This window comes from Rhinatrema bivittatum, chromosome 6 (genome assembly GCF_901001135.1).
Source record: "Rhinatrema bivittatum chromosome 6, aRhiBiv1.1, whole genome shotgun sequence".
Taxonomy (NCBI): domain Eukaryota; kingdom Metazoa; phylum Chordata; class Amphibia; order Gymnophiona; family Rhinatrematidae; genus Rhinatrema; species Rhinatrema bivittatum.
Genome location: NC_042620.1, coordinates 126,523,635 through 126,595,723, shown reverse-complemented (window position 1 = coordinate 126,595,723; position 72,089 = coordinate 126,523,635).

The window sequence follows — 72,089 nt, the reverse complement described above, 5'->3', positions numbered from 1 at the left end:
CTACTCCCGGACAGAGTGGGAGGCTGCCAGTGACCCACTTAATACTGCCCTTGCGAAGCCTTCGTCTTCCCGGGCCTGAACATCCAGATGGTAGAACCTGGAGAAGGTGTGTATGGAGGACCACATCGCCACCCGACAGGTCTCAGCGGGCAACAGCAGCTTGGTTTCTGCACAGGAGACTGCTTGGGCCTTTGCAAAATGAGCCTTAACCTATAGAGGTAAGGGCTTTCCTGCCTCTATGTAGGCTTCCTTGATTACTTCTTTGATCCAGCGGGCTATGGTCACCCACGAGGCCACTTCTCCTTGTTTCTACCCACTGTGAAGAACGAACAAGCGAGCCGTTTTGCGCACCGGTTCTGATATTTCCAGGTATTGCACCAGGAGTCTGCCGACATTCAGATGGCGAAGAAGGCGTGAGCCTTCCGAGTACTTATGTTCATCCGGAGCTGGTAGCGAGATGGTTTGGTTCAAGTGAAACTCAAAAACCACTTTCGGAAGGAAGGAAGGGACAGTGCACAGTTGTATGGTTCCATGAGGAATGTTCTGTGACAGAATAGAGCCTGTAGTTCGGAGATGCGATGAGCTGAACATATTGCCACCAGGAATGCAGTCTTCAATGTTAAGAGGTGTAGTGACAGACCGTGCGTTAGTCTGAAGGAAGCCCCAGCTAGGAAGTCTAATACTAGATTGAGATTCCATAGAGGCACCGGCCACTTTAGGGGTGGTCGGAGTTGTTTAACCCCTTTCAGGAAGCAGGACAAGTCCGGATGGGTTGATAGCCGGATACCGTCTACTTCTGCTCTGAAGCAGGTCAATGCGGCTAATTGGACCTTGAGGGAGTTGAGTGACAACCCCTTCTTCATACCATCCTGTAGGAACTCCAGAATCATGGGAATCTTGGCTGTCCACGAGAGAATCCTGTGGTCCTAATGCCAGGCTTCGAATACTCTCCAGATCCGTATGAATGACAGCGATGTGGAGAACTTGCGCGCTTGCAGCAGGGTGTCAATCACGGCCTTTGAGTAACTGTGCTTCTTCAGGCGAGCCCTCTCAAGGGCCAGACTGTAAGAGAGAATCGAGACGGCTCTTCGTGGAGAATCGAGCCCTGACGGAGAAGGTCCCTGTGTAGAGGTAGGCACAGAGGGTTCCCCACAAGGAGTCTTTGCATGTCTGCATACCATGGTCATCTTGGCCAATCTGGGGCCACTAGTAGAACTCATCCCCTGTGGCCAAGTCTGGACATGAGCATTGATTTCTTGGGATTGTGGCTCTTGTCTGTGGCTGAATAACCTGGGGACTTGGACACTGAGACTGGTGGCCAGTAGGTCCATGACTGGGATGCTCCAGTATTTACTATCAGTTGGAAGGCTGTGGTCGACAGTGTCCATTCCCCCAGGTCCAGGCTCTCTCTCTGCTGAGGAAGTCTGCTGAGACGTTGTCTTTTCCTGCGATGTGGGAGGCAGAGATCCCTTGTAGGTTTATCTCCACCCATGCCATGAGAGGGTCTAACTCTAGAGACATCTGCTGGCTCTTGGTTCCTCCCTGGCAGTTGATGTAAGGAACTGATGTTGCATTGTCCGACATAACTCAAATTGCTTTGCCTTGGAGTCTGTGGCTGAATTGCAGGCATGCTAGTCTGACTGCTCGAGCTTCCAAGTAGTTTATGTTCCATTCCACCTCTTCCTTGTTCCATTGTCCCTGGGCCATCAGTTCCTGACAATGGGCTCCCCACCCTCGCAGGCTCACATCCATGGTGAGCAAGATCCAGTTCTGTGGGGATAGGCTTACTCCTCTGCTTAGGTGGTCTTCCTATAGCCACCACTGGAGCTCAGAACGTACCTCTGCTGGTAGTTGGAGGCAAATTGAGTAGTCCCAGGACAGCTCCATTGTGACATTAAGGAGCACTGGAGTGGTCGCATATGGGCCCTTGCACGACTTCCAGGGATGATACATTGAGGCCGAGGACTTGAAGATAGTACCATACCTTGGGGCGTGCATTGGTCATCAGTCGTCATAATTGTTCCTTCTCCTCGGGGAGGGAGGAAGACTTTGTTCTGTTTGGTGTCAAAATGGGCTCCCAGGTACTCTAGCGATTGAGAGGGCTGCAGACTGCTCTTCCCCGTGTTCTCTCCAACCGAGTTCCTGCAGTAGGCTCTTGACTCTGCTGGTCACCTGCCGGCTCTCTTCTGAAGACTTTGCCCTGATTAGCCAATCGTCCAGGTAAAGGTGTACCAAGATCCCTTCCTTCCTCAGTGTTGCTGCCACGACCACCATGATTTTGGTGAAGGTTCTGGGGGTGGTTGCTAGGCCGAAGGGTAGCGCTCAGAACTGGTAATGGTGACCCATTATCACAAAGCGCAGGAAGCGCTGGTGAACCTGATGGACTGGGATGTAAAAGTAGGCTTCTGAAAGGTCCAAGGAGGTTAGAAACTCTTCCGGTTGTACTGCCATTATTACGGAGCAAAGAGTTTCCATGTGGAAGTGTAGAACCCGCAGATGACGATTGACATTCTTGAGGTCCAAGATGGAATGGAAAGATCCTTCCTTCTTGGGAACGATAAAATAGATGGAATAGTGCCCTGTATTTTGTTGGGGCGTGGGAACCGGAGTTATTGCCTTCAGACTGAGTAGTCTTGTTAGAGTGGTTTCTACTGCTGTTATTATTTAGGAGAGTTGTGGATGGATCCTTGGACCGGTGGCAGATGACCACACCCCCGGGGAAGATACCAAGAGGGACCACCGGTCAGGCTCAGAGTTAGGAGACAGATACACACTAGTTCTTTTATTAGACAGTATACTTAACCACCAGAGGTGGCAATAGTGAGCTGGAATGCCTGGCTGGGCTGTAGTCCCTCAGATACTAGAACAGCAATCCCTGGAGGCTGAGCTGTAGAGAAACTGAAATATAGTGAGTAGGCAGGTATGCAGAATTCATGGACAAAACCTGATGGTCACACTCACACAATGTCTCATAGAAGCCCAGGAGCTGGAATGAAGTAGGCCCTCGAGGAGCGAGTACCTGGTTCCAGGGAAATCTCTGAGAGAGCGATGGTAATTCACAGATGTAGTAGGCAGCGATGGCTTCCAGGCAGAAGTGAATTCCGAAGAAGTCCAGGAACGAGGGCCCTCGAGGAGTGAGTACCGGTTCCAGACTGCAACCTACAAAGTAAGAGAGAACGAGGCCCCCGAGGAGTGGGTACCCCTGGTAAGTCCAAGGAGGCAGAGTAGCGTAGATGGAACAAATCCTTATCCTTGCTAACTCCAGTTGTTAGCAATTCAGAGACCTTTAAATATCTGAAGCGGATAACATCATCTCAGGGGGTCCCCCCTGAGGATCGCGCCACTTCTGGTACTTGAGACGGTGCCGCGCCACGTGCGTGCCCCTAGGCCTCAGGTCAATATGGTAGATTGCATCATCGGGCCGGTCCGGGGACGCCAGACGAGGACGGCCAAAGGACGCCACGGCAACCAGCCTTCCATCAACCCCGGAAGGAGTTGCCAATGCGGTAAGGTGGGCGGAGTGGAGACGTCGGACAGTGACGGTCGCAACAGTATCCCCCTTCAAAGGGTGATCTCCTCTTCGTGTACCAGGTTTAGGTTTTGAAGGATGCGCAAGATGGAACTGATAAAGCATCATAGTGGATAATACTTTAAAATTGTCAGCTCAGTGTGCTGCAGCAGTCAAAAAAGCAAATAGAATGTTAGGAATTATTAGGAAGGGAATGGTTAATAGAACGGAAAATGTCATAATGCCTCTATATCGCTCCATGGTGAGACCACACCTTGAATACTGTGTACAATTCTGGTTGCCGCATCTCAAAACAGATATAGTTGCGATGGAGAAGGTACAGAGAAGGGCAACCAAAATGATAAAGGGGATGGAACAGCTTCCCTTTGAGGAAAGGCTGAAGAGATTAGGGCTGTTCAGCTTGGAGAAGAGATGGCTGAGGGGGGATATGATAGAGGTCTTTAAGATCATGAGAGGTCTTGAACGAGTAGATGTGACTCGGTTATTTTCACTTTCGAATAATAGAAGGACTAGGGGGCATTCCATGAAGTTAGCAAGAAGCACATTTAAGACTAATCGGAGAAAATTCTTTTTCACTCAACGCACAATAAAGCTCTGGAATTTGTTGCCAGAGGATGTGGTTAGTGCAGTTAGTGTAGCTGGGTTCAAAAAAGGTTTGGATAAGTTCTTGGAGGAGAAGTCCATTAATGGCTATTAATTAATTTTACTTAGGGAATAGACACTGCTATTAATTGCATCAGTAACATGGGATCTTCTTAGTGATTGGGTAATTGCCAGGTTCTTGTGGCCTGGTTTTGGCCTCTGTTGGAAACAGGATGCTGGGCTTGATGGACCTTTGGTCTGACCCAGCATGGCAATTTCTTATGTTCTTATGTTCTTAAGCATCTCTTTGTCCAGGATATGGGCCTGAGGCTCCCAAGAGTTTTATTCAGGGCCGAAACCTTCCCACTTTAGAAGGTATTCAAAAGTCTTGCCTCTTTTACAAACATCCAGAATCTCTTCGACTTTGTATTCTAAGTTGTCTTCTGCATTGATGACAAGTGGATCTTGAGTCTTTGAAGAACATTTGCTGAGTATGAGTGGTTTCAACAGTGAAACGTGGAATGCGTTATGAATGTGGAGACCAGGTGGTAGCTTCAGAAGATAGGTGACATTGCCAATACGTTGAAGAACTGGGAATGGTCCCACGTAGTGAGGAGCAAACCGAGAGGAGGGTAGTTTGAATCTGAGGTGCTTGGTTGTCTCCTGACTTGAAGACTGGAGATGGCGCATGGTGAGCATTAGGGATGTGCAGAGCAAAATTTTATGTTCATATTTCTTATGTCCGAAAGTGGGTCCCACTTGCGGCCAATATGGACATAAAAAAAATCTAATGAGTTGGGTATATGTACATATGTCGCCCATTAAAGTCAATGGGGGAAGGATTTCCAGCCTATTTTTGGCTGCAGAATTGTGGTTTTCTTATCAATTGGCCCAGGAGAGAGTTCCCTTTCCTTTGTGCAGGGAAGTACTCCCTGGAAAGGGTCCACCCCTAGAGTTGTGTGTACCCGGTGTTTACATTGGCATCCAGTGAATATCGTTGGCGTCTAGTGAATTCCGTTGGCGTCTAGTGAATTCAGACGGTACTTACGCACTTCAGCAGATGACAAAGGAATTGGAGGATCTCTCAGAAATAAGAATACGTGTGGGAATACAAGGTCTGGATGAACAGGCAGGCACAGCAATGGAGTTAAAACAGCAGTAGGAACACAAGGCCTGGATGAACAGGCACTTCATTCGAGGACAGAGGTCAATCCCAGCTAGGGACACAAGGCCTGCATGAACAGGCACAGGAACTAGGTTAAAACACTGGTAGCTCGCCAGCATCTTTCTGATGCATGCTAGAATATTGGCAGCGGTATGGGCATGGTCCGTCAGGTGGGTGTGCAGTAAAGCCCACCTCCACCCTCATGCTTGTTCAGGGAAGGACTCCCTGGAACGGGTCCACCCCTAGAGTTGTGTGTACCCGGTGTTTACATTGGCGTCCAGTGAATATCGTTGGCGTCTAGTGAATTCCGTTGGCGTCTAGTGAATTCAGACTGTACTTACGCACTTCAGCTGATGACAAAGGAATTGGAGCCTAGGATCTCTCACAAATAAGAATACGTGTGGGAACACAAGGCCTGGATGAACAGGTACATCATTCGAGGACAGAGGTCAATTCCAGCTAGGGACACAAGGCCTGCATGAACAGGCACAGCAACCAGGTTAAAACACTTGTGGGAACACAAGGCCTGGATGAACAGGCACAGCCACTGAGTTAAAACACCTGTGGGAACACAAGGCCCGGAAGAATGGGCACAGCAACTGAGTTAAAACACCTGTGGGAACACAAGGCCTGGATGAACACGGATACTCGGATAGTAATTATGTGTTTTTTTAATGTATTTATATTCTTATTCGAAAACGTTTCTAGCACGTCATACTTGATTACACTCAGGTACTGTAGGTATTTCCCTATCCCCAGAGGAACACAAGGCCTGGATGAACAGGCACCGCCACTGAGTTAAAACACCTGTGGGAACACAAGGCCTGGATGAACACGGATACTCGGATAGTAATTATGTGTTTTTTAATGTATTTATATTCTTATTCGAAAACGTTTCTAGCACGTCAGACTTGATTACACTCAGGTACTGTAGGTATTTCCCTATCCCCAGAGGAACACAAGGCCTGGATGAACAGGCACCGCCACTGAGTTAAAACACCTGTGGGAACACAAGGCCTGGATGAACAGGCAGGCACAGCAATGGAGTTAAAACACCAGTAGGAACATGGATGAACACTGATACTCGGATAGTACAATTTTTTTTTTATGGATTTATATTCTTTTTTTAAAAAGTTTATAGCACTTCATTTATTTTTATATTTATTTGTCATTTTTATATACTGACATTCTTGTATTCAATGCAAATCATACTTGCTTACACTCAGTTACTGTATGTATTTCCCTATCCCCAGAGGAACACAAGGCCTGCAGGAACGGGCACAGCAACGGAGTTAAAACACTTGTGGGAACACAAGGCCGGGATGAAGAGGCGCAGCAGTCGAGCACAGAGGTCGATCCCAGCTAGGGACACAAGGCCTGGATGAAGAGGCACATCATTCGAGGACAGAGTTCAATCACAGCTAGGGACACAAGCCGCGGAGGAAAAGACACTAACCAGGATCCTCCAAGCCCTCATTTTCTCCAAATTAGACTACTGCAACTCTACATTTCTTGGACTCCCTTCCTCATACACAAAACCACTCCAAATGGTTGAAAACGCAGCAGCCCGTCTACTAACAAACACTAGGAAAAGAGACCACATTTCCCCAGTCCTAAAAGACCTCCACTGGTTACCAATTCAGTTCAGAGTCATTTACAAATCCATCACCTTGATATACAAAATCTTTCACCAACACACCATAATCGACCTACAAATTCCTCTCCGTTTATACAAATGCACAAGACCGACCAGGGAAGCCTACAGAGGATGCCTCCTTGTTCCACCCTCCAAAACCACTTATCACAGCACCTTTAGAGATTGAGCCCTTTCCACAGCAGGTCCACCGTTATGGAACTCCATCCCCCCAGATCTCAGAAATGAACCTTGCCTCCTAACCTTTCGGAAAAGACTCAAGACATGGCTTTTCAGGCAAGCCTTCCCGAACTGCACCTAACACACACCATCAATAAATTCTCAGCTCAGAAGCTGTATATATTGGACGCCATATTTGTAATGTACTCTTGTATATTTTTATATTCTACACATGTATATAATTAACCTCCTCTATCCCTCTTTATTTCTTACACTCCCAGTTCATAGCCCCAGTTAATTGTAACTGCATCTCTTCACCACGTGTATTTATGTTATAGGTTGTTTTCTTTGCACCCCTGTTTTCTGTAAAGCGACATCATGTGAACGATTTCATGAATGCCGGTATAAAAAAACCTTAAATAAAATAAATAAGTAAGTACCGCAAGGGAAAGTTGAAAACAACTTTGAAGAGGGAGTTCAAGAGGGCGTGAAATTGTAAAGAGGTAAATGGGTGGGGTCCGTGCAGTCCGCCCGCAGGATTCAACCCGGCGGGTTCGGTCGGACCGGGGTTTCGGCGGATCCCCCACCCCCACCCCTTTCGCGGGGGGTGGGGGAGGGGCGGGGAACGCCTCCCGGACGGCCCCGGGCCCCGCAGGGCGCATTTCCTCCGCGGCGGTGCGCCGCGACCGGCAACGGGTCGGCTGGGAAGGCCCAGGGGGGGCAGGTGGCCCGCTGCTCTGGCGGCGCGTGTTATAGCCCCCCCTCCCGGCGTTTCCTCCTTCCCCTTTGGCAACTGTTAGCTTGTCTTAACCTCATTCACTACATCTATGCAGACGATGTTCAGATTCTTATTCCCATAACAGAATCTATTAACAAACTTGGCTATTCTTACAAGCCTTCCCTGATCCTTCAAACTTTCACTAGATAAGTACAGCTACTCAGCTTTGAATATGGAACTTCGCCCCTCCAATATTCTCCTCATTTAGCTACCCTACTTATGCACTTCAGAAAATGACAAAGGAATTGGAAGATCTCTCAGAAATAATAATACGTGTGGGAACACAAGGTCTGGATGAACAGGCAGGCACAGCAATGGACTTAAAACACCAGTAGGAACACTAGGCCTGGATGAAGAGGCACATCATTCTAGGACAGAGGTCAATCCCACCTATGGACACAAGCCGCGGAGGAAAAGAAACTAACCAGGATTCCCTCCGTAACGGCGAGTGAAGAGGGAAGAGCCCAGCGCCGAATCCCCGCTCGTCCGGCGGGCGCGGGAAATGTGGCGTACGGAAGATCGCCTCTCTGGCGCCGCTCGGGGGCCCAAGTCCTTCTCATCAAGCCTCAGCCCGCGGACGGTGTTAGGCCGGTAGCGGCCCCCGGCGCGCCGGGACCGGGTTTTCTCGTAGTCTGTTTGTTTGGGAATGCAGGCCAAAGTGGGTGGTAAACTCCATCTAAGGGTAAATACCGGCTCCGGCGCGTGTTATTGCCCCCCCCCCCCCCCGGCAGCAGCTTCGCCGTTTCCCCGGCCGTTTCCTCCTTCCCCTTTGCCAACTGTTAACTAGTCTTAACCTCATTCACTACATCTATGCTGACGATGTTCAGATTCTTATTCCCATAACAGAATCTATTAACAAAGCCATCGCACTTTGGAACAACAGCTTACAAGCCATCACTAATCTCCTCAACAGTCAAAGCATGAGATCTTATTAAGAAACTGACATTATCCTCAACAAATTCTTACTCCTAGCAAAACCTCTACCAAGTAAGTACACAGGGGTCTGTATTTTCATACCCCAGTGCTTGCTGTTTGAATACCGCTCTTGCCGTACCGACCCGCAGGGACCACCTAGGGACACAAGCTGTGGAGGAAAATAAACTAACCAGGATTCCCTCAGTAACGGTGAGTGAAGAGGGAAGAGCCCAGCGCCGAATCCCCGCCTGTCCGGCGGGCGCGGGAAATGTGGCATACAGAAGACCGGCTCCCCAGCGCCGCTCGGGGGCCCAAGTCCTTCTGATGGAGGATCAGCCGGCGGACGGTGTTAGGCCGGTAGTGGCCCCCCAATAAAACCACCAAAGACTGCTTCTATAAACTGCAAGTTTAAAAAAGGATAAGACCACTCTTCCACGCCAAACACTTCAGAACCATCCTCCAAGCCCTCATTTTCTACTACTGCAACTCTACATTACTTGGACTCCCTTCCTCATACACGAAACCACTCCAAATGGTTGAAAACGCAGCAGCCCGTCTACTAACAAACACTAGGAAAGGAGGCCACATTTCCCCAGTCCTAAAAGACCTCCACTGGTTACCAATTCAGTTCAGAGTCATTTACAAATCCATCATCTTGATATAAAAAATCATTCACCAACACACCATTATCGACCTACAAATTCCTCTCCGTTTATTCAAATGCACAAGACCGACCAGGGAAGCCTACAGCGGATGCAATGCCGGTATAAATAAATAAAATAAATAAATAAAATCAATAAGTACGTAAGGGAAAGTTGAAAACAACTTTCAAGAGCGAGTTCAAAAGGGCGGGAAACCGTTAAGAGGTAAACGGGTGGGGTGCGTGCAGTCCGCCTGGAGGATTCAACCCGGCGGGTTCGGTGGGACCGGGGGTGGTTTCGGCGCATCCCCCACCCCTTTCGCGGGGGGGGCGGGGAACGCCTCCTGGACGGCCCCGGCCCCGTCCAGGAATAAAAAAATAAAGTAAATATATAAAATCAATAAGTACGTAAAGGAAAGTTGAAAACAACTTTCAAGAGCAAGTTCAAAAGGGCGGGAAACCGTTAAGAGTTAAACGGGTGAGGTGCGTGCAGTCCGCGGCCCCGGCCCCGTCCAGGAATAAAAAAATAAAGTAAATATATAAAATCAATAAGTACGTAAAGGAAAGTTGAAAACAACTTTCAAGAGCAAGTTCAAAAGGGCGGGAAACCGTTAAGAGGTAAACGGGTGGGGTGCGTGCAGTCCGCCTGGAGGATTCAACCCGGCGGCGGGTTCGGTGGGACCGGGGGTGGTTTCGGCGCATCCCCCACCCCTTTCGCGGGGGGGGCGGGGAACGCCTCCTGGACGGCCCCGGCCCCGTCCAGGAATAAAAAAATAAAGTAAATATATAAAATCAATAAGTACGTAAAGGAAAGTTGAAAACAACTTTCAAGAGCAAGTTCAAAAGGGCGGGAAACCGTTAAGAGGTAAACGGGTGGGGTGCGTGCAGTCCGCCTGGAGGATTCAACCCGGCGGCGGGTTCGGTGGGACCGGGGGTGGTTTCGGCGCATCCCCCACCCCTTTCGCGGGGGGGCGGGGAACGCCTCCTGGACGGCCCCGGCCCCGTCCAGGAATAAAAAAATAAAGTAAATATATAAAATCAATAAGTACGTAAAGGAAAGTTGAAAACAACTTTCAAGAGCAAGTTCAAAAGGGCGGGAAACCGTTAAGAGGTAAACGGGTGGGGTGCGTGCAGTCCGCCTGGAGGATTGAACCCGGCGGGTTCGGTGGGACCGGGGGTGGTTTCGGCGCATCCCCCACCCCTTTCGCGGGGGGGCGGGGAACGCCTCCCGGACGGCCCCGGCCCCGTCCAGGAATAAAAAAAATAAAGTAAAGCAATAAAATCAATAAGTACGTAAGGGAAAGTTGAAAACAACTTTCAAGAGCGAGTTCAAAAGGGCGGGAAACCGTTAAGAGGTAAACGGGTGGGGTGCGTGCAGTCCGCCTGGAGGATTCAACCCGGCGGCGGGTTCGGTGGGACCGGGGGGGCTTTCGGCGCATCCCCCACCCCTTTCGCGGGGGGGGCGGGGAACGCCTCCCGGACGGCCGCAGGGCGCATTTCCTCCGCGGCGGAGCGCCGCAACCGGCTCCGTGTCGGCTGGGAAGGCCCAGGGGGGGCAGGTGGCCCGCCGCTCCGGCGGCGCGTGTTATAGCCCCCCCTGGCAGCAGCTTTGCCGTTACCCCCGCCGTTTCCTCCTTCCCCTTTGCCAACTGTTAAGTAGTCTTAACCTCATTCACTACATCTATGCAGACGATGTTCAGATTCTTATTCCCATAACAGAATCTATTAAGAAAGCCATCGCACTTTGGAACAACAGCTTACAAGCCGAAGCCACCACTAATCTCCTCAACAGTCTAAACCTGGTCCTCAATGCCTCTAAAACTAAACTCCTCTTCATTTCCTACAAGCAAGAAAACCTCCCATCTCAGATCCATCACAAACACCTTCTCACCCACAACCATGTGAGAGACCTGGGAGTAATTATAGACAACCGTCTTGACCTAAAGAATATGATCCAAACCACAACTGTAAGATATAATATTATATCTTAATGGGCCTCGACAAAGGAAACTCTTTCCTATTGATCTTGTTAGACCTTTCCGCAGCGTTCGACACGGTCAACCACGCCATCCTCCTAAACCAGCTTTCGTCCATAGGAATCAGCGGCACCGTCCGATCCTGGTTCAAAACGTTTCTCGATAACAGAGGTTACAAAGTTAAACTCCAAAACAAGGAATCCTCAAGATTTGACTCTGTCATAGGAGTCCCTCAAGGTTCTTGATTATCTCCGACCCTATTTAATATCTATCTTCTTCCTCTCTGCCAACTTCTTACCGACCTCAATCTAAAGTACTTCCTTTACGCAGATGATATTGAAATCATCATCCATATCAAAGACACATACTCTAAAACTCTTGACTACTGGGAAACATGCCACCAGAAAATCAAACAAGTAGTAAACAACCTACACCTCATCTTAAACTCATCCAAGACAGAAATCCTACTCATCTCTCCTGAAAACAATATCTCCAACACTACTCTTCCCACCAACCTACCTACCACACAAGTTACAGACTTAGGAGTGATAATAGACAACCGGCTAAACTTCAAGGCACATATCAACAAAACAACCAAAGACTGCTTCTATAAACTCCAGGTTCGGAAGAGGATAAGACCTCTTTTCCATGCTCAAGACTTCAGAACGATCATCCAAGCAGTCATTTTTGCGAAATTAGACTACTGCAGTTCCCTATTGCTAGGTCTGCCCTCATCCTATTCCAAACCACTACAGATGGTTCAAAATTCAGCAGCCCGATTACTAACAGGCGCAAGAAAGAGAGACCACATATCTCCCATTCTGAAAGAGTTACATTGGCTACCCGTCCACTTCCGTATCATCTATAAAGCCATATGTGTCATCTTCAAAACTATTCATCAACGCATCTTATGCACTTTAGCTGATGACAAAGGAATCGGAAAATCTCTCAGAAATAAGAATACGCGTGGGAACACAAGGTCTGGATGAACAGGCACATCATTTGAGGACAGATGTCAATCCCAGCTAGGGACACAAGCAGCGTAGGAAAAGAAACTAACCAGGATTCCCTCAGTAACGGCGAGTGAAGAGGGAAGAGCCCAGCGCCGAATCTCCGCCACTCCGGGTTCGGGGATCTGAACCCGACTCCCTTTCGATCGGCCGAGGACGACGGAGGCCATCGCCCGTCCCTTCCGAACGGCGCTCGCCTATCTGTTAGGACCGGCTGACCCATGTTGAACTGCTGTTCACATGGAACCCTTCTCCACTTCGGCCTTGAAGAAGAATGCTCAGTCTGTTTAAAAGAACAAAATTAACGGACCCACTCAAGGAATATGCTCAGTCTGTTTAAAATAAGAAAATTAACGGACCCACTCTGAAGGTCAATGCTCAGTCTGTTTAAAAGAACAAAATTAACGGACCCACTCAAGGACTATGCTCAGTCTGTTTAAAAGAACACAATTAACGGACCCACTCTGAAGGTCAATGCTCAGTCTGTTTAAAATAGCAATATCAACAGACCCACTCTGAAGGACAATGCTCAGTCTGTTTAAAATAACAAAATGGAACTGCCCAGCTAGGGACACAAGGCCTGGAGGAACAGGCACATCATTGGTGGACAGAGGTCAATCCCGGCTAGGGACACAAGGCCTGGAGGGACAGGCAGGCACAGCAATGGAGTTAAAACACCAGTAGAAACACAATGGCTGGAGGTACAGGCAGGAACAGCAACGGAGTTAAAACACTTGTGGGAACACAAGGCCTGGAGGAACAGGCACATCATTGGAGGACAGAGGTCAATCCCAGCTAGGGACACAAGTCGCATAGGAAAAGAAACTGACCAGGATTCCCTCAGTAACGGCGAGTGAAGAGGGAAGAGCCCAGCGCCGATTCTCCACCACTCCGGGTTCGTGGATCTGAACCCGACTCCCTTTCGATCGGCCGAGGACGACGGAGGCCATCGCCCGTCCCTTCCGAACGGCGCTCGCCTATCTGTTAGGACCGGCTGACCCATGTTGAACTGCTGTTCACATGGAACCCTTCTCCACTTCGGCCTTGAAGAAGAAAGCTCAGTCTGTTTAAAATAAGAAAATTAACGGACCCACTCTGAAGGTCAATGCTCAGTCTGTTTAAAATAGCAATATCAACAGACCCACTCTGAAGGACAATGCTCAGTCTGTTTAAAATAACAAAATGGAACTGCCCAGCTAGGGACACAAGGCCTGGAGGTACAGGCAGGAACAGCAACGGAGTTAAAACACTTGTGGGAACACTAGGGCTGCACAGTAGATGCCGGTCAGACACAGCGATTCATGTCAAGAACATGTGCTGCAGTGCTTACTGCTTACATTATCTTGAGCATAGGAGGCAATTGGAACTGCTGCAAGGCTCCTTTCAATAGCTTTTATTCATTTTGCCATTCACAAGGAAAATCGGGAAAGCCAAGCACTGGCAGGTTTACTTTCAAAAACACTAGCATTTCCATCAAGACCGGTGAAAGCCTTGAGCGGTGAGGGCTCATGATATCCCCTGTCATTGAAAAAACACGTTCACTGGGCACACTTGTTGGTGGACATGACAGATATCCTTCAGCCACTTTGGCTAGGTGTGGCCAGACAGTGGACTTGTGTGCCCAATATGCCAGCGGATCTGTCTGCGTATTCTCTATCGGCTCTGAGAGATACCGTTTCACTGACAGCTCTGCTGCTGTCTCCTCCTGTGCTTGGGAGGGCTGAGAGTCACTCAATCCAGTTACTTTCTCTCTCGCCTGTTGCACTACTGATGTATCTTTATGGCCAACATGCCTTGGGCGTTCTGACGTTGAGGTGGAGGCACTAGTAATAGTATCTGTCACTGACACAGTCCTTCTCCTGCCAGGGCTAGCAGCAGCACAACTCTGTGACGTGCCTGCTGTTTGCACCTGTGCTTCAAGCCTAATCTGTCTCCGCCTATGGTGCTCCTGTTCACGGACCTGTGCTAACAACAGCTCCTTCACAAATGACAGACAATTGGTCTGTAGGGCGATTTTACCTTTCACACGGGGATCACAGACAGAGGCGAGCATGTATGTGCTGTCCTCTGTTAAAGGCCTTAATCTGTCTTTCACCTGCTGCTGCAAAACGTCCACACACTGCAGCACCTCAGCAGTCATTCCCTCTTGCCGTTTAATGCCTTCCAAATGGTCATCCAGGAATTTCACTATAGGGATGATGTCAGCCAAGGTGGAACTTCTGGAACTCAGCTCCTCCGTGACGTCCTTGAAGGGCTGCAGGATTTTTACCAGCTGACTCATGACTAACCAATCGTGATGCCCTAGGGGATTCTGTACACCTATGTCTATTGTACCAGAAAGTTCATGAAGGGGTGTCTGCAGCTCCAATAACCTCTCCAGCATCATAAAGGTGGAATTCCACCGGGTGGGAACGTCTTGAATGAGACGCTTCTGGGGCATATCCAAAGCAGTCTGATTTTCTCGGAGAACCTGCCCCGCCCTGACACTTCTGTGGAAGTGTGCTGCTATGTTCCTGCACTTCTGTATTAACCTACGCAGGTATTCAGTCTCCTTGTCCTTGGACTCCAAGCCCAAACCTGACTTCACTACCAGATGCAGAGTGTGTGCAAAACATCGGATGTTCTTAAACCGCCCATCGCTTATTGCCTTAACCATGTTTGCACCGTTGTCTGTGACAAAAAAGCCTGCCCGCGTTTTACTGTCTCGCTGGTGTACTTTCCAGCTCGCCAGCATCTTTCTGATGCATGCTAGAATATTGGCAGCGGTATGGGCATGGTCCGTCAGGTGGGTGTTCAGTAAAGCCCACCTCCACCCTGATGCTTGTTCAGTAATAGAGCTGCTGGCTGCCCCTGCCTCTGCCATGTCCCACCAGTGTGCTGTCAGAGAGAGGTAAGAGTGTGCAGCATTCATGGCGGTCCAGATATCGCAGGTGAAATGCACTCTTCCGTCTGCCTTACCTAGCAGTGCTTGCACGCGACTGACACAGTGCTTGTACAGGCTGGGGATGACCTTTCTACTAAATGTGGTTCTGGAGGGGACTTTGTAATTTGGAAGTACGACCTTCAAGAAACGTTTGAAACCCACATTCTCAACTAACTGCAGGGGCTGGTCATCAAGGGCAATCATTTCCCCAATGCTCCTGGTTACTACTTTTGCGGCTGCCTGCCTCCTACCCCGGGATAGCGTTACCGCACTCCACCCCATTTCCTCCATGGTGCATTGTCGCTTCTCCCACATGTCAGTGGGTTTCTGGCCTGCCGCCTGACTGCTAGAAGGGTATGAGGGCGTGGGCTGACTCTGCTGCTTTCCTACCACTGCACCCTGGTTGGAAGGGGAAGGGGTCCCCTGACGGAAAATGCTACCATCCCCAGATGGCAGTAATCTTGTTGGGTGTTGCCTCTTAACATGATACTCCATGCCAAAATTTGACAGATGTCCCAGTTGCTTGCCTCTGCTAATATCCCTGGCACAGTAATTACACCGAGCATAACGCGGGTCTTCTGTCACTTTAAAATGTGCCCAGATCGCAGATTTCTTTTGTGATCCTCCTCTCTTTCCCGCCCTGGGGGTGGATGGTGGCACTGGAGTTGAGGTACTACTGGGTGTGGGTGGTGCACCCACTGCACCCGGCGAAGCAATGCCAGCGGGGGCAACAGTCACCCTCTGTCTCCCTTCTGACAGCTCTTCCTCCTCCTCGATATCAGTGGAATGTCTCCCCTGCCGCAGATTTCTGGAGGTGGAGGCTAAAACAGGACTAACTGACAATTCTACCGAAGATTGCTCAGGTATAACATCTTCCGTTTCTGATGAGAATCCCATCCAAGAAGATTCTTCTTCTGAATCAGAAGCTAACAGTGCCAGCGCTACCTTGTCACCGCAAAGTTTTGCAGGACACTTCTGTCCCCTGGATGCTCTTGGGTGTGTAACTTTTGTCTGGCTAGACTCTGCCTCCTCTTCACTCTCCTCCAAAACTACAGTGCCAGAAACAGGTGCTGGCGATTGCAAAGTTTCATGGTCTGATTTCTTTTTTTTTGCCATGGAACTGCCATCCCCTACAAAGACGTTTGATTGCGACAGTTGCCTTTTTACCTGTACTGGTGGTGTTGCGCTGGTGTCTTTTGCGGTGCCTCCGCTGCCATTCCCACTAAGTCGCTTGCATCTCCCTTTCCCTGACATTATGGATTTAATGTCAATGAGTACTAGTGGTAACACTGCCCACTGTCCCACAATAATAATGTTCGGTCAGTTTAAAATAACTAAATTAACAGACCCACTCAAGAAGAATGCTCAGTCTGTTTAAAATAACAAAATGAACGGACCAAGTCAAGGACAATGCGGTTAAGTCTGTTTAAAAATAGCAGATTGAACAGACTCGCTGAAGGCCAATCTTCACTCTGTTTATGCCCACTGCCTGCCTGGCAATGCACGGAATGTGTCTGTCTGTGTGTGTGCAGTGAGTGCACAGAGAACAAGCTTCCTTTTCAGTAGATATGAGGCAGGGTACTCCCAGCCCTGGAACTGCTGCCCACCCAGCACTGAACCACTCAAGGACAATGCGGTTAAGTCTGTTTAAAAATAGCAAATGTAACAGACTCGCTGAAGGGCAATGTTCACTCTGTTTACAATGCCCACTGCCTCACTGTCTGCCTGGCAATGCACGGAATGTGTCTGTCTGTGTGCACTGCAGTGCACATAGAACTAAAGTAGATATGAGGCAGGGTACTCCCAGCCCTGGAACTGCTGCCCAGTGCCCACCCAGCACTGAACCACTCAAGGAGAATGCTTTTAAGTCTGTTTAAAAATAGCAAATGTAACAGACTCGCTGAAGGGCAATGTTCACTCTGTTTACAATGCCCACTGCCTCACTGCCTGCCTGGCAATGCACGGAATGTGTCTGTCTGTGTGCACTGCAGTGCACATAGAACTAAAGTAGATATGAGGCAGGGTACTCCCAGCACTGGAACTGCTGCCCACCCAGCACTGAACCACTGAAGGAGAATGTGTTCACTCTGTTTACAATGCCCACTGCCTCACTGCCTGCCTGGCAATGCACGGAATGTGTCTGTGTGTGTGCAGTGAGTGCACAGAGAACAAGCTTCCTTTTCAGTAGATATGAGGCAGGGTACTCCCAGCCCTGGAACTGCTGCCCACCCAGCACTGAACCACTCAAGGACAATGCGGTTAAGTCTGTTTAAAAATAGCAAATGTAACAGACTCGCTGAAGGGCAATGTTCACTCTGTTTACAATGCCCACTGCCTCACTGCCTGCCTGGCAATGCACGGAATGTGTCTGTCTGTGTGCACTGCAGTGCACATAGAACTAAAGTAGATATGAGGCAGGGTACTCCCAGCACTGGAACTGCTGCCCACCCAGCACTGAACCACTGAAGGAGAATGTGTTCACTCTGTTTACAATGCCCACTGCCTCACTGCCTGCCTGGCAATGCACGGAATGTGTCTGTGTGTGTGCAGTGAGTGCACAGAGAACAAGCTTCCTTTTCAGTAGATATGAGGCAGGGTACTCCCAGCCCTGGAACTGCTGCCCACCCAGCACTGAACCACTCAAGGAGAATGCTTTTAAGTCTGTTTAAAAATAGCAAATGTAACAGACTCGCTGAAGGGCAATGTTCACTCTGTTTACAATGCCCACTGCCTCACTGTCTGCCTGGCAATGCACGGAATGTGTCTGTCTGTGTGCACTGCAGTGCACATAGAACTAAAGTAGATATGAGGCAGGGTACTCCCAGCCCTGGAACTGCTGCCCAGTGCCCACCCAGCACTGAACCACTCAAGGAGAATGCTTTTAAGTCTGTTTAAAAATAGCAAATGTAACAGACTCGCTGAAGGGCAATGTTCACTCTGTTTACAATGCCCACTGCCTCACTGTCTGCCTGGCAATGCACGGAATGTGTCTGTCTGTGTGCACTGCAGTGCACATAGAACTAAAGTAGATATGAGGCAGAGTACTCCCAGCCCTGGAAATGCTGCCCAGTGCCCACCCAGCACTGAACCACTCAAGGAGAATGCTTTTAAGTCTGTTTAAAAATAGCAAATGTAACAGACTCGCTGAAGGGCAATGTTCACTCTGTTTACAATGCCCACTGCCTCACTGTCTGCCTGGCAATGCACGGAATGTGTCTGTCTGTGTGCACTGCAGTGCACATAGAACTAAAGTAGATATGAGGCAGAGTACTCCCAGCCCTGGAACTGCTGCCCAGCCAGCACTGAACCACTCAAGGAGAATGCTTTTAAGTCTGTTTAAAAATAGCAAATATGAGGCAGAGTACTGCCAGCCCTGCCTGGCACTGCCCAGGATAAAATGTACAGACTCACTCAATAAGAATGTTCTTTTTTTTTTTTCCCTAACAAAGAATCTGTTCTGTGTTGTCTATCAAATCTGGTTCTGTTCTGTGTTGTCTATCAAATCGGGTTCTGCTATCTTCTCTGCCTCAGCCTGCCTAAGCCCACCCAGCACGATCCCAATCCCACCTCCCCACTGAATCGCTGAAAATGTCCGTCAGTCCTCGTGCTGCTGCTGCTTTTATAGTGCTGCTGGCTCGTCAGGAAATCCTCAGAGAAGCACGGAATGACAGCGCGATTCGCTGCATTCAGTGCTTCTCTGAAAAGGTGAACGCAGATTCGCTGCGTTCCGGTATCCATGCCGACCTGTCCCACCCTTTCCTGTGAGTCACTGAGACTCACAGGACAGGGTCAGACAGGTTGGCATGGTTACCGCAGGGGCGCCGCCATTTTCAGGTAATCCGGGGCTCCGAGCTCGAGTCGCAGGTAATGGCGGCGAGAAAGCGCGCGCATGGCGATTCGCCGTATCCGACATATCTATGTTCATTTATGTCGGAAATCTGCTCGTATACGCCCCATCTTTTTTTTAAGTTAAAAAAAAAATTTGAGTTGCGTTTTCCATATGCGGTCAATCCGAATGCACATCCCTAGTGAGCATCATAGTACTTCTTAGCATGGTCACTCGTTTTGATTAGCATGTCCTTTGTCTGAACCCAAAGTTTATGGATATCATCAGCAGTGGATTGAGCTGCTGGGGATGTCACTGAGAGCTTCAGTGGAAGTGGCGATGTTAGAGAACGTCCGAAGACCACTTCAAAAGGTGACAGTCCAGATAATGTTGCTGTATGAGAGTTGATGGTGAATTCAGCCCATGGAAGCAATTTGGCCCAGTTATTTTGTCAGGACGTGACATAGGCTCGTATAAAATGCTTCATTGTACAATTCATCCGTTCCGTCTGGCCATTCGACTGTGGATGGTAGGCTGAGGTGTAGTCTAGAGTAATGTCAAACAACTTGCACAAAGCCTTCCAGAATCGTGCCATGAATTGGGAGCCACGGTCAGATACGATGTGTGAAGGTAGGCCGGGGAGGAGGAATATGTGCGTTATGAAGAGCTTTGCAAGCTCCAAGGCTAAGGGTATTCCAGGGAGCGCCATGAATTGTGCCATCTTGCTAAAGCGATCCACAGTCACCCAGATGGTGTTCATTCCTCTGGATGTAGGTAAATTGACTACAAAGTCAGTAGCGATGTGCGACCAGGGTCGATCCGGAACTGGCAAAGGTTGCATTTGACCCCACGGTGGTCCAGAGGCCGGTTTGTTCTTGGCGCAGTTGGTGCAGGATGCCACGTAGGAATAGGTATCCTTTTTGATGGTAGGCCACCAATATAGCTTCTGTATCCTGAGCAGGGTTTGGCGTTGACCAGGATGGCCAGCCAGCTTGGAATCGTGCGCCCAGAAGAGCACTTTCTTCCTGAGGTTCTTTGGAAAGATAGTCTTTCCAACGGGCACAGACTGAGTGGACGTCAAGAGGATTTTCTTCGGGTAAATTATGTGCTGTGGCTCATCAGGCACATCCTCTGAATGAAATGAGCATGACGGTGCGTCTGCTCTGGTGTTTCGATCTCCAGGGCAGAACTTGAGCACAAAATCAAAATGGTTGAAGAATAAAGACCATCTGGCCTGTCTGTAATTCAGACATTGTGCGTGGCAGAGATACTGAAGGTTCTTATGATCCGTGAAGATGGTTATTTGATGTTGAGCACCTTTGAGCCAAGGCCGCCATTCCTCGAATGCAAGCTTTATTGCCAGGAGCTCCTTGTCACCGATCCCGTAGTTCTTCTCAGCTGGAGAGAATCTTCGTGAGAAGAATGAACAGGGACGTAAGGCTTTCGAGTCTCCAGCTTGGCTTAACACAGCCGCTACTCCCAAATCCGAAGCGTCAACTTCTACTATGAAGGGCTGTAAGCATGGTTCTGTGGAGAAGGCAGTCTTCAATTTCTTGAACACGGAAATGGCCTCTACTGACCATTTTGAAGCGTTGGCACCCTTGCAAGTCATTGCAGTCAAAGGTACAGTTAACAAAGAGTAGTTCTTTATGAAGCTTCGATAATAGTTGGTGAACCCCAGGAATCTTCTTAAAGCCTTCAGGCTGGTAGGTTGAGCCCAATTATTGATACTTTCAAGTTTGTGAGGGTCCATTTGGAAGCCTTCCTTAGACACAATGTAGCCTAGAAAAGGCACTGAGTCTTTGTGAAATTCACGCTTGGAGAGTTTGGTGTACAGCCGGTGTTCACGAAGACGGTGGCGTACTTGCTTGACGTCTGTAATGTGGATGTCCAAATCCTGGGAGAAGATTAGCATGTTGTCCAGGTAAACCACAAAGTTTTTGTATAGCAGATCCCGCACGATGTCATTCATCATATTTTGGAAAATGGTGGGTGCATTGCACAACCCAAACGGCATTACAAGATACTCGAAGTGGCCATCTCGCGTATTGAAGGCCGTCTTCCATTCATCACCGCTCTGAATGCGAATGAGGTTGTAGGCCCCCTTCAGGTCAAGATTTGAAAATATCTTGGCCCCTTGCAGCCTGACAAACAGCTCCGAGATTAACGGCAAGGGGTAACGGTCCTTGATCATGATTTCATTTAGACCTCGGTAATCGATACATGGACATAGGGTACCGACTTTCTTCCCCACAAAGAAAAAGCCTGCGCCGGTGACTTTCATGGTCAGATAAAGCCCTTCTGGAGATTTTCTTCAAAGTTTTCCGACACTGCTTTATTCTCTTTGGCTGAGAGGTTGTACACCCATCCTTTCAGTGGCTCAGCATTGTGCTTCAGTCTTATGGCACAGTCATAGGGCCTATGTGGAGGAAGAATATCAGCTGCTTCTTTGGAGAATACATCCCCGAAGGATGCATATTGAGGTGGAAGTCCTGGCATCGCTGGAGTTGTAGGCATGCATATCATAGGAGAGATCTCCTTAAGGCACTTCCCATGACATTCTGGGCCCCAGCGGGAGAGATCCAGGGATGCCCAGTCAAATTGGGGTTGGTGCACTTGCAGTCAGGGTAACCCCAGGACGATAGGGTGCATAGCCCTCTCCAGTACAAAGAAGGAAATTGATTCCGGTTGGAGCGCCCTGGTGCGAAGAGTAACTGGTACGGTTTCGCAAGCCACGTTGCCTGGTAAGAGCTCCCCATAAATGGAGGATAACAGTAGTGGATCTTTCAACTTGATGAGGGGAATCTTCAGGTCTTCCACTAGATGTCTGAGAATGAAGTTGCCTCCTGCCCCAGAGTCCACCAGGGCAGGAGTCTGAACCTTGATCGGTCCGTAGGTCAAAGAGACTGGGAGAGAGAGCGGAGGAGATGTTGCGGTATGGCCTAAGAACAGTCCTCCTGCAGGACTTAGGCCTGTCCATTTCCCGGACGAATGGAGCATGTAGAAACATCATGGCCGGGTTGACCACAGTACATGCAAAGTCCGCGCTTCTTCCGAAATCTTCTCTCCTTTGAAGTCAAGCATGACCAAGTTGCATAAGTTCATCTGTATCAGCAGCAGGGATTACTGGAACCATCCGAGGTGTAGAGACAGCACTGGCCTGTTTCAACCCGGGTAACACCCTAGGCCGGATTTCCTTCACCTTGTCCCGGAGTCATTGATCAATCCAAGTGGCCAAGGCTACTAATTCGTCCAGTGAGTCAGGTGTTTCATGAGCAGCCAGCTCGTCCTTTAAATGGGTATCCAGGCCTCTGCAAAAGAGAGTCTTGAGACATTTGGGGTCCCAGTGAAGTTCTGCCGCAAGAGTTTTGAACTCTATGGCGAATTCAGCCAATGCTTCAAATCTACTAAAGCAGAACCGGCTACAGAAGTTCGAGCAGGGTCATCAAAAATGGATTTAAACACGTCCATAAATCCTTCTATGTCCTGCAAAATAGAGTCCTTGCATTCCCACAAGGTGGATACCCAAGACAGGGCCCTACCATCCAGGTATGAAAGGATGTAGGCAGTCTTGGAGAGAGCTGTAGGAAATAGAGATGGCTGTAAGTCAAAGTGCATGCAGCACTAGTTCAAAAAGCCTCGGGTCTTCTGGATTTCTCCGGAAAAGTGGATTAGAGCCGCCAGTGGTACAGCAGTCTTCAAAGTTACCTCCGGAAACTGCCTTCTTGGTTGGAGGCTGTGCCTTGAACCTTCTGTGTGTGTAGCTGATGAAATGCTGCAGTAAGTTTCTCCAAGGCGTCTTGCTGCTCCACAATGCGCTGGGCCAGGCCTGGTATGGCCTGCAAGGTATTGAGTTGTGCCAGATTCATGGAGTTAGCAATCTGTTATTATTTAGGAGAGTTGTGGGTGGATCCTTGGACTGGTGGCAGATGACCACGCCCCCGGGGGAAGATCCCGAGAGGGACCACCGGTCAGGCTCAGAGTTAGGAGACAGTCATACACTAGTTCTTTTATTAGACAGTACACTGAACCACCAGAGGTGGCAGTAGTGAGCTGGAATGCCCGGCTGGGCTGTAGTCCCTCAGATACTGGAACAGCAATCCCTGGAGGCTGAGCTGTAGAGAAACTGAAATATAGTGAGTAGGCAGGGTATGCAGAGTTCATGTACCGAACCTGATGGTCACACTCACACAATGTTTCATAGAAGCCCAGGAGCTGGAATGAAGTAGGCCCTCGAGGACCGAGTACCTGGTTCCAGGAAAAGCTCTGAGAGAGCGATGGTAACTCCCAGATGTAGTAGGCAGTGATGGCTTCCATGCAGAAGTGAATTCTGAAGAAGTCCGGGAACGAGGGCCCTTGAGGAGCGAGTATCGGTTCCAGACTTCAACCTACAAAGTAAGAGAGAATGAGGCCCCTGAGGAGCGGGTACCCCTGGTAAGTCCGAGGAGGCAGAGTAGCGTAGATAGAACAAATCCTTATCCTTGCTAACTCCAGTTGTTAGCAATTCAGAGACCTTTAAATATCTGAAGCAGATGACGTCATCTCAGGGGGACGCCCCTGAGGTTCGCGCCACTTCTGGTACTTGAGGCGGGGCAATGCCCTAGGCATCAGGTCAACATTGTGGACTGCAGCGTCGGGCCAGTCCGGGGACACCGGATGAGGACGGCCGAAGGACGCCGCGGCAGCCAGCCTTCCATCAACCCCGGAGGGAGTCACCAATGTGGTAAGGTAGGCGGATTGGAGATGTCGGGCAGCGACGGTCGCAACAACTGCCAGTCTCTTGGTATGGGAATGGCAGGGTGACATCATAAATTTGTCTCGAGGGATGCTGCGGAACTCCAGAGAGTAACCTTCTCGAATGATGTTTAGAACCCATTTGTCCGACATTATCTCGACCCATCTTTGGTAGAAGAGGCAAGTCGACCCCTAAATCCTCTTCCTGTGGATGGGTCGGCCCAATCTCATTGTGGAGCACGGCTGGAACCTGCCCCAGGCCTGCTCCCCTCTTGGTCTGTCTGTTCCAAAAGGGCTGGGACCTTCTGGAGGGATAAGGTGCCTGGAACTGCGAGTTCCTGTAGGTTCTAAAGCGCTGCAATCCTCTGCCCTTGGTTCTTCTGGGGGAGGGATGCTGAGACCTTTTACTCCTATCTTCCGGTAGCCGAGACACTGGGGATTCACCCCATTTGCTGGCTAACTTCTCCAGTTCGCTTCCGAACAAGAGAGATCCTTTAAAACACATTCTTGTGAGATTCGCTGTAGATGTCGCGTCCGCAGAGCAATTCCATAGCCATAGTTGTCTTCAGGCTGCCACTACTGAGGCAACGCCCCTGGCTGAGGTGCGCACCAGGTGAGGAAGGCTGCTGCATGTTCCATCATCTCACTGGTATACATTCCGGAGTTATTTGCCTCTCTCGAGAGGAGCAAGCAGGAACGCAGCTCCTCTCGAGTGTGCAGCAGGAAGCAATCTGCAGTGTCATTGCAGTTGCGTCGAAGGCCTGCTTAAGGATGGATTCCAATCGTCTGTCCTGAGTGTCCTTCAATGCAGCCCCTCCCTCAACAGGAATCATTCGCTTTGAGACTGCACAGACCATAGCATCCACTTTCAGGAAACGCAGGCGTTCCTTGGTCGCTGGTTCTAGAGGGTATAGGGCTTCCAAGGCCTGACCCCCTTTGAAGCTGGCCTCCGTGTCATCCCATTCCAGGCCAATCAGTTCCTGGATGGCTTCCATCATTGGAAAGTAGTTTGAGGCCTTACAAAGGACACCAAGATGGGGGTTCTTTGGTTCCGCCATAGGGTCCGTGCCAGGAATACCCAGTGTCTTCAGAGCTGGGAAACAAGGGCTGGTGATTAGTCCTTGTGGAAGAAGCAAAGCATGGTTCGGTATGGTTCCATTCCTGGAGGGATTTCTCCTTCTTCCAGGGAGTCACTCTCATCATCTGAGGTGTCTGGGTCCCTGTTAGGGAAGTTCTTGGTTAGACGAGGCATGTCTCAAGGCATCCGAGCAGGGCCAGGAGGATCTTGTGCTTCCGGCAAGGGTTGAGCCTGGGGCGCAGCTGGGGCTGATTGCGCCTGAACGAAGGTTTGCAGCCCTTGGAAAAATTCCAACCAGGAGAAGGTCCCTGGGTCCATGTTAATCCCAGGGGGAGTTGGAGTAGGGGCCCCAGAGGTGCCCTCCTGTGGGGAAGCCATCTCGGAGATGCATAGGTCCGGGGAGTTATTGTTAGTAGTTCCGGAACCATCTCCCGAGAGTAAGGGACCAGGCTTTGGTTCCCCCTGGGCTTCTTTGCAATGTTGACACAGGCAGGACTCCAATTCAGGCTGAGCGGCTCTTATGTGGCAGGCTGTGTAAAGAGAGTGCCTTCTGGCCTTCTTGGGCACCGGTGCCATTGTCTCAATGTGTTTGCATGCGTGCAGTTGTAAACACAGCTGTGCGTGTAGTTATGCGCGCGGGGTGCACTCAGTTGTGTGCGTGTCTCAGTTGGGTGCACAGCTATGCACGTGTCTGTATTGGACACTCGCGTAAGTTAGGCGCATTGGCAGCCCGGCCTGCCCCGCGCGTACCGCCGGTGAGAAGGGAAGATGGCGCCAACGACCCCTGCGCATAAGATGGCACCCCTGAGGGTCTCCACGTGTGTGGACCCTTGCACCGGATCGGGGCCTAGCCTAACCAAGACTGCTCAACCCAATCGGTGCTTCCTTCTAACCTCGCTGGGATGGATTTGGTACAGCAATCCGAGCTGTGGAGCCCGGAGATCTGTATTTAAAAAAAAAAAAAAAAGATATTTCTTATCTGGTCTCAGCACTTACTGATCGTGTGCCGGATGATCTTCAGCTGTGGGGGGGAGAGGGAATTTCCTTCACCACTGCGCTCATTTCTGCACCCGCTGCCTTTTAGACATACTGTCATTCTTCCCTTTCACTATAAAATTTGAGTCCCGTTTTGTTCTGAGTTCCCTCAGTAGCATTGTTTTAATTTATATATGAATATTAAACATAATAACTATTTAATAATGATTGTTATTATCTTGCTCATCAAAGCTACAACCTGATTGATAAGTCTAATTGATATGCTATCATATGTCTGTATAAAGTAAAGATAAAATTTACTGAGATTACTTCACAGCCCATTAAAATATTAGTACCTCTTACTCATAATGAATTGAAGTGTTACACAAATAGGAAGTAGTACTGCTTTATTATGAGCAGAATGACTTTTATCATGAATGGAACAATCTGTTTGGATAATAGTAATCAGGATGGTGATCCAGTGGAAACAAATACAGCCACATCAAAGAACTTGCCACTTTTTAGTAAAGAAGACCATAAATGTGTGACTATAGTTGAGACTCCTCATCATAATCGTATATTACACTTCTAGAGGCTGATATTCAGTGCTATTTAGCTGATTAAGTATGGACTTATTCAGCTGAGTAGTGATGATTGAATATCTGGTTCCATTCAAAGGGAAAAGAACTTATGCAGCTAAGTAGTTAGCCGGATAAATTGTGGGCAGAACATGAGTGTTCTGGGAAGGAGCTACTTCTCCAGCTAACTTAGGCGATCATTTACTAAGCATTTTTCCCATAGACACAGAATGGTAAAAAGCTTTTAGTAAATAGGCCCCTTAGCTGGATAAGCATCAATATTCAAACTTGTACAGTTAAGTTAACCAGATAAGTTAGAGCTGAGCAGGTCTAAAGTTAGTTGGATAAATCGTATCCGATAAGTATCCACTGATAAGTATCCATGCCCAGTACCCCGCCTACACGGACACCCCCCACCCTCTTCTACAATATCTGCCTCTGCACAATCACCATGCATTCCTACCCCATTCCCACCCTCAAATACCACATCCTTACCCCCGCCCAAAACCTAATTCGCATCTGCAACCCTACAGATCGTTACTCCCCATCATCACCACCCCTTTCACTCAACTAATCGGCCTCACCACCTTTACCATCCTCCTCCTAAATGCACAATCCATCATAAAAAAAAATGTATTACTCAATGATATCCTCACAGACGATCGTCCGGACATTTGTGTCATTACAGAGACCTGGCTAAAAGCCTCTGATACGGTCCTGCTCAACCAACTTCCCACTGACCTATATAACATCATCTCCATCCCGCAACCTAAAAACCGTGGAAGTGGCATCCTCTTAGCCGCTAAAAAGAACCTACAGTTATCCCATCACCCTATCTCCTCCCCTCACAAATTTGAGATCGGTTTCTTTAAATCCTGTGTATCCCCCCACCTCCAAATCTGCCTAATTTACGCACCCCCGGGGACTCTTGAAAAAACCCCCTCCTCCTTAATAGAATTTGTCACCAAAAATATTAACATTAACCATCCTGCCATTATTCTAGGAGATTTCAACCTCCATATTGATGCCTCCCCCCGATCAGTCTCCTGCGACACCATTATTAGTTCAATGAAGGCCTTAGGCTTCCATCAGGCCATTACCAACCCTACACACAAGGCAGGCCATACCCTCGACCTCATTTTCACTAACACCCTCATACACTCAGATCCACCCACATGCACACCTATCCCTTGGTCTGACCACTACCGCATCAAGATTACTTGCTCTATAAAAAAACACCAACAACACTACACCTCCCCAAAAAAACATCCACTTCCGCAGACCTTGCAAAAGTGATGACCTCATCCCAGCCCTCACCAAGGAACTCCCTAAACTAGACCTCACCAATGCAGACTCGGCCTTCGCTTCTTGGTCTAAAATAACTAGCACAGTTGCCGACCACTTCTGCCCCACCCTGACCCAAGAAAGAAATCAACACAGCTAAGCACAATAAGAAACCATGGTATACATCTGAGCTAAAGAACATGAAACTCACCCTCCACAAAAGTGAAAAAAGCTGGCGCCAAGATCCTTCCTCCTCCCAACTCGCAAAATTCAGAGCTTACCTCCATTCCTACAGAGAGGCTATCAACAAAACTAAAAGAGACTTCTATGCTCAAAAAATCCACCAGTACCAATTTAATGCCCGAGCTCTCTTTGAACTTGCGTCCAGCCTAACCAAATCACCCTCCCTTACCACCCCCGACTCTGATGATCAGGCCACCTGTGAAAACCGCGCCCACTACTTACATGACAAAATCCTGAACATACTGTCACGCTTCCCTACTCCATAATCTCCTACGAATATCATCTATACACAGCTTGCTGATGACCCTCCCTCCCCCCCCCCCCGCAAATCCCCAAACACTCGATTCCCCTCCCAACCTCCCCTCCTTTATGAATACCACCGAAATGGAAGTGGAATCCATCCTTAAGAAAATCAAACCAGCAGCACACCCATCCGATAACATTCCCACAAAAACCCTCCTCACCATAACTAACACAATCGCCAAACCCATCTCCCTCATCATCAATAGATCTATAACACTAGGTTCTAGAGATGTGAATCGTGTCCTCAATTGTCTTAACGATCGATTTCGGCTGGGAGGGGGAGGGAATTGTATTGTTGCCGTTTGAGTGTGTAAACTATCGTGAAAATCGTTAAAATTGTGAGCCGACACACTAAAACCCCCTAAAACCCACCCCCGGCCCTTTAAATTAAATCCCCCACCCTCCCGAACCCCCCCCAAATGCTTTAAATAACCTGGGGATCCAGCGGTGGTCCGGAACGGCCCCCTCAATTGAATCCTGTTGTCTTCAGCCGGCGCCATTTTGCAAAATGGCCGCCGCAAAATGGCGGCGGCCATAGACAAAAACGATTCGACGCAGGAGGTCGTTCCGGACCCCCGCTGGACTTTTGGCAAGTCTTGTGGGGGTCAGGAGGCCCCCCCCAAGCTGGCCAAAAATTCCTGGGAGTCCAGCGGGGTTCAGGAAGAGATTTCTTGCCGCAAATCGTTTTCCGTACGGAAAATGGCGCCGGCAGGAGATCGACTGCAGGAGGTCGTTCAGCGGGGGTTCCGGAACGCCGCTGAATGACCTCCTGCAGTCGATCTCCTGCCGGCGCCATTTTCCGTACGGAAAACGATTCGCGGCAAGAAATCACTTCCTGAACCCCGCTGGACTCCCAGGAACTTTTGGCCAGCTTGGGGGGCCTCCTGACCCCCACAAGACTTGCCAAAAGTCCAGCGGGGGTCCGGAACGACCTCCTGCATCGAATCGTTTTTGTCTATGGCCGCCGCCATTTTGCGGCGGCCATTTTGCAAAATGGCGCCGGCTGAAGACAACAGGATTCAATTGAGGGGGCCGTTCCGGACCACCGCCGTTCTGGACCACCGCTGGATCCCCAGGTTATTTAAAGCATTTGGGGGGGTTCGGGAGGGTGGGGGATTTAATTTAAAGGGTCGGGGGTGGGTTTTAGGGGGTTTTATTGTGCCGGTTTTCCTGCCCTCCCCCTTCCCCCGATTTACGATTTTTTAACGATAAATCGGGGGAATTGGTATTGTATCGTGGCCCTAACGATTTTTGACGATTTAAAATATATCGGACGATATTTTAAATCATCAAAAAACGATTCACATCCCTACTAGGTTCTGTCCCAAACCAACTAAAACAAGCCATTATAAAACCCATTCTAAAAAAACCCTCCCTTGATCCTACTGAACCTGCCAACTTTCGCTCCATTTCCAACCTCCCATTCCTATCCAAAATCTTAGAAAAAAATCATCAATTGCCAACTTACAGACTACCTGAATGAGAACCACATTCTCTTCCCCTCACAATATGGCTTCCGTAAGCACCACAGCACAGAAACCCTCCTCATCTCGTTGGCCGACTTCATATTAAGAGCCCTTGACAATGGTCAATCCTACATCCTTGCTTTACTTGATATTTCCTCTGCCTTTGATACTGTTAATCACAATATTTTAATCAATCACCTCCATGAAATTGGCATTTCTGGCGCTGTCCTCCGCTGGTTTCAGTCCTTTCTCAGTAATCGACAATACAGAGTAAAAATTGGGAACAACAAATCTAAATCATATAATTTGGCTCAAGGTGTCCCCCAAGGCTCCTCTCTCTCTTCCAACTTATTTAATATATACATCCTCCTCCTTTGCCGCCTCCTGTCTGACCTTGGTCTTCCGCATTTTATATATGCCGATGACATTCAGATTCTCATCCCTATCATTGACACACTGCCCAATGCCATTAAGACCTGGGAATCAGCCCTACCCGCTATCAACTCGCTGCTTACCGACAATTTCCTCGCCCTTAACTCTGCGAAAACTGAGCTACTAACTAGGGATGTGAATCGTGTCCTCGATCGTCTTAACGATCGATTTCGGCTGGGAGGGGGAGGGAATCGTATTGTTGCCGTTTGGGGGGGTAAAATATCGTTGAAAAATCGTGAAAATCGTTAAAAAATCGAAAAATCGAAAAATCGAAAAACCGGCACATTAAAACCCCCTAAAACCCACCCCCGACCCTTTAAATTAAATCCCCCACCCCCAAATAACTTAAATAACCTGCGGGTCCAGCGGCGGTCCGGAATGGCAGCGGTCCGGAACGGGCTCCTGCTCCTGCATCTTGTCGTCTTCGGCCGGCGCCATTTTCCAAAATGGCGCCGAAAAATGGCGGCGGCCATAGACGAAAAAGATTGGACGGCAGGAGGTCCTTCCGGACCCCCGCTGGACTTTTGGCAAGTCTCGTGGGGGTCAGGAGGCCCCCCACAAGCTGGCCAAAAGTTCCTGGAGGTCCAGCGGGGGTCAGGGAGCGATTTCCCGCCGCGAATCGTTTTCGTACGGAAAATGGCGCCGGCAGGAGATCGACTGCAGGAGGTCGTTCAGCGAGGGTTCCGGCGCCTCGCTGAACGACCCTCCTGCAGTCGATCTCCTGCCGGCGCCATTTTCCGTACGAAAACGATTCGCGGCGGGAAATCGCTCCCTGACCCCCGCTGGACCTCCAGGAACTTTTGGCCAGCTTGTGGGGGGCCTCCTGACCCCCACGAGACTTGCCAAAAGTCCAGCGGGGGTCCGGAAGGACCTCCTGCCGTCCAATCTTTTTCGTCTATGGCCGCCGCCATTTTTCGGCGCCATTTTGGAAAATGGCGCCGGCCAAAGACGACAAGATGCAGGAGCAGGAGCCCGTTCCGGACCGCCGCTGGACCCGCAGGTTATTTAAGTTATTTGGGGGGGGTTCGGGAGGGTGGGGGATTTAATTTAAAGGGTCGGGGGTGGGTTTTAGGGGGTTTTAGTGTGCCGGCTCACGATTCTAACGATTTATAACGATAAATCGTTAGAATCTGTATTGTATTGTGTTCCATAACGGTTTAAGACGATATTAACATTATCGGACGATAATTTTAATCATCCTAAAACGATTCACATCCCTACTACTAACCATTTCTCCAAACTTTATCTCCCTCAGTACACCCTCAATCAACCCCCCTACACCTCAATACGCCTTCGCCTCTCACGTACGCAGTCTCAGCATCATCTTAGACAATCAATTTAACTTAAAAAAATTCATAAACACAACCATAAAAGATGGCTTCTTCAAGCTACATACATTAAAAAAACTCAAACCACTTCTACACCTTCATGATTTTCGCACTATACTGCAAGCCATCATCCTATCTAAAATTGATTACTGCAACTCCATTCTCCTAGGTCTCCCAAAAAGCACGACCCATCCCTTACAGATTCTCCTAAATGCCGCTGCCTGTGTCCTCACGAATGTACACAGAAATGATCACATCAGCCCCGTTCTCAAACATTTGCACTGGCTACCTGTAACGGCCCGGATACAATATAAAACCCTCACTTTAATTCATAAATCCCTTCACAACAATGATATGCAATGGTTCAAGGAACACCTCTACTTCCATGACACTGGTAGGCCCACCAGAAAACAACACGCAGCCACCTTACACATTCCCTCATACAAAGTGATGAAACTGAAGTCTATCTCTAACTGTGCTCTTTCCACTGCTGGCCCATCATTATGGAATAACATGCCCTACACTCTGCGACAGGAACCATGCTACAAGAAGTTTAAACAGAACCTCAAAACATGGCTTTGCAAGCAAGCCTTCTCCTGAGCTATTCATCCTTCTTCCCTTCCCCCCCCTTTTTTAGTCAACCTTCCCACCTCCCCTCGCCAGCCCTAGTTACTTCTTTCCCTTCAATAACATGTCACCTCTCTCAATCCGGTATGTATATATTGATATTTGATGTAAAAATAACCTACTCCGCAACTCATAGAACTACCCCTCCATTGATAAGTTATAGGATTATGAATGTATCTATGTGTAATTTTGTAGTCATAAATTGAAGAATTTTCCCTAACAAAGATGTACACAGTAATGTTTCTCATGCCAGTTACGTATACTTCCAAACTATATCTACCGCCTATTTTGAATTGCTGTTTTTGTTCGCTAAGTTGTGTTGTTATTCCCTAAGAGGTAGATCTTAAATAAGTACGCGCGCATGTACTTTTGTTCATGCAACCGGCGCGAACAAAAGTACGCCAGATTTTATAAGATACACATGTAGCCGCTCGTATCTTAAAATCCGGGGTCAGCGCGTGCAAAGCTGCGCAAAATCGGCAGCCTGCGCGCGCCAAGCCGCGCAGCCTGCCTCCGTTCCCTCTGAGGCTGCTCCGAGCAGCCTCAGAGGGAACTTTCCTTCTGCGTCCTCCCACCTTCCCCTCCCTTCCCCTATCTACCCCACCCCCCAGCCCTACCTAAATCCCCCCGCTACCTTTGTTGTACAAGTTATGCCTGCTTGAAGCAGGCGTAACTTGCGCTCGCTGCCTCGGCATCCCCCGGCATAGGCCGCAGTGCCGGGGGACTTGGGACTGCCCTCCTGGCCCACCCCCGAACCGTCGTCATGCCCCCGGACCACCCCCTGACCCCGGACACGCCCCCTCCTACCCCTTTTACGAAGCCCCGGGACTTACGCGCATCCTGGGGCTTTGTGCACGCCGGAGGCCTATGCAAAATAGGCGCGCCGGCGCAGGGCTTTTAAAATATAGCCCTAAGTTATTTGTAAAGCCAATTGCTGAATTAAAGTTCGATGTAAACCGATTAGATGTTCCAAACGATTATCGGTATATAAAAAACTCTAAATAAATAAATAAATAAATAAATAAATAAATAAATAGCTTACTTAACCATTTATATTTGAAAATGTAACCCCTAGTGGTTCCTCCAAGGTATGTAATAAATGACAAGGTGTGCTGTTGAGAGAAATTGTGTAGTCTTCCTATAATTGGATGAGTTTTAGTTACCATGCATAGTTATGCCACTAAATATATAGTATGTTATGGGTAATTATAAGATCTTTATGTTGTTTGTTAATCTTTTATAGTGTTTTATGTAATTTTTATAGTTATTGTTTGATTGTAATTCACTGTGATATTTTCTGAAAGGTAGAAAAATCAAGATTGGATAAATAAATCTACATAAATACATGATCTGAGGATAACCTGAACAGAGAGACAGTTACTACCCTAAAATATTTTGCTGGACAGACTAGATAGACCATTTTGGCCTTCATCTACTGTCATTTACTATTCTACTATGATCTCAGCTGTTGCGGTTCTGGCTGCGAGTGCCACGCCCAGACCCTTACCTCCGTGTTCCTGGACCCATTCTCGCTTTCATTGGCCTAGTTCCTGGCCTGTTTGGCGGCGTTCCTGAGAGGGCCGCGCCTCCGGGAAGCCTTCCATGGACGCCCTGTCTCTAGGCGCGCGCACCACTTGGGCGCTTTTCTAGGCTATTTCCCTCCAGTGGTGAATCCGCCCAATTCCTGACGTCAGATGCCGCGGCCTTGATAAGCCAGCCGCGGTCAACCAGTCTTTGCCTTGCAACGGGTTTACCTACCGGATCCCTGTTGCGCTGGTCCCCAGAGCAACCTGCTTTGCTATTCGCTCCGTTCCTGCTTGCCTGCTACAGTACCTGCTTGGTTCCTGCTTGCTTGCTACAGTACCTGCCTGGTTCCTGTTTACCTGCTACAGTTCTTGCCTGGTTCCAGTACCTGCGTCTAGCTACAGTTCCTGCCTGCTATAGTACCCGAGTCTTGCTACAGTTCCTGCCTGGTTCCAGTACCGGAGTCTTGCTACAGTTCCTACCTGGTTCCAGAACCCGTACCCAGTTACAGTACTGACCTACTGTCCTAGTCTGGTTCCAGTTCCCAGTCCTGATCCACTACCGCCTAAGTCCCAGCGGCCGGGCCCCTACGGGCTCCCCCCGGGGGGGGCTTTGGCTTCCAAGGGTGAAGCCACCTAAGTCCCAGCAGTTGGGCTTCTACGGGTTCCTCCCGGGGGAGTACCAGCTTCCAGGGTGAAGAGCACCTCTCGTCCAGCCTGAACATCTGCCTCCCGGTTTGCCAGTTATTAGAGACATTGACCAACTTTTCCCAGTCTCCTGCAGGTCGGCCCAAGGGTCCACTAAACTGAGACTCCCATAACACTCAGCAACACTAAAAAGTCTAATGAGGGATAGTGTATTATCTAGTATTCAGCAGATTGCAGGACCCAAGGCAACAAGGTTTTACGAGAGTAATATCACAAGCAGATTGTGATAAATTGCAGGAAGACCTTCTGAGACTGGAAAATTGGGCATCCAAATGCCAAATGAAATTTAATGTGGACAAGTGCAAGGTGATGCATATAGGGAAAAATAACCCATGCTATAGTTATACAATGTTCCATATTAGGAGCTACCACCCAAGAAAGATCTAGGCGTCATAGTGGATAACACATTGAAATCATCAGTTCAGTCTGCTGCGGCAGTCAAAAAAGCAAACAGAATGTTGGGAATTATTAGAAAGGGAATGGTGAATAAAACGGAAAATGTCATAATTCCTCTGTATCGCTCCATGGTGAGACCGCACCTTGAATATTGTGTACAATTCTGGTCGCTGCATCTCAAAAAAGATATAGTTGCGATGGAGAAGGTACAGAGAAGGGCGACCAAAATGATAAAGGGAATGGAACAGCTCCCCTATGAGGAAAGACTAAATAGGTTAGGACTTTTCAGCTTGGAGAAGAGACGGCTGAGGGGGGATATGATAGAGGTGTTTAAAATCAGGAGAGGTTTAGAATGGGTTAATGTGAATCAGTTATTTACTCTTTCGGATCATAGAAAGACTAGGGGGCACTCCATGAAATTAGCATGTGGCACATCTAAAACTAATCGGAGAAAGTTCTTTTTCACTCAACGCACAATTAAACTCTGGAATTTGTTGCCAGAGGTTTTGGTTAGTGCAGTTAGTATAGCTGTGTTTAAAAAAGGATTGGATAAGTTCTTGGAGGAGAAGTCCATTACTTGCTATTAATTAAGTTGACTTAGAAAATAGCCACTGCTATTACTAGCAACAGTAGCATGGAATAGACTTAGTTTTTGGGTACTTGCCAAGTTCCTATGGCCTGGATTGGCCACTGTTGGAAACAGGATGTTGGGCTTGATGAACCCTTGGTCTGACCCAGTATGGCATGTTCTTATGTTCTTAATATAGTTTCAAACATATCTGATCAATTTCTTTGATTGAGTAATCAGAGAATTAGATTAAATGTTTGTGCTTGGTGTGGTGTACTTGAAAATCAGCAAATATTTTGATAGTGTCACATATAAGAGGCTCATAAATAAACTGAGCAGCCTGAGGTTGGGCCCCAAAATTGTGGTCTGGATTAGAAATTTGTTGAGTGATATACATTTGGAGGAAAGAAGTGTGATTAGTAGAGAACCTCAGGTTTTGGTCCTGGTGCCAATTTATTATTACAAGGATTTGTTACTTTCTCCACTACTGGAGTACTCAGAGTAAAGTACAGAATTACTGAATAATATGCCAGTATTAAAAAAATCACACAAAAGAAAGCCTTATAAATAGCAAAACGAGGTAATCTTAATATGGTTCAAAATGCATTGCCAAACTTATAGACTTGTATATTTGGGACCATCATACCACCCCCTCTTTTTGTCTTTTAAAACATGAACTGTGTTCCATTAACATGATAAAAGTGAAAATTAAATAACTTCCCCTCTGTTTTAGAAGATCACGATCTTACAAAGGGGATGTTATTTAATTTTCACTTTTATCACATTATGGTGTAAAAATAAGGACCGATGATTAAATGATAACCCCGTTAGTCTGTTGATGGAACACAGTTCATGTTATAAAAGATAAAAAGAGGGGGCGGTATGATGGTCCCAAATATATACCGGTAAGTCTATAAGTTTTGCAAAGAGATTTAAAATAAACCATTCATCAATAGGCATAAGATTAAGTTTCAAGTATAGCGATTGTACAACATTAGTCATTTCAGAAGGATTAAATATTTGAGTCTGGGTACAAAGAACTGACATACTACAAGGCCATGTATCAATAGTAAAAAATAGAGCATCAGGGGATACAAAACAAATAAAGCAGTAGAGTCAAGGACCAGTTCTGTTTAATGTCTTTGTGTGTGATATGCACCACTCAGTTCAAAATGTTAGGAATTATTTGAAAAGGAATGTAGAATGAAACTGAGGGTAACTTTCAAATAACTCCACGCAGTTCCATATATGCACATAAATGGCTGCATGTAGATCTATGATAGTAAATTTATAACCCATGCATATCAGATACACAAATATTATAAAATATGCATTCTCTACCCCAACATACATGCATATGTACTATGCTTACACGTGAATATATGCAATGCATTAAACTTTCATTCTTTTCCTACCTATTTAAAAAATGTACATTTGTATATATTATGCTTTTAAAGTAGAACTTATTCACATAAAACCTGATTTATGCACATAAGTTGTTATATTATAAAACATGCGCATGTAATTTAAATAGTTTTGTGATTCCTCTGCCAATTTGGCTAGTCCCTTTTACAGGTCATTGAGACCCTTCTGGTTCTTTAGCATGAACTCCCCCTCCCCCAGTTCAACTAGACCTCCCACCCAGCCAATAATACACAATAAACAAGCCTGATATAAATTACACAAGATAATTAGCAGGTACAAAATTGCATAAGTTGCCAAATGTACATGCATGCCTTTTAAAATAGCAACTTATGCATGTTGGCCATGCCCCAGAACCGCCCCTTTTTTCTGTGCATATATATGTGTGTGAAAAGGAAAGTACATGGGGACGGTAACTTTTAAACAACTGCACGGGTATACATGTACATGCGTATGGTGGCTCACACGCATCGACGAGGCAATTTTCTAACATATGCGAGATATGTGTGTAGGCTCTACTGCGTAAGTGGGGGGATATTTTTAGATATGCACGCCAACACAATTACCATCTTACCCAGTACATTCCCAGTTCGCCCAGGTAAAGGCTCCTAACTTCCTAACCCCCCTAATTAACCTTCCTCCCTTTTACCCTATTAGCTCGGGCCCTTCAAACCCTGCTGAATAGCCATGGTTGGGGATGGTTGAGTTTTTGCTGGTATTGGGTTATGGGTGCCACAAGTTTTGGATCAGGAAGCATGAGGGGAGGTTTGGGGATGAGGGGACTTTATTTTGAGGGCTTCTGGCCTGTTCCAATTGTAAATAGGCCTAGGTAAAAAATAAATAAACAAATAAATTAAAAGAATCACCTGAGTCTGTTGTGGTAGGTTCCATTAATGAGCCATAGGGTTGAAGATGGACCGAGGCCAGGAGGCTGATGGAGCACTGAAGCAAGCTAGAAAGAAGGCAGTGCATAACTGCCACAGTATTTTTTTTTTTTTTAGTTTTTGGTTTGCCTGTGCCATTTTTATTCAAGGATGGCAGGCACGGTAACATGGGTTGCAGCAGTCGAGATGGCAGCTAGGCCTCAATTAGGCAAGGAAGGTCCCAATAGAGACAGAGGTAGCAGAAGGGCTGATGATAGAGGCTGCCATCGCGGTACACTTGGAAGCCACTGCCAGTGCTGAAGAATGCCATCACAGTAGAAAAAGAAAAGGGGGCTGCTTCCACAGAAAGGAGATCCACAATACAGAGAGAAGTCCTGAATATCACCATCACTGGGCCTGATCATTGCACTTGCTGTGAAGACACTGCTAAAAAAAAAAAAAAAAGTTACAATAGACGCAGGAGTTGTGGTCGGGAGAGAGAGAGAGAGAGAGAGAGGCAGTGTTGTGCAGCTTTACAGGGAACTCACTACACTGGGACAGAGAAAGAGAAAGAGAGAGAGAGAGAGAGAGAGAGAGGTGTTGGATCACAGGTCCCATTTGTTTAGACAGCTGCTACTGCCGAAGTGGATGCTGTTGTGGGTCAGCATGACTGGTGGCATAGGTGTTAGCGATGTTTTGGTGGGCATCGCGTTAGACTCTGAAGTCGGCCAGTAAAGAGGTACCCGAACGGATGACACGGCATCATTCTGAATGTCCTGGGCCTCCCGATGCAGTCGCAAAGAAAATGGCATGGAGAATCATTTAGCCAGCAGCGGTCAGCTGTGTCTCTGAGGACTGCTGTTGTCGGTGGTTTCCTCTCCCCTATCAAATAAGCCACATTTGAAGAGGAGGACATAAGAACATAAGAACATAAGAAAATGCGATACTGGGTCAGACCAAGGGTCCATCAAGCCCAGCATCCTGTTTCCAACAGTGGCCAATCCAGGCCACAAGAACCTGGCAAGTACCCAAAAACTAAGTCTATTCCATGTAACCATTGCTAATGGCAGTGGCTATTCTCTAAGTGAACTTCTCCTCCAAGAACTTATCCAATCCTTTTTTAAACACAGCTATACTAACTGCACGAACCACATTCTCTGGCAACAAATTCCAGAGTTTAATTGTCAAGCACGCACACACACATTGACTCCTTCTCTTTCAGACAGACAGCCACACACACACAAGCTGGCTCAAGCACATACACAGACTACCTCCTTCACTCTCATGCACACACACGCTGGCTCCCTCTCAGACAGACAGACAGACACACACATGCTCCATCTCCTCCAGTTGGGATGAAATCCTTGGGCCTCTTCCACTTCAGCCGCCAAGCCTGGTGCAATCCTTCGGCAACCACAGTGTGATTAGTGCTGTACTGTAATCCAGTACTATAAACTAACATTTATAAGTGATTACTAATCAACTTGCTTCTGTTAACAGCTGCTTATCATATGAAGAAATGTAAGCTAAAGTAAAACTTGTAAAAATATGAAACATTTTCATAAGCTTTGGGTTTGTTCCACTATGAGAGCATCAAAATGTAAATGTTTCTTTCTACCAGACAAAAGTTTGGTTATCACAAGGTAATCACACCCTTGAGGTTCCTTTAATGCCTCAAAGCTGCAATTATGTCATGATAGCCTCACCCACTGAGAGCTGCCTTGACATTCTCAAATATCTGAATTGTAGCAAAAAAAAAAATCATTTCTATTGATGTTGAACTTGGCAATTGATCATCATTGTCAACTCAGCTGTTGGGTTAAACAGATTAGTGTTCATTTGCCAATCTGAATACTCTCTTAGTCCAAGCAGAAGTGTAATTAGAGCTGAAGAAATATCCATTAAAATGCTTCTTTGTGCTCAAGAGTAATCAGGCTTAGTATTGTGAAAATATAAGTGCATAGTGTTTTACTTAACATTTGCATGTTATGATGCTATAATTAAATGTGTGAAAGTAAAGTATTATATAGTAGCTTTCTCTTAGCTGGGGAACATGAATGTCAGTATCCTCTGTGAGAGTTCAAGACCCTGCCTAGCTATTTCAGGGAAACACATCACAACATTGTCTCTGAGAATCTCTTTTCTTCAGACAGAAGGCTTCTCAGGTTCTATTTGACCATTTTTCTTTGTATCACAGCTTTAAGCAAAAAAAAAAAAAAGTAAACCTATTTCTAGCTGATTGCTAATACCAGGCTAGCCCTGCCGTATTGGTTTCTGAGGGTCCTGTAAATAACCAAAACTGACCGACATACAGGATTTTGAGATAGTTCATATGCACTGCAAAGTCTTACATTTCAACCCTAGCGTCTTTCTTAGTTTCCAGATGCATTTGTTTGCAGCAGAGACTCTCATTTCTGGGCTTAAAGTGTTGCCTGCTGTCAGGCTCCAGATGCTGCTAATCTTCCAGGCTTCTTTCCTTCCTGTTTGCTTTTTTTCTGTTGGAGTTTGCCTTGCAAAATCAAATGGGTGTAGTTGATGACTCAGCAAGAATGTTTGCTGTCTGGCAGTCAAGGTTGCTTGGAGGCAGTTTACCTTGTTATGTAGCCTCTAGTTGCTGGCTCCTGTTTTATCCTTGGGGATATACACTCCTTCACCTAGCCTCCTCAATGCAAAGTTCTATGATTGAATGTTTGTCTCCATAGCTATTATTTCTTTTGAAAGAATATCTGCAGTAAGGATTTCTTTCCTGGGCCTATATTCTATCATATTTATTTATTTATTTAGATTTATGTTCTGCTTTTTGCACTTTTTTCTCAGCACTTCAAAGTGGATTACATTCAGGTACTGTAGGTATTTCCCTATCCCCAGAGGGCTTACAATCTAAGGGGCGGATTTTAAGAGCCCTGCTCGCCTAAATCCGCCTAAATCCGGGCGGATTTAGGCGAGCAGGGCCCTGCGCGCCGGTGTGCCTATTTTACATAGGCCTACCGGCGCGCGCAGAGCCCCGGGACTCGCGTAAGTCCCGGGGTTTTCAGAGGGGGGCGTGTCGGTGTTGCATTATTGGGAAAATCACTGAAAATATTGAGTCCATACAATTGATAAGGTTTTCATGGAAGTTAAAGCACTGAGATAATGTGACTCCCTTGCTAGATAGTCCCTATAGAGATTTGGTTAGGGGAAAAAGTGCAATAATTGTCCTGCTAGGTTTGTCTGCCGCTTTCAATATAATCAACCACAAGAGGCTGGTTGATCATTTGAGGGAAGATGGCTGGGGCAGGGAGGGGGGTGCTTATTCCTATTTTTTGCAAAACTGAATGCAAAAGTTGTTTGTAGATAAATTTGCTTTAGTCCCATGGGCTTTATTATGTGGGGTACTCAAAAAAATCAATGTTGTTTCCTTTCCTTTTTTATTTATATTTGGTACCACTGTGCAAAATTCTAATGTCAGCTGAACTACAGTATTACATATTTGAGGATGATGTGCAGATTGTTTTTCCAATAATGAAACTGAGTATGGAGCAGCTAAGACATATAAATCAATGTCTTAGGGAAGTAGCAGACTGGTGCAGTGTACTATTTGAAATTAAATGCTAAGAAAACTAAGATATTACAGGTAGAGAATGGGGAATCTGATCCAAATTTTTGGATCCAGGCAAAGGAATCATTGCTATCTATTAGGCAGTTAATGAAGAATTTGAAATTCAGATTGGATTTCTTTCTATGTAGGTCCAGATCACCTCAGTGATGCAGGAAACATTCATATAGTTACAGCAGATATGACAATCGTTGCAAATGATTTAGCATCAGTAGTCCAGTAAACGGTTGGATGGAATGGAGGAATAGTCTAGTTGTTAGAGCAATGGGCTGCAAACCAGGAAAGCCAGCATTTATATCCCACTGGTACATTGTGTGACTTTGGGTAAGTCACTTTACTATACCATTCTTAGGAGTTCATTTACTAAGCCAGAAAGCTCACCCTTATTATAATGAGCTGCTTTGCATGCATAACATTTTCAAATGCATGCAGAGCAGCTCATTAGCAGCAAAAATCCAATAATGTGGCTTGCATAAAATAATTGAAGCCTCATTATTTACCAAAACATTAGTTACAACTCAGGAGTTGTAGATAACTTTTTGGTGAGAGCATCGGGACATTAACACATGTCCTGATATTCCTACATGAAATTTAAAGGGCCATGATGGCCACAAAATACCCCCCAACCATGTAAAATCCACCACACAGGGGTGTGAGTAGACCCCCACCCACCATCCCCTCAACTGCCTATAGAGGTGGCCCAAATGTAAAAAAAGTAACAAAACTTGTTTTGAAAACTGTGCAGCAATGCCCTAAACCCTCTACCTCAACCATTACCCTTTCAAATACATCACTCCCACAGGATCCAACCCCCCTCTATAGGAGCCCTCTTTGTCCCACCTCCTCCCAGTTCCCCCATACCTTACAGGATGTTCTCTGTCTAGTAGACCCCTTCACCCTTGGAACCCCCATACCTTAGAGAACATCCCTGGTAGTCTAGTGGTCATCCCTGGGGTCTAGTGGGGTTTGGAGTGGGTTTTTGAGTGCCCCTAGGCTCCTGGCTGGTAGATGCCATCTTTCAAAATGGTGCCAGATGGTCTTTGCCCCCAAATAAGTTATTTGACTATCTCAACTCATTTCCAGAACACCTTGAAATGCCTCCCACTTATCCTGCTAAATTTATTCAAATAATGACTTATCCAGATAAACTTTAGCTGGATAGATGCATGAGACATTCAAAAGTCGACATTTAGCCCAACAACTCATGTTCTCCTACTAAATGCCTTTGAATATTGACCTTTGGGTTTGTTTGTTATGCATAACACACTAATATTAGTAGATTGTATAAACTGTCCTTTCTAGGATTGTCCTCCCTTTTATATGTGTCCCAAGGCCAAGAACAATATATGGGAAACCTTGATGTTGTTGAGCAAGAAGGTATATGTAGAAATCTCTCTTTCCGACTAACAGGTCGATCCTGTAAGGCCGCGGTAATAACAGTGCGGCAGTGTCAGGCGCACCCTTCCTCCCCGCACACACAGTTCTCTTCACTAACTCCCCGATACTCTCCTCTAATCGCATGCAAATGCATACCGTGGCTTTAAAGCGGTAGGGAAGGGTTATGCCCGCGTAACCCATTTTACTGTATAGGCGCTTAATACAGCGCCTATACAGTAACCAGGGTGCGCTGAAAAAAACAAAAACCAAAATATGTAAAAACCTGAGTGTTCAAAAAAAAAATAAAATTTAAATACCTGTCGGAGGGCCGCGTGGGTCCAGGCGGCGGCGGTGGGAGCCGGGTGGTCGCGTGTTAAATCTAGGCCGCGGGCGGGTGGGCGCCTGTTCCAGGCGGCAGCGGCAGCGGCGGCGGGGGGGACACGCGTTAGTTCGAGACGGTCGGTGGGCAGCGGGTGGTCGCGTGTTAAATCTAGGCCGGGTCGCACAGGCGCGCATTCATTCATCCAGGCGGAGGAGCCGGCGGCGAAAGCCGCCGGCTCCGCCTGAATGAATGCGCGCCTGTGCGACCCCTGCGATTCGGCGCTCAAGGCAGTCACAGCATTCATTCACTGCCGGTGGGGGCTGCCCGGGGCAGCCCCCACCGGCATGAATGAATGCGACCCCTGTGATTCGGCGCTCAAGGCAGTCACATGCCGTGACGTCACGGCATGTGACTGCCTTGAGCGCCGAATCGCAGGGGTCGCACAGGCGCGCATTCATTCACTGCCGGTGGGGGCTGCGAGGCAGCCCCCACCGGCAGTGAATGAATGCTGTGACTGCCTTGAGCGCCGAATCGCAGGGATCGCACAGGCGCGCATTCATTCAGGCGGAGCCGGCTGCTTTCGCCGCCGGCTCCTCCGCCTGGATGAATGAATGCGCGCCTGTGCAGACCCGGCCTAGATTTAACACGCGACCACCCGCCGCCCACCGACCGTCTCGAACTAACGCGTGTCCCCCTGCCGCTGCTGCCGCTTGGAACAGGCGCCCACCCGCCCGCGGCCTAGATTTAACACGCGACCACCCGGCTCCCGCCGCCGCCGCCTGGACCCACGCGGCCCTCCGACGGGTATTTAAAAATTTTTATTTTTTTTTCTGACAGGTTTTATGTGTCCCACATCATTACATTTTCTCGATCATCTCTGTATCGCTTTTTTTTTTATTGTGTTTTATTGTTTTTGAGTGTCTTAAGCGGTGTCGATGGATTTGTTACTAGACTCACAGTCCTAACTCCTACTAGGGGGAGGCGGTAAACTAACACGTTACGGCCGCGGCAAAACAGTGCGTTACTAATGAGATAACCTGAGCGCGCATTACGGTATCGGAGGGTAATAGCTAATTCCTTCATTATACAGCTAATTCGTTCATTTACATGCCGGGTGGGGAAGGGTTACGCGTCTGTTTTAAGAAGCGCTACGGACGCGCGAAACTGGAGACTGTATCGCTGGTTTGCCTTACGCGTCCGAATTGTGCGCAGCGAGCTCGTTACAGATGAGAAATCTTCAAATGAATGTTACTGTATTGAGCTGTAAGTGTAAGGAATCAGTAGTCAGATGACTTACTCAACTAGTCTGCCAGTGATAGGCAGGGAAGTAGAGGTAAAATAGGATAGGGTAAGTTAAGTATTTTAGCCAAGTAACCTTTTACAAATATTTTTATTAATGTCAACTAATAATAAACCAATACTTTGTCACTCTTAAACAGAAAACATATTACTCCCTTATTTTTCAGAGATCATGAAAATGAAATATAATTTCATGCAATGAGATACTCAGTAACAAATAAATATTGCATCAAGTCAGCTAAGTCAGATAAGTATTGTTTATACTTTTGCTTTAAGTTTTCAGGTATTTATTTTCAGTCTTTAAATGCAAACCTCAGAATTGATGCTTTGTGTATTATTTTTGTCTTTCTTTCTAGGTACTCAAATAATATGTGCGAGATGAACCTCTATTCAGTATGTTGAACAACCTTAAGATAAGTATCTCTTTTTCATTATTTTTTGCTTTCCTTTCTTGTATATGTTTTTTTTATTGTTAGTGTTTATTCTATTCTGTTGTATCTGTTGTCTTTTTTTAAGTAAGCCTGTATGTTTTATGTGTGTACACACTTAACTTTTCTTTTATAGTGTTTTGTTGCCCATTTGAGTGCAATGATAGAGTGCATTGAACTCTTGACTCTAGTGGCCTTTAACCTACTATCTTAGTCTTTAAAAAATCAAAAAGAGAGACAGGCTCCCTATCACCAATTAATCTTCCAGAATCTAAATATGTGTGTTCCCTCAATGTAGTTTGTGTCTTAATTAATGAAACTGTAGTCTCTAACTAAGAAAATAAAGGATAATTAAATTTACCCTGACTAGGCAAGAATTTATAGTGGGTTTCAATAAAAAGAAATTTTGTTCTCTTTAAAAAAAAAACATTCTATTCCTCTTCTAGCGAGTCTCTGGATGTTGTTTATATTTACAGCTGAGAGAGGTCAATTTTATCCGAGTAGCATACAATGTTCAATCTTTTGAGGAAAGCCTCTATCCACTTTTAGAGTACTTTTCCAAATTGTAATATTCGCTTATTGCAAAACATCAGCTTATCTTAAGGCTTCTGCTTTCCCAGTACTAGAGCATCCGTACTCTTCACTATATCATTCTTTCACTCACTCTCTCTATCTCCATTAGCAACTTTGTGTCAAATCAAAGTTTTACAGCTTTGGACACTCTTATCTATCAAAGTTGCCCTATTTTCTTTAATTGTGAGAGGAGCACTTGTGCAGCACTCCCTCTCTTGCTGAGATCTGCCCAGGTTCTATTGGCTTTTTCCAAGTGCTCCTGTGTATCATGGATTCTCTATATCAGCGCTCAATGTTGTCATCAGGACTATTTCTTTTTTTATAGCTATCAAATGCTCCTTTATTAAGTATGGGACAGTTTATCTTTTACTATTGATCACTTAAGGAATCCTTTTGGACAATTTTCTATAATTTTTCTATTAGTAATTCTATTTAATATTTATAATCATTTCAGTGCTTTGTCTTTTGCTGGTAGTATTATGCCGACTTCTTTATATATCACTAGGGAAGTCAGTGCTGTGTTTCCCAGGGATACGCTTCTGGAATTTGGTCCATTGCAATAGCAATTCCTGTTCTTTTGAGATTATTTGGAGTGTTCCAATAGCTTTAGGAGGGCATGGATTATACCAATCAATTAAAAATGTTATATAAATGGGTGCTAAATCCTTACAAACATAGAAATATTTTTATTTTAAAATGTATAGTCTCCATAGAACATTTGACAACTTTGTGTTGGCAGAATTTCCTCTGCAAATTGTTCTCAAAGTTCCCTGATTTTTAGCCTTTTTTCTGTGTTTTTCCAAAAGGGTTCCTATTTGGACTTATTTATTTATTTTACACTTGCTTCGGAGTGAGTGAGGTAGTGTCATTCAGATGGCCAGAGTCCCCTTAAATGGCCACCATTTTTGTTTGCTTTCAATTTTACCTAATTTGGGTAATTTTTGCTACTTTTGGAGGCCCTCCTCCTAGGATCGCTGGTGTCCCACTGATGTCACTGATGGCATCAGCGAGGCAGGCCTAGTGGTGGTGATTATGTCAGAGCCTTTCTCTTCACTTTCTGGTGTCCATTTTTTATCAAAGTCAAAGTCAGCATGGCTTTACCCAGGGCAAGTCTTGCCTCACAAATCTGCTTCACGTTTTTGAAGGAGTTAATAAACATGTGGATAAAGGTGAACCGGTAGATGTAGTATACTTGGATTTTCAGAAAGCGTTTGACAAAGTTCCTCATGAGAGGCTTCTAGGAAAAGTAAAAAGTCATGGGATAGGTGGCGATGTCCTTTCGTGGATTGCAAACTGGCTAAAAGACAGGAAACAGAGAGTAGGATTAAATGGGCAATTTTCTCAGTGGAAGGGAGTGGACAGTGGAGTGCCTCAGGGATCTGTATTGGGACCCTTACTGTTCAATATATTTATAAATGATCTGGAAAGAAATACGACGAGTGAGATAATCAAATTTGCAGATGACACAAAATTGTTCAGAGTAGTTAAATCACAAGCAGATTGTGATAAATTTACATGTGTCACATGTTAAGGGCAAAGGGCCATCGGCGCCATCTTTATGAGTGGCAGTCGATGGCCTGAGAGCGGGAGATCGCACTCCGTGCCCCCCCCCCCGGACCACCAGGTATGGGTAAAAAGTTTTTTTGGGGGGGTTGGGAGAGTGGGGGAGGCTAAGGGGGTCGGTTTAAAGGGTCGGGTGTTGTTTTTTTTTATCGGGCCATTGGCGCCATTTATATTAGTGGCAGCCAAAATGGCACTGATGGCTCGAGAGCGGAAGATCGCGCCAGGACCCCCCCCCCCCCCCCCCCCCACTGGACCACCAGGTAATTTAACATTTTGGGGGGGTTTGGGAGGGTGGGGGAGGGTAAAGGATTGGTTTTAAAGGGTCGGACCATCGGCGCCATTTATATTAGTGGCAGCCAAAATGGCGCCGATGGCCCGAGAGCAGGAGATCGCGCCGGGACACCCCCCCCCCCCCCCCACTGGACCACCAGGTAATTTAACATTTTGGGGGGTTTTGGGAGGGTAAGGGATTGGTTTTAAAGGGTCGGGGTGGGTTTAGGGGTTGTTTTGGTGTGCCGGTTTTCCCGCCCTCCCCCCAAATAATTCCTGTGCCCGATTTAACAATTTTTGGCGATAAATCGGGGGAATTTGTATTGTATCACGCACGCTAACGATTTTTGACGATTTAAAAAAAATCTGACGATTTTTTTAAATCGTCAAAAAACGATTCACATCCCTAATATGCATGTTGTGATATTTTTACTTCAAAAGAATGTACTTTTAGTGTCCTTTTCATGTAAAATTTTGTATTATAAATGCATAATTTTAAATTGTGTGTGGAGAGAGCTGTGATGGGGAGAATAAAAAAAATAGAATAAAAAGGGGCCAGCATGATAATTGTTTGCATAAGGCAGAAAAAAGTTAGCATTTGGTCCTGTGTAGCAGTGCTCTGTGATGATATCCTGGAGGGGTTCCCATCTTTCCCCAATGAGACTGTGTGAGAGTGAGTGTGAGGGATGATTTGAGAGACTGAGATGAAAGATATGGGGTGAGTTGCAGGGAGAAGTGAGTGTTGAGAGACAAAGGAAGGGATGAGTGGGAAGGAGGAGGTGAGTGACAGAGAGAAGGGAAGGGAAGGAACCAGCATGTGTGTGTGCCTGAGAGAGAGGGAGGGAAGGATTGAGTGGGATGGAGAGAGTGAGTGATTGAGAGGAAAGAGGGGAAGGAGGAAGTGTGGAGTAAGAAGAGAGGGTAGAAGGATTTTGTGAGTTAGGAGAAAATTTGTGCTAACTGCTTCCCTCTACAACAATATCAGGGTGACTGAAAATCAAAAGTTCCCAGGTGTTACTTCAAAATGTTTCTGGCAGCGAAAGGTGTTTGGGCCCAATGCAAATAGCATGTGTAGTGGCTAGCACATGGTTTAACACGCGATTAGATGTGTGTTTTGGGCGCGCGTCTATAATCCCCGCTGCAATATGGGGATTAGTGCGCCCAAAATGCACATCCAAATCACCAAGTAGTTAATAGCGCTCATCACATGTAAATTCCAAGTAGATGAGTCTATTAGCTAATCCCCGCGATGAAAAACATTTCCAGCAAAGCTAATGCACTCATTGCAATGCGGAAAATTTTACACCAGTCCAGGGTTGGTGTAAAGGTATGCCACGCTCAAAGGTGCATTGATAAAAAAGAAAAATCCTGCTTTCTGTATTCCTCCTAATAGTATCGTAGTGATACTAAGTAGGAGGAACCAAATAAAGCAGGTTTAGTTAAAAAAGAAAAGTTTTTGAAAAAAAACATTCTGGACGCCCAATAGACAGACACAAGATACAAGGTCCAGGCCATGTATCTTGTGCGTGTCTATGTCGGTAGAGGAAGAAAATGGACATTTATAGATTGAGCGTCCATTTTCTCAACCTGCTTGACAGCCATGTCTTCTGTGCACTCAATGCAGAGGAGGCGCTAGGGATGCACACATTTTCCTAGCATCTTCTTTTTTGTGTGATCCCTAATTTAAATATTGCATTGTGCGCCCAGGAGAGGTGGTTGGGCATGCATTAAGAAAATAGTTGCTCAACACTGAGTACCCGTTTTCTGCTCATAAATATTGCATCGGCCCCTTTGTATGGCTGTTTACTGAAGTGACACCAGAATTTGAATTTTCTTTTGAATAGTGAGTTAGTTTGGGTCTGTCTCTTGAGTGTATCCCTGTTGGGTAGATTAGCAGGGGTGGCGGCGGGAGGAGAGGGGCATATCATCCTATCCCTCACCTCAAGCAACAAATTGACATGAGTTGTTCTTAACTGCTGGCATCAGTTACTGATAAGGTGAAGTTCTGCTCCTGCTCTAGGCTGTCAACACTCTGAACTACCTCTCCCAGACTGACATCAGCATCATCAAAGACCAGCTCAATGTTGCATGTCAGCATATCAATGGAGACATTTTGAGCCTGGCCTTTATTGATGTCGTCAGGCTGGGGAGGCAGCTCAGAGAGTTGGTCCCTTTACAGCAGCAAATTTTCTGATGCACCACCAACTTCAGAAGTCACCCTACACCCCTGCAGCCCCCTATAGCTTATCCTCTATCTGTGGTGCTGTACAGCTCAAGATTTCATGTGAGAAAGTTGTAGATGCCAACCTAACAAATTCAAAATATGATAAGGATGGGGGGGGGGGGGGGGGGTGTTGTGGGTGTCTATAAGGCAGCTAACCCAGATGAGAGAATCTGTTAATTGGAAATCAATTCTTGACAAGATGAAGTATAGTGTAGATACTTAACAGTTCTTCTGGGGCAAATTTCTATTACTGCATGAGAGTCCCTGTTCCTGGTATCACAGACTAAAAGACAGTTGTAGGAAGTGGCTGAAACCTAAGGGAAGACTGAACCAGAGGTAAAAGAGGAGGTTCTGCTGGAACAGTTCCTAAATGACCTTGATTTGGCCATCAATGGGAGATCCATCAGCACTTGAAGGTGAGCTTGGAAATGGCTCTTGTGCTAACTAAAGTCTTCTAACAGAGCTAGAAACCCAAAGGCTGGGGCCTTTCTCTCAACCTGCCCATGGGACCAGCCTTGAGATATCCCGGGTAGAAGGACTAATAAGTAAGAAGTTCATAGCCTAAGATGACCTTTCTGGCAAGACAGAGATTAAACTGACTGCCGAAAGTTGACACAATGCTATGCTTGAAGATGACTGATATTTTGACAGTCTATTCAGAATCAAAAGAGCAGAGGATAGGCACCATCTGATATCTTCCTTCATCACCAGTCAGTTTACAAAAAATTGACCTTAATAAGAATATAGAACATAAGAATGCCAGGTTGGGTCAGATCATGGTCCATCGAGTCCAACATCCTGACTCCAACACTGGCCAATCCAGGTTGCAAATACCTGGCAAATCCCATAAAGTAAATCTATTTCCTGCTACTCACTCCCAGAGACACTAATAGATTAAAGTTCTTATTATTCTTTTTCATAAAGCTTATCTCAGTCTGAAGGAACTAAAAAATAAATTTCAGATCTATTAGTAAAAATTTAAAATCATCCATTTTACCTGAAATCTGGAGTGTGGCCAATGTAACCCCAATATTTAAAAAGGGCTCAGGGGTGATTCGGGAAACTATGGACCAGTGAGCCTGACTTCAATGCTGGGAAAAATAGTGGAAACTATTCTAAAGATCAAAATTGCAGAGCATATAGAAAGACATTGGTTAATGGAACACAACCAGCATGGATTTATGCAAAGGAAGTCTTGCCTCACAAATCTGCTTCATTTTTGGAAGGGGTTAATAAATTGGTAAATGTATTTGGATTTTCAGAAAATGAAAAAGTCATGGGATAGGAGGTGATATTGTTTTGCGGATTACAAACTGGTTAAAAGACAATAAACAGAGAACAGGATTAAATGGTCCATTTTCTCACTGGAAAAAGGTCAACTGTGGAGTGCTTCAATATATTTATAAATGATCTAGAAAGGGATTTGATGAGTGAAGTAATCAAATTTGCAGATGATACAAAATTATTCAAAGTAGTTATATCACATGCAGATTGTGATAAATTACAGAAGTACCTTGCAAGACTGGAAGACTGGGCATCCAAATGGCAGATGAAATTTAATGTGGACAAGTGCAAGGTGATATATTTAGGGAAAAATAACCCATGCTGTAGTTACATGATGTTATTTATTAATTTTATTTATTTAATGTGTTTCGTATACCGTCATTCGGTTTCGCCATCAGAACGGTTTACATAATCATGCAACAGGTTGAATAAACATCATCACAGTATCATATCATGTAGTATAAGTTGATTACATATAATAGTTATTACTTGTAAGGCTCAATATATACAGTAAAGGTATTACTTACAGCAAAGATATTACATACACACTGTTGTTACATATAGGCTTGGGTTAATAAATGAGAGAGAGAGGAATGTGTATAGGTTGGGTGAGATATTATACATTTGGATCTTTAACAGCAGGGGGTTTAACAATTCAAAGTATCTTTATATGATGTGATATATACTATAAGAGGTCGGTTGGGTGATCCATTGTTAAGAGTTCTTTGGTAGATCTGGTGATATAGCATTTTTCTTGTTGTTGGGTTGCATGTTACTTGGTAGGCTGGTTGGTTGAGTGAATTTGCTTAGGCTCTGGTAAACAGCCAGGTTTTTAACTCTTTTTTGAACATTTTAATGCTTGGTTGAGTTCTTATTCCAAATGGTATTGAGTTCCATAGTGTGGGGCTCCATATTAGGAGCTACCACCCAGGAAAAAGATAACATAGGAAATTGCCATATTGGGTCAGACAAAGGGGTAGATTTTAAAAGAAGCGCGATCAGCCTACTTTTGCTTGCGCATCAGACTCAAGCAAAAGTACGCTGGATTTTAGTAGATACGCGCGGAGCCGCGCGTATCCACTAAAATCCTGGATCGGCGCGCGCAAGGCTATCGATTTTGTATAGCCTGCGCGCGCCGAGCCGCGCTGCCTCCCCCCGTTCCCTCCAAGGCCGCTCCGAAATCGGAGCGGCCTCGGAGGGAACTTTCCTTTGCCCTCCCCTCACCTTACCCTCCCTTCCCCTACCTAACCCACCCACCCGGCCCTGTCTACACCCCCCCGGCCCTGTCTACACCCCCCCTTACCTTTGTCGGGGGATTTACGCCTCCCGGAGGGAGACGTAAATCCCCGCGCGCCAGCGGGCCTGCTGCGCGCCGGGCCGCGACCTGGGGGCGGGTACGGAGGGCGCGGCCACGCCCCCGGGCCGTAGCCACGCCCCGTACCCGCCCCCAAAACGCTGCCGACACGCCCCCGCAACGCCGCGCGCTCCGGCCCCGCCCCCCCCCGACACGCCCCCCTCCGAGAACCCCGGGACGTACGCGAGTCCCGGGGCTCTGCGCGCGCCGGGAGGCCTATGTAAAATAGGCTTCCCGGCGCGCAGGGCCCTGCTCGCGTAAATCCGCCCGGTTTTGGGCGGATTTACGCGAGCAGGGCTCTGAAAATCCGCCCCAAAGGGTCCATCAAGCCTGTTTCCAACAGTGGCCAATCGAGGCTACAAGTCCCTGGCGAGTACCCAAAAACTAAGTATATCCCATGCCACTGATGCTAGTAATAGCAATGGCTATTTTCTAAGCCAGCTTCATTAATAGCAGGTAATGGACTTCTCCTCCCGGCCCGCCCCCGAACTGTCGCCATGCCCCTGGACCCGCCCCCTGACCCCGGACATGCTCCCAGACATACCCCCAGCCTGCCGACACGCCCCTGGACACGCCCCCTCCCGCCCCTTTTACGAAGCCCCAGGACTTACGCACATCGGCGGCCGGCGTGCGAGTGTCCTGTGCGCATAAATCCGGCAGGATTTACGCGCACAGCGCTTTTAAAATCTAGCCCTATATGTATGCCATGTAAGAGAGGAGGTCCAGGGGAGACATGATACATGTGTTCAGATACCTGAAAGGTTTTAATGATGCATAAATTTCAAAACTTTTCCATCAGAAAAGAAATAGTAGAACTAGGGGTCATGAAATGAAAACTTCCAGTTTTGATTTTCTTAAGACATGCATAGGTAAGTCAGGATTCTAAGCCCTGCATGCAATGGGATAAAAATCAGGACTGGATTAGCCTTTCCTGAAAATCTGGAGCTAGTTGGCAGCCTTAAACTCCAGGGGGATGACTCAGAACCAACTTCAAGATATATTTGTTCATGAAGAGGGTGGTGGATGCTTGGAATGCCCTTCTGGAGGAGCTGGTGAAGAATAAAACAGTCAACAAATTCAAAGGGGCATGGGATAAACACTGTGTCTCCTTAAAGGCTAGATAATAGAAATGAAAAAGAGGGTGCATGGGGGTAATCTACACAGAGTGACAATTACTACCCTTAACAGAAGGCATGGGTGTTACTACCCTCAATCAATAGCCTTGATGCTTTTGACTCAACTGTAACATCATTTGCTGTTTGACAGTGGGGAGGGTGGGGCAAGTGAAACTGGATATAGACAACAACCAACATGGGCCCTGACTTTTATGGTCTGCTGTACTGACATGCAGACATAAGGGAAAAAACACAGGATGGCTTCAATGGCCAAATTCCAAAGCAAAGAATATCAAGCAGCATTGTCTGAATTATCAAGAAGGCTTCTCACCCTGTAAAAATGTTGCTAGTAGTAATTATTGAGTTTGACAGTTGCTTGGTTTTGATTGTAAATATTATTACCCTTATCATAAGGCTTGTGGGTAACTGCATGGAGCAGCAGTTAATACCCTTGAGAGAAACATGGGGGTATCCTGCTTGGAAAGGCAGATATTACCATAAGAAGCTTTCTGGGCAGACTGGATGGGCAGTCTAGTCCTTTTCTGCCATCATTACTATGTTGTGAATTGGTAACTGGATATAAAAACTGAAAACAGAGGGTAGGACTAAATGGTCACTTTTCCAAATGGAGAAAAGACATCAGTGGAGTGCCCCAGGCGTTTGTATTGGGTCCTGTGCTATTTAGTATATTCATAAATTATCAGGAGGTGACCATATTTGCAGATGACACAAAATTGTTTAGAGTCTTTAAAATGGCAGCGGATTTAGAAGAACTGCCGAAGGACCTTGAGAGACGAGAAGACTGGGCTTCTAAATGGCAGATGCAATTTAATGTGGACATGTACAAAGTAATGCATGTAGGCAAAAATAATCAAAACCACAAGCACACAATGCTGGGTTCCATATTAGGAGTCAGCACCAAGGAAAAGGACCTCGGAGTCCTTGTGAACGATATCTTGAAATCTTAGGCTCGGTGTGTGATGGCAGTTAAAAAAGCTAATAAAATGTTAGGAATTATTTGGAAAGGAATAGAGAACAAAACTGAGTCTTTCATCATGCCCTTGACTGTATTTTGTATACTGTGTGCATTTCTGATCATCCCATCGCAAAAAAGACATAGCAGACCTAGAAAAGGTAGAGAGAAGGGAGATAAAAATGATAAAGGGGATGTAAAATTCCCTTATGGGGAAAGTCTAAACACATTAGAGCTCTTTAACTTGGAAAAGAGGTGGCTGAGAGGGGATATGATTAAAATTTATAAAATCATGAGTGAGGTGGAATGGGTAAATAGGGAATGGTTATTTACCCTTTCAAACACCACTAGGACTAAGGGAGACTCCATGAAACTAGCATCCGGCAGATTTAAAACAAATCATAGGAATTATGTGCTCAGTGCACAATCAAGCTATGGAATCTATTGCTGGAGGATGGGATCAAGACAGCTAACACAGTGGGGCTCAACAGAGGACTGGACAAGTTTCTGAAGGAAATGTCCATAAACAGATATTAGCCAGGTAAACTTGGGAAAGTCAGTCCTTTTCTCTGGGAATATAATACAAGAATTGGATTAACTATTAGGGATCTGACCTGTTGGAGACAGAATGCTGGGCTCCATGGACCTTGGTCTGACCCAGCATGGCATTTCTTATGTTCTTATTAACAGGAGCCAAAATCAACTATTTTCTATTGGTTGTATTCATGCATGTAGGAGCCTAGTGGTCAAAGCTGTAAACCAGGGTTCAAATCCTGGTGATACTGCTTGTGACCTTGGATAACTCACTTCACCCTTCACTGCCTCAGATATAAATAAAGGTCCTGATTTACTAAGAATTTTCCCCATTCTGTATCTATGGGCAAGAATCTTAGTAAATCAGGTCCTTAGATTGTATGCTGTCGGGGGATAGCAAAATACCAACAGTAGCTGAATATAATATGATTTGAATTATCATGAAAGGCAGAATACTAATTTAAAAAAAACCCTCTCTCCTCTTTGATATATTTTTAAATATTTGGCTCCCTTTCCATTGTTAACAGTCACTTAGAACGTTGGGAAGGAACATTTTCTCTAATTTTCACCAAATCTTCCAGTGAGTTTAGTGTATGTTAATTTAATGAAATGATTAGCATATCCTAAGACATTGCATATTACTTATGTAGATTGCAAATACTCATATCAAACTGGTTCCCTTGAAAGCATGGATATGAAATAGTGCTTCACATAATACAGATAATGGATTTCTTACAGTTGCTGTGAGAACAGTGTTTTTAGATTTTAGGTGTCTTTTAATAATTTATTTACATCATCAAAAGAAACCTTTTAACCCCCAGCCCATTGAGTTCCATTTAGTTCTGAGGTTCATATTTTTGTAACCTATGATTATGTGATATTATCATGGCTAAATATCTAGTTGAAATAAAAGTACGTACAATTTAAAAAATGAATAAGAAAGGCTAATCGGAACAGAGCTATGATAAAAAGACATGTCTTGTTCAAGGAGTGAAATAATAATAATAATAGTAGTCATGGCTATGAATATGTACCCTTTCCTCTAGTCTAGGGTATACATATTTAGGTCCTTAAGTCTCATTTATTTATTTTATTTATTTGTCATGTTTTATATACCATCATTTGGTTTCGCCATCAGAACGGTTTACAGAAGGTAAAGTATTTATTATTTATTTTTTATATACCGACATTCGATCTGAGATATCACATCGGTTTACATTCAGGTACTGTAGGTAGTTCCCTATCCCCAGAGGGCTTACAATCTAAGGGGGTCATTTTCCAGATGGATCGCACACGATAAGGGACGTTTCACACGCGAAAAGTCCCTTATCATGTGCGATACCAAGATGGGGGTGGAGTCGGCCCCAGAAGAGGAGGAGTCGGGGCGTCACCAGGGCCGACTCCGCAAAGACGCCGCGGACGATGAAAAGGTAAGGGCCTTTTCGCATCCTATTTCGCGCCCAATAGCTACACCTTCTATGGTGGCGCTATTGGGTGCGAAACCGGCAGCGATTGCACCGCGGCGGTGCGATCACTGCCGGCTAGCACAGGCCCGCCCTCTTTTTCAGCCCCCTGCCCCTCATTTCAGCCCCCGCCCCTCATTACCTAAAGTATCGCAGGCCTGCGATACTTTAGAAAATGAGGCCCTAAGTTTGTACCTGAGGCAATGGAGGGTAAAGTGTCTTGCCCAAGGACACAAGGAGTGACAGCGGGACAGTGTATAGTCATCAAGTCAGTTTAAACATTTGTGTTAAGTTGTGATTAGTTGGTATAACATGTGCAGATACAATCAGGATGGGGTTAGAGTCATCTCACAGGGCTTTTGATGTAGACTCTGGACCATTTTAGTAGCCAATTTTTGGACTACCTGTAATGAGGCTATATCTTTTCAGAGGTATGGCCTCCAAAATTGGACAAAATATTCCAGGAGAAGTCTCACAATGCCCTGTTCAGAGGTATTATCTCGTTTCTGCTTGTTATGCATCTCCTTATGCTCCTTAGCATTGCTATGGATGACCATCACCTTGTCACACTGTTTCACTGCCTTGAGATTATCATATATGATCACTCCAACTCTCTTATGCTTAAAGAATCATCTGCATTCCATCCACCCTGCACCCCCGATAATAACATATGCACCACCATCTTATTTTAATTATGAAATTAAATGTACAGGATATACATGAATCTAAACAGAGCTGTATTTTGCAAGGTTGATTGTACTGAAGTTTTATAAACCATAATGCTGTATGTTATTGTTCTATTATCACAGAGGGCTAATGTTAAACAGGTTCTCTATATTCAATTGTTTTGACCACACTACTAGAGAACACTACATATCATATCACATCACATCACACTTGTATACAAACATACAAAAATATTTATTTAAAGATGCAACATAAACACCTGTCTAAACAAATAAATACTAACTAACCATCCACACAATTACAACCACACCATACACTCATTAAAATCTAACCAGACACAGTGCATAACACAGGTAACACAAAGATCTTTGTCGGAAATAGTCGAATATACGGGGAATAGCCGAGTGGATGGTTTTAAGACAGTGCATTAAAAAACAGCTTCAACGGACCGGTTAAGTGGATCATGTCTATATTGTGGAAGAAGTTACAGCAGAATGCACCTACAATATACTTTCTCTCATATAACTGTGATTAACATTGGAGTTTGTTAAGAATGTGAGACGCTTTAGGTTAAATCCATTGTGTGTAATAATTCACTGTATATTTGCTTTATTTGAACAATAACAACTGTATGTGATTTAAGGATGTATAATTGATTTCCTATGTATTGCAAGTAATTATCTGTGTTGGGTAATTGGTTTGGGTCCATTGCTATGTTATGCACTGCATCTGGTTAGATTTTAATGAGTGTATGGTGTAGTTGTAATTGTGTGGATAGTTAGTATTTATTTGTTTAGACAGGTGTTTATGTTTCATATTTAAATAAACATTTTTGTATGTTTGTACACAAGTGTGATGTGATATGATATGTAGTGTTCTCTAGTAGTGTGGTCAAAAAAAATATGTTACTGTTCAGCACAGGCTGCAATGTAATCAGGCTCTTGATATTAAATTATCCATAGTCACAGACTCATTTTAAGAAAGAGTGTAAACAAATCTAAAGTGCATCTTTTCATCTAGATTAACTAAAATTTACTAGTGGAGTTGGTCTTTTTCCAGTTTTGCAGATATTTTGTATGCTAACACCTAAGTGAATATACCCTCCTTGTGATTCTATTTCCTGCTAAGCTACAAAGAAAAAGTCATGTCCTTTGAAAGGCATGATTCCACACATTCTTCCCTCTCCTTAGAATCTTTACTCAAGTATTTCATTTCATGCTGTTGCACAGCACTTAACAAAAGAGCGTCCTGCTGCAATAGAAGACAAAGTCTCCTTGTCTAGAGTGACTGAAAGCGTAACTGATATTTAACTAGCTTTTATTAGTGGAAGGTCCTGCTGCATAGATTTCATGGGTACTGGATGTGGCATATTTTAAACAATAAATTAAAAATGAAAAGTGCTACTTGTAATGTAAATCATAAACTGTAATGTACATAATACAAGGTAAATTACATCTTAGAACAAACTGAGAAATTTTTAGTATAGTGCATTACAAATTAGCATTGCAACACACACTCTTGTTTACTAAACACTATATTGAACAAGTACAGTCTATAGCACAGCTTAGTAAATAGGCCCTATAGTCAAGTACCTTGGAGGATAACTTTCAAAAAACTGTGTGGTCCCATATATGGCTGCCTGGAGATCTACTACAGTATTTTATAACATGCATGTATCATATGTGTATAGATTATAAAATATGCATATATCTACCCCTCAACATATATACATGTGTTTGGTTATGTGTGAATAGCTGCAATGCATTGAAATCACATACTTTTTCTACCTATTTTATGAATATGCATGCATATATTTTATGAGCAAAAAAGAAAAAACTTGCTTGCGTAAAACCCAGATTTATGTGTGGAAGTTGGTATATTTTAAAACATGCGCATTAATTGAAATCACCAGATTGCCAATACCTCTACCCAGTCACCCAGCCCTTCTCCATGTCATCAAGGCACTCCTAATTCTTCACTCTGAACTCCCCTTAGTTCACCCAGACCTCCCACCCAAGCACCAGCAGTCAATAGATGAGTCTGTTATCAGTTGCATTAGATAATAAGCAGGTGTAAAATTGTGTGAATAAGTTGCCTAATATATTCATATATGTCTTTTATAAAACAGCAATTTATGCATGTTCCTTTTGGCCCTGCCCTGGAACGTCCCTAGACCACCCCTTTTTTGCATAGGTAAATGTGCACACAAAACCAAAAATATGCCCATAAAAGTGAATTTTAAAAGCCCTGGGAGACATGTACGCAAGTTGGTCACATGCGAGCCACCGAATTTTAAAAGCTGCCCAGATGCATGCATATCTCCTGCTGTACGCACATCTCAAAAGTTTTCAAAAAGGGGCACAGCATGGGCGTTTCAGGGCTGGCCAAGAGATGTGTGCGTAAATACTTAACACGAATGGGCAAGTGCCCAGATCACCTGCTGTATAAGTTTACTTCTGCTATGGAGGAGGTGTAAGTTAAAAAAAAAAGAGCTATTTCTGATGGGTAGGGTCTAGGATAACTGGGGAGAGTGCAGACTATCAAACCAAGGGGGTTTGGAGGGCCTAGCTCTTATCTGGTCAAACTGGTTGATTAACTGGTGAAACTGGCAAGGGTGTCGATGTGCGTCCCTTTTAAAATTCTCCGATTTCTGTGGTACAATTGGGATTTGCACACCTATACCATTTTATAACATGCGCGCATATGTGTGCACAAGTTAGAAAATGGCCATGTTCCTGGGTATGCACCAGCACACATGTGCTAATGTGTGCCATGTGTCAGTTTGAAAGTTACTGTCATACTTTTGATGATTTTTAAAATAATGTATGCGATTATAAGCTACTTATATACATATGTGTTAATTTTACATACATAACTCCTTTGAAAATTAACTTGTTAGGTATCCATTGGCAAGATAGCCATTAATGTATGTTCTTGATGTATCAGGAGAACTATACATTAAGTCAAACTAAACAAAATGCATTAATATAAAAGATGTAACAGTGGCTCCAGGAAGTTTCTTTTCCACTTACAGTTATTAGGATCTCACAAAAAAGCAAATACAATAAAAATGTTCTTCATAATCATCATTAACTTAGATTGGAAGCCCTCTGGGGATAAGGAAATACCTACAGTTCCTGGATGTAATCCGCTTTGAAGTGCCTGAAAATGCAGAATTACAAATCAATAAAATAAATAAATAATTATACTTGTAATGATTTTTAAAATAAATTGTAGAGAAGTAGCATAGTGAGTGCAGTTTTGTGATTGAGAATGATGGTAGAGAGAGAGAAGGAAGTAGGGAAAGTAATTTTATAAGCTCAATAGAAACAAAGAAGTTGTCAACAGAAAAGGATCATTAAGTTGACCAAGTTTGCCCATTTGTACTTACTTGCTGTGCTGTTATAGACCTTCTCCCACCCTACACCACAAAGGTCCCTTTCTGCTATTCCATGTATGTGTAGTGGGGGGGGTTTGATCCTGCACAAGTATTTTTCCCAGGGTCATCTTGAGATTTTTCTCATCTTATTTATGATTTAAATGGAATCCTGTTTTGGATATCACTTTTTATGAGTTGAACACCATTCTTGGACTCTGAGCCTTCATTCAAGTATGCTTTTTTAGATCAACCACCCTTCTACTTTGAGTAACTGTGAGTAGTGAACAAAGAGTGAGAGTAACTGTGTAGCCTGGTTACCCCATTACAGAGCCTAGTGCTCTGGAGGTTCAGACCTCGTCCCCCTGCCAGAGACAGAGATAATGTGATAGAGGTCTAGAAGAGTAAGAGAGTCCTGGAATTTTTCTGTAGCCCCTGCATCAGGGACCCTCTACCCAAGAGGGGTTACAGATGGTGCCTGAACAGGCTCTCGATGGTGTCTGTGTGGTGGAATGGGATGGTGAAGAATTCTCATCTATATATATATATATTTTTAATCATTTTTGTGGATTTGGCAGGTTTTGCCAAAATTTCAAAGACCTGGCAAGATTTATTTATTTATTTATTTATTTATTTATTTAACGTTTTTATATACCGAGGTTCTGGTAACAATGTTACTAATCACTTCGGTTTACATATAACATAGAACAGACTTAACATGTTTGTCTTACAGAGAACAAGGAGGAGCGAGGAACTGGGATAAAGTATTAACTTAGATTAAATAACCTATGACATTAAGAAAAACATCATTATAAAATGAAATTTAACATATTAGCGATTGGGATCAATCATGTAATGAGCGGTCGATCGAAAGAGTTCTATGATTATTAAGCAGTTGGTCGAACATTTGAGTTGGCCATGGAGGGAGAATGATTGGTAGAGTCCAGCTCAGGCGTAGGCTTGGATGAAGAGCCAGGTCTTGAGTCTTTTTTTAAAGGTAAGAGGGCAATGTTCGAGCCTGAGGTCTGATGGGAGAGAGTTCCATTGGTTAGGGCCGGCTGTGGAGAAGGCTCTTTTGTTTGAAGATATTTTGATTGGAGGGGTTTTTAATGATCCTTTTTGAGCAGCTCTCAACGGACGGGAGGCAGAATGAAGTTGCAAAGGGATCCTGAGATCGAGGTGTGAAGTTTTGTAGATAGATTTGTGGATAATTGAGAGGGTTTTGTATAAGATTCTATATTTTATGGGGAGCCAATGGAGGTTCTTTAAAATCGGAGTGGTCCCTTTTTTTTGCTTTCATTAGAATCCTCGCAGTGGCATTTTGTAGCATTTGGAGAGGTTTTAGGGAAATAGTTGGGAGACCAAGTAAAAGAGCATTGCAGTAATCAATTTTAGAGAATATGATTGCTTGCAACACTGATCTAAAATCATGGGGGTGAAGTAAGGGTCTAAGTCTTTTTAATACTTGGAGTTTAAAGAAGCATTCTTTCACAGTGTTACTGATAAAGCTTTTGTAATTCAGTTGGTTATTCATAATAACTCCAAGGTTTCTGACCAGGAGAGAAAGAGAAGGTGGTGTCACTGATTGAGTGGTAGAGAGCTGGTAGTTGCCATCTTGGGTGATGAGAAGAAATTTGGTTTTGTTGGCATTGAGAATTAGGCAGAGATCCGCAAGGAGGTTAGATATGGATGAGAAGCATGAATTCCAAAATTGAAGGGTTTCTTGCAATGATTTGGTGATTGGAATGAGGATTTGGACATCGTCCGCATAAAGGTAGTGGGTTAGGTTCAGTTTAGAAAGAAGATTACAGAGAGGAAGCAAGTAAATGTTAAATAAGGTCGGAGATAAGGAGGATCCTTGAGGGACGCCTAGTGTTGAACTGATAGGTTGGGACTCATTGTTGTTGATCTTAACTTTATAAAATCTGTCTTGCAGGAAGGATTTAAACCAATTGAGAGCGGTGTTTTTAATTCCAATCTCTGCTAGTCGGTCTAGGAGAATCTCATGGTTTACAGTGTCAAAAGCCGCTGAAAGATCGAGAAGGATAAGAAGGCACGGTAGTTTTTTCTCTAGGTTGAAATGAATGTTATCGGTTAGAGAAATTAATAGGGATTCGATGCTTCTGGATTTACGGAAGCCAAATTGCATTGAGGCGAGAATGTTGTTGTCATCTAAAAATTCAGAGAGCTGATGATTTACTATTCTCTCAAGGATTTTAGCTATAAAAGGGAGATTAGCTATTGGCCGAAAGTTGGCTAAGTTTTCCGGAGAGAGATTTAGCTTTTTTAACAGCAGTTTCAAGATGGTGAGTTTGAGTGGGGTTGGCACTAAACCCTGGCATAGGGAAGCATTGATGATTTGAGCGATTGGCTTAGCAATCGCTTTGGCACTTGCTATGAGTAGATTAGGGGGAATCAAATCAAGAGGGTGGGAGGCAGGTTTAATTTTCTTTAGGATGTTTTCAATCTCCAGGGAGGATGCAGATTCGAATGCTTCAAGGCTTGAGGCCTGTGATGGTGTTGAAGCAGAGAGCAGATGTTCGGAGGAAGGATTTTTGTGATTCCGAAGAGGATTTAGGAGGTTGGATATTTTTTCCTTGAAGAAGATAGCAAGTTCCTCAGCTTTGTTTGCAGCTTTTTCATCCGGAATGACGGTTGTGGGCGGTTTGGTGAGGGATGCGACCAAGGAGAAAAGGGCTTTAGGGTCATAAATGAAGTGGTGGATTTTTCGAGAGTAGAAATCTTTTTTTGTCTGGAGAATGGAGATCCTGTATTGGTGCATGCTGGTTTTGAAGGATGAGATATTTGCAGTAGTTGGGTTTTTTCTCCAGATGTGTTCTTTGTTTCTAAGTTCCCGCTTTAAGTGTCTAAGTTCTGGGGTGTACCATGGCTTTTTCTTTTCTTTATTAGTGTTGACTGTTTTGAAATTAGAGGGCATGTCATGTCTGCAACTTTATTTGTTATAGTGGACCAGGATGAGATGGCTGAGTCCGCGTCTGTTAAGTCAATATGTTTAAGCTCCTCAGATAGATGTGAGATGAGGGTTTCCTGGTGCATAATTTTCTAAAATGAACCGATTTTTTCTGTGATGTTATAGGGATTGGGTTGTGGAAAAAACGAGGAGGAGGTCTGCTTCTAGCTTCTAAAAAAATTCTTGGATTTTTCCTTCTCACAACCAACTCTTCTTCCTCTCTTGAATTTGCTGTCTTCAAATCCCCTCACCTACAATTAGGCCTCATCTACTCTCCTCCAGGCCGACTCGACTCAGACCCTTCTCCTTTAATAGAATGTATCGCTAGACACATCAACACGGACACGCCGGCCATACTACTTGGAGACTTCAATCTTCACGTGGATGCGAATCCCCGTTCCCCCAACTGTGATATTTTCATCAACACTCTCAACCTCATGGGCTTTCAACAGCTAATAAACGAACCCACCCACAAAGCAGGACACACCTTGGACCTTAGATCAGACCATGGGATTGGCAAGCAGACTGCGGAAGAGGAAAGGGTGAGACCTTGATTGATAAAAATAAGGTCCAAGGTGTGTCCTGCTTTGTGGGTGGGTTCGTTTATTAGCTGTTGAAAGCCCATGAGGTTGAGAGTGTTGATGAAAATATCACAGTTGGGGGAACGGGGATTCGCATCCACGTGAAGATTGAAGTCTCCAAGTAGTATGGCCGGCGTGTCCGTGTTGATGTGTCTAGCGATACATTCTATTAAAGGAGAAGGGTCTGAGTCGAGTCGGCCTGGAGGAGAGTAGATGAGGCCTAATTGTAGGTGAGGGGATTTGAAGACAGCAAATTCAAGAGAGGAAGAAGAGTTGGTTGTGAGAAGGGAAAATCCAAGAATTTTTTTAGAAGCTAGAAGCAGACCTCCTCCTCGTTTTTTTGGTCTAGGGATGGAGAAAATATCGAATGATTGGAGAGGGAGTTGGCTGATCAGGACTGAATCTTCTGGTTTTAGCCACGATTCTGTGATGGCACATAGATATGGTTGCTCTTCCATGAGATAGTCATAGAGTAAGTTGGTTTTTTTAGTGAGCGATTGAGCGTTCAGTAGGGTTACTGAGAATAATGTAAGTCCAAGAAGTTGGTTTAGAGGAGAGAGCATGATTGTAATAGTCATGTTTGTAGGTCAAAAGGTGCGGCTTGTGTAATTGGTGAGTGTTTCCTGCTTTTGTGAATTATTGGAATGGAATTAAGTCTCATGTTTGTTGAAAGATTATGTTGGAAGGGATGATAAACGAGGAGAAAAAGATAGCGTTTGGTAGCGGAGCTGAAGCAGGATAAAAGGCAGTTAGAGATGAGGTTAGCAGAAAATTGTTGTGTGGAAAATCTGGGGCTTTTCTTGCAGCTGTACAAAAAGGCATAAACAGGGGTGGGCCTCTTGATTTCTGGAGAGATCTGACTGTAAAGGTCTCTTACCTGGTTGTTAAGTTAAACGGCAGAGGAGGTGAAAAACTGTTGAGTAGTGCTGAAGGCAGAAGTTCTGCTCAGGTCTTTCTCGGGGCTGCACGAAGGGGCGCACAAAGGGGCCTGCCCCTTTGTTGCGCTCCTTTGGCGCGCGACGCTCGGCGCGCGGCGCCGCTGCGAGCCGAATTTAAAACCCTGCAGGGCAAAGTTTGATTGGTGTTGCTGGCTGGTTTCGCCGGTCTCGGCGCGTTTTTTCTCTTTTTTTTTGCTTTTTTGGTTTTAGGCCTGGGTCGCTCTATTGGAGCTGAGGCTGTCCGGGTGGGGAGTGAAAGCAACTGACCTTCCCCCAGCGGGGCTCGGCGCCGATAGCGCAGGCCCTCCCCAGCGAGTGCAGCAGTGAAGAAAAGAAGAGGAGATGGCGCCGCTGCGAGCCGAATCTAAAACCCTGCAGGGCAAGGTTTGATTGGTGTTGCTGGCTGGTAGGCGGGGTTTTTGCCGGTCTCGGCGCGTTTTTTTCTCTTTTTTTTTTTGCTTTTTTGGTTTTAGGCCTAGGTCGCTCTATCGGAGCTGAGGCCGTCCGGGTGGGGAGTGAAAGCAACTGACCTTCCCCCGGCGGGGCTCGGCGCCGATAGTGCAGGCCCTCCCCAGCGAGTGCAGCAGTGAAGAAAAGAAGAGGAGATGGCGCCGCTGCGAGCCGAATCTAAAACCCTGCAGGGCAAGGTTTGATTGGTGTTGCTGGCTGGTAGGCGGGGTTTTGCCGGTCTTGGCGCGTTTTTTTCTTGCTTTTTTGGTTTTAGGCCTGGGTCGCTCTATCGGAGCTGAGGCCGTCCGGGTGGGGAGTGAAAGCAACTGACCCTCCCCCGGCGGGGCTCGGCGCCGATAGTGCAGGCCCTCCCCAGCGAGTGCAGCAGTGAAGAAAAGAAGAGGAGATGGCGCCGCTGCGAGCCGAATCTAAAACCCTGCAGGGCAAGGTTTGATTGGTGTTGCTGGCTGGTAGGCGGGGTTTTGCCGGTCTCGGCGCATTTTTTTCTCTTTTTTTTTTGCTTTTTTGGTTTTAGGCCTGGGTCGCTCTATCGGAGCTGAGGCCGTCCGGGTGGGGAGTGAAAGCAACTGACCTTCCCCCGGCGGGGGCTCGGCGCCGATAGCGCAGGCCCTCCCCAGCGAGTGCAGCAGTGAAGAAAAGAAGAGGAGATGGCGCCGCTGCATCTTTCCTGCTGTGGAAGGACAAGATGGCAACTTTGAGCCAAGACAGAGAAGGAGCTGCTAATGCACATGGCCATGACGTCAATTCAAGTGTTATCGTTAATTAGCCATCCAGCATGCACAGATTTTCCCAGGCATGGCAGGCAGATCCTAACCTACATGAGGAAAGGAGGAAAGATCATGTGTGGTAGCCCTGCTTGTGTATTTTGATGCGAGAGCATGAGAGCCTACTTGTTTTGGTAAAGACAAACATAGATGAGTGTTGCCTGAGATTTTGGAGCGTGATGGCTGACCTGTCCACATCTTGGGTGGGAGATGGCACTCAGTCATCATACCCTGAGGATGGTCAGGCCTTAGTGACTGTCAATTTAATGAGCAGTCTATCCAATCTGGGGCCGCTTCAATGAGTAGTGCAACATTCCCAACAAGTACAGAGGACATGCAGCTGTTGTACTCCAGGGTCATTTACAGTTAGCCCTGGTGGGTTGCCCTATGATGTGGGCAGTTGAGTGTGCTGAGTGCCATACTTTTCAATGACCACACCCAGTAGCACTGCAGTGCTGCTGATGCACTGCTCCCATGTTTTTTGAATCAGATGTCAGCATTGGACTAGCCAGGATCGAGTTGGCAGTGTCACCTGGAGTACAGCATAGAAATGGCTTGAAGAGTAAAAGAGTTGAAATTTGGGAGAAACATTCTGGAGCATGCAGTTTTTACCACCAAAGGGATGGACTGAGCAATAAGTTTCAAATGGAGTGCTTATTACCAAATGTTGTGACTGTGACCAAACCGCATCCTGAGCACTACGAACCCCTTCCAGAGGGTGGAGAAGATGAGGAAGGCCGGTGAGTACCTGACAGTTTGTGCCATTCTCAGTAAGAAGAATGTTTAAACTGTTGTTTTTTCTATGTTGGGAATTGTTTGAATTAGGTTGAATTATGTACTGTACCTGTGCCATTGTTTATGGGAGTGTGTTTCTCTGTTCTTGTTTTTCAGATTAACTACCTCAAAACAGCTTTTAGCAACAGGCATTTGACATATTAAGAACCATGGAAGACTGAGTGAATAAAGGCCAACAACTGCAGCTAATACTTGATTAATTTGGAGGTACTAATTGTTGATCCCTGTTGAGTGGGAGATGTTTATCTAAGTTATTAATGACAAGTGATTAGGAGTAGGATACTTATACAAAAAGGATAATGTTTAAATAATTTTCCTTTTGGAGAATATTGTTTGTATAATTGGTGATACTGGTCATTGTGGGAATACAGGTAAATCTTTCTTTCATTCCAGAGATCTGTAAATGTGGCTTCTGTTATTTTGCTGATTTTATACAGCTGGGGGCAATCATGATAGATTGTAATAATTACAAATCTTCAATATGGTACCTGTAGGGAGATAACAGAGGTTTCACTATAAAATATGAAAACTGACTTAGAAAGAGGGACATAGACTTCATATATGACACGTTAACATGTACGTTTCAACAGAAAATCAAAATGAGGAACTTTTGACCAGTACAACAATACTACCCAGGTTATCTGATCTGCTTGTTTGATTTAAGAGCTATAAGTTTCTTTTCACAAATAATGAAGTAAGTGGCCCCAGGACAGCCACAGGTCAGAGACACACAAACAACTCAAGTCTATCTGGAAAAAGAAGCAACCAATCCAAGAAGGGGGTTCACAGGTGAACTCCAAAAACAACCAAATCTGCCCAAGGACAGTTTATCAAACAGGAACAGTGACCCCCCCCCCCCCCCACACCACACACACACACACACACATCCTCCTCAATGAGAGTAAGGGTCAGCAATCTGAAATGAAGAAAATTGTTGACATGGCAAAGCAGTGCTGGTCAAGATGTGATAGGACCAAGACCAGACACTTGTACAAGGGTGCCACATAGCAGGAGTAGTGACACCCTGCTCCCAATGGAGAATGGGGGCCAGCATTCTAAAATGAAGAAATGACCCCATCCATCCCGCTGCTTGACTATTCATGAGCTGTATACATGTGTATGTCTGGGCTGTTAAAAACAGCAGAGGAGAGAGGGCTAAGAGAGAGCAACTGAAAGAAAGAACATTTACACCTGAAGATTATGCCTGAGGCATCACCCTTGCCTCTCCCAACCCTTTTGTGACTAAAACAAGACATCTTCACGTAAGAGATTCCTGCTATTACCTGGCTGCCAGCGCCGAAGCTGGCTTCCCTTCTCCTGGGCCAAGGCAAGCCTTTTCAGCGCAGACAATGCAGGGACCAGGAATCCAAGCTCTCTTTACCTAAGATTGTCTCCGAGTCCTCCAGCCAGAGACTGCTTCAGAATGAAACAGAAGGTAATCTCCTAAAGTTGGGAGAGGGGGCTAGTTAGCTAATTATTCTATTAATATATCCAAAGCAAGTTGAAGTCTCTGATATGTTTATGTTTACTAATGATGCAGAGCTTTACTCAGTATAAACCTGTGCTAAGCAGCAATGAGTTTAGAGATAAGTATTGTTCATTTTCTTCTAACTGCTAAGCCAGAAAAGTCTGATAAATAAAAGTAATTCTATGGATAAACCCTGTAATCTTTTCTGTGCAATTTGAATTGTATAGGTATAAGGGGGTAACAGAGAGAACTGTCTGTAGCATTGCCAGTCTTAATAGGTGTGGAATCAGCGGGAAAAGAAGTGCAGAGTATCAGACAGGTTACAGAACACCCTCATACCACATACATAAGTACTACAGATGGCATTTAGAATGTTCAAATTGACATTAAATGATTATAAAATGTAAAAGTTAAATAGAAGTTGAGTGAAATATCTTTTCTGGAAGGACTAGAAGTTGGAAATGAAGAAAAGGGTGCATGGGGTAATCTGCATGGAGCAGTAGTTACTACACTTAACAGAAGACACGGGGATTTCAACTCATAACCAATAATCCTGATGTTTGTGACACAACTGCAACATCACTCTCTGCTTCAATGACAGGGGGGAAAAGGGGGAATTAGATACAGATGACAGCCAGTGCTAGGCCCCGACTTTTATGGTCTGGGATATTGATATGCAGACAGTAGGGATAAAGCACGGGACTGCTTCTACTGCCAAGTCCATAAAGCAAAGCATGTTCAAGCAGCATTGTCTAAATTATCATGAGGTCAGTGCTCACCCTGTAAAAACAATTTTGTAATGGGATTATCAGTTGCTTGGTTTGCTACCCTTAACTTAAGGCTTGGGGTAACCTGCACAGAGTGGCAATTACCACCTATAGCAAGGTGGAAGCCTTGGGGCCTGCAGGGTCCACTGGGTTTAGGGTAGCAGCTGTTTACGCTGGGGTGCTGGCTAATCTATAATCAGGCAAACTGCACCTAAATTCTAATTTACTATTCCTGGGTCCCCTGCTTTCATGGCGCTGGGCAGAGTGCCTGGTAATATTACTGCTGACCCTTTCTGTCCCACTGGGGTCCTCCATAACATTCCTCTAGTTCACCTTGCCAATGATATCTTCAGGCTGTCAAAACTAGAACTGTCTCTTAATATCCCAAAAGAAAAACAAGTCCATGAAGCAGAGGCAATCCTTTAGTTACCTTTATTATTAAATTTCCTTGATAATATCTCCATTCAGGCAAATCTCTGCTTAACTGCCCCAATAGCATTATAATTCTTCCATAACAAATCACAGGCAAAATTCTTGGGTTCAAACAAAGCAGCTGTCATTTCAGCCTCCATAGACCTTAAGGCAGGGATTGATCAGGCTTCCAGTCACTTTCATCAGCCTAAGCGTTAATGGGAAACCCTATCTAGTTCAGCGTATGATTTGCTTCTCTGGGACACAAGAGTTTTACTGAGGCCACTAGTGCCATTAACTAGAAGGAGTATCCATGCCATGTAGTTAGTGTTACGGTTGTGGACCCTTGGGCCGGTTGGGACAGAAGATGGTGTGCTGTGGAGGACCACAGCAAGCGTCCCAACCGGGAGGCGGCTCAGAGGACTCAGGGAAGGCTTCGGCACTGGGACAAGGTGGAGTCCTATGCGACCAAGGACTCGGCAATGGCTGAGAGGACGGACGACGTTGGGCCCCAGTGACTGAAGAGTCTTCACCCTGGAAGCCTCCCCCAGGAGGAGCCCGTAGGAGTCCAGCCGCTGGGAATTTTGGAGATTCACCCTGGAAGCTGGAGCCCCCCCAGGAGGCGCCCGTAGGGGCCCGGCCGCTGGGACTTAGGCGAATCTTCTGGGCCAGTGAGTACCAGGAAGGAAGCCGGGAGTCAGAGGAGAAACCAAGCCAGGGATGAGACAGAAGACGGAGTCGTGGACGGAGCCGGGTCAGAGCCAGAGGTTGGAGCAAGCCAAGCTAGGGATGGAAGCTGAAGGTGAAGTCGTGGACAAAGCCGGGTCGGAACCAGAGGTCAGAAGCAGATACCAGAGCCAAGGGACGAAGACGGAGAACGAGTCAGGAGTCAAGCCGGGTCGAGAACAGAGAGCAATCCAGGAGAACGCAGCAACTAGAGATCAGGGAACCTGAGGAACCTCGTTGCAAGGCACTGAAGTAATCTAGGTGCAGGGTACTTATATCCTGAGGGCGTCTGACGTCATCCTCTGGCAGTCCTGAGATTCCCACGCTGGCCCCTTTAAGAGGCAAGCCCCCACGCACGCGCATGCCTGGGGGGGGGGGGGGCAGCGACGGGAGTCGGTGTGTCTCTCTCGCCGTGGAGAGGCCGTGGCAGGCCGCGAACTAGGCCCCGGGGGCCGAAGAAGCTGTCGCGTGAGTTGGACCAGCCCCGAGGTGGGTGGAGGGACTGGGGCACGGCCTGGTCCTTTAAAAATGACCCCTTAGCTTCCCCCACCCTCCCAATCCCCCCAAAACATTTTAAAATTACCTGGTGGTCCAGTGGTCCCGGGAGCGATCTCCCATTCTTGGGCCGTCGGCTGCCACTCATAAAGATGGCGCCGATGGCCCTTTGCCCTTACCATGTGACAGGGTATCCGTGCCATTGGCCGGCCCCTGTCACATGGTATGAGCACTGGCTGGCCGGCGCCGCCTTTAAAGATTAAAGTGGTGGTCCCGAGAACGGGAGATCTTTCCCGGGACCACCACTGGACCACCAGGTAATTTTAAAATGTTTTGGGGGATCGTGAGGGTGGGGGTAGCTAAGGGGTCATTTTTAAAGGGTCGGGTGGGTTTTTTTTTATCGGGCCATCGGCGCCATTTTTGAGTGGCAGCCAAAATGGCGCCGATGGCCCGAGAGCGGGAGATCGGTCCCCGCGCCCCCACTGGACCACCGTACTCGTAAAAGTTTTGGGGGGGGGGGGTTCGGGAGGGTGGGGGAAGGTAAGGGGTCAATTTTAAAGGGTCTTGCCTCACAAAAAAAAATTAACGTTGTGAATTGGAACCAATTCCGATTCACATCTCCACCGATCAGATTTTTTTCTCCCTCCAGCCGAACCCGATCGTTAAAACGATCGGGCACACGATTCACATCCCTAATAGGAACTGGCACTCGCTCCTCGGGGGCCTATGTTCCTGAACACTCTGAAGATTCTCTGTTGACTAGAAGCTATTCCAGATACAGATTATTGTGAGTGACCACCGCTCTCTCAGAGCTTTCCCTGGAACCAGGTACTCGCTCCTCGAGGGCCTAACCCTTTTCAGCTACTGAGCTATCTCAAGACCTTATGTGAGTTATCATCTAGTACTGGCTATGTATATCTGCATATCCTGTCTATTCACTATCTACAGTCGCTTTGCAGCTCAGCAACCTGGGAATCGCAGTTCCAGTATCTGAGGGACTTCAGCCCTGCCGGGCATACCAGCTCACTACTGCCACTTCTGGTGCGTATACTACTTATCTAATAAAAGAACTATCTTTGTCTGTCTCCTTACTCCAGTTTCTCTGTTCCATGCTTTCTTCCTCTGCTCCTGCTGCCTACAGTCAGAACACCTCTGGGACTGCTGTTGCTCTGGAGTGAGGGGGGCCAGTCTTACTGTCATAAGACTATGCCTCCAGTGACTCTGTGACAACAGTTTTACCCATGTTAAGAGCATTTAACATGGGTAAATAGCTTTTCAAAAATCGCTACAATAGTATGTTACATTTACGTGCATAACTCCTTTGAAAATTCACCTGTTAAAGTGCACTTATCTGTGTAAAATCATTGACCATTTGATGGCATATACTGTAGTAATTTTCAAAGTCCCACTTACATGCATAAAATGCATTTACACATGTAAAACCCAATTTTAAGTACCTAAGTTCTTTTGAAAATTACCCCTTAGTGAGAGAAAATTGAAACAGAGTTCCCTGCTGCTGTGGGACCTTTATTCCAGCTGCTTATACCAAAGGGATCTCATCCACAGTCCTTACCACTGTT